The following is a 72,089-nucleotide window of genomic DNA, read 5'->3' on the forward strand; positions in this document are numbered from 1 at the left end:
GTGAACAGAAAATCTTTCCTTGATAATCTACCAAACAAATTGCCGTCCCGGCCAAAATATTCACTTTACACGCATGTCCTTTGGTCATTTTGTAGCCACACATGTCCTCTTTCACACAATGTGACCACCAAAACACAGAGACATACAGAATGTGAACTACGGCCTTTTAAGTGACACAAATACAGTCAATCTGCTCATTGACCTCAATTGTAAAATCCTTACGAGGAAATTATCGCGATGACAATTCTTAACTCGCTCTTATAACCACATTTTCGATCGTACCAACACCACAATCGCACATGGTGTACCTCAATATCTCAGGCCACTCACAGCGAAAAAATTATTTGCATTTGACTTTTACTTTTTGCGATAGAGCAATTTGTTCGGGCATAGTTTCCCCCCATTCAGAACCATAAGAGATCAAGTTGCGCGCCACTTGTTTGTCTTTTACACTTCCACAGCTGAGACATATAAGAGCTTAATTACAGGGCTGAAATTAAAGTTACAAGATCTCAATGAGTTGCTCTGCGATACCTTGTGGGCTTGTAGGTCTGCTATTTGTGCAATTGGATGGCCTTTACACAGCTCTCGCAAGAGCACGCACGCACGCATGCACGCACGCACACACACCCTGTCTTCCTATTGGCTGGCCTTTACACAGCTCTTGCAAGTGCACGCACGCACGCACACACGCACGCACGCACACACACACACACGTTTATAAAAAAATATTTTCAAAAAAATTAAAAAAAAATTAAAAAATTAAAAAAACTTAAAAAAAAATTAAAAAATTAAAAAAAATTAAAAAAATTAAAAAAATTAAAAAAAAATGAAAAAAATGAAAAAAATGAAAAAAATGAAAAAAATGAAAAAAATGAAAAAAATGAAAACTTAAAAATTAGCATGTTAGCATTAGCATGTTAGCATGTTAGCATGATAGCATTAGCATGATAGCATTAGCATGTTAGCATGTTAGCATTAGCATGTTGACATTAGCATGTTAGCATGTTAGCATGATAGCATTAGCATGTTAGCATGTTAGCATTAGCATGTTAGCATTAGCATGTTAGCATGTTAGCATTAGCATGTTAGCATTAGCATGTTAACATTAGCATGTTAGCATGTGAGCATGATAGCATTAGCATGTTAGCATGTTAGCATTAGCATGTTAGCATGTTAGCATTAGCATGTTAGCATTAGCATGTTAGCATGTTAGCATTAGCATGTTAGCATTAGCATGTTAGCATGTTAGCATTAGCATGTTAGCATGTTAGCATTAGCATGTTAGCATGATAGCATTAGCATGTTATCATTAGCATGTTAGCATGTTAGCATTAGCATGTTAGCATTAGCATGTTAGCATTAGCATGTTAGCATGATAGCATTAGCATGTTAGCATTAGCATGTTAGCATGTTAGCATGATAGCATTAGCATGTTAGCATGTTAGCATGTTAGCATGTTAGCATTAGCATGTTAGCATTAGCATGTTAGCATTAGCATGTTAGCATTAGCATGATTAAAAAATTAAAAAATTAAGAAAAATGAAAATCATTAAAAAATTAAAACTTTAACTTTTTTTTTAACTTAAAAGGAAAAAAATAATAATAAAGAACTTAATATTTTTTATCTTAATATTTTTTTTAAGAAATATCTTAGACCATTATCAATAATCATTGTGTTTATGCTTTTAAAGATAGGCCTATATGCTATTTGAACCTTCTTTTTACATGTAAAAGTATGCTATTTCTGTTAAGCTCATGAATGCTTTTATATGTATACTCCATTGGATTGACTATTTTTTTTCTTTTTTACCTTTTCTTGATTCATCAAGAATACATTGTAAAGCATTATTCATACATTACAAATCATTAGTAGACAGTAATACTTTACTTACTTTATTCTGCCCCTTTTTGGGCATCATACTACTTCCACATACTTTATTTCCGCTTTATGCAGTTATTTATGCTTAAACTATAGTTTTTACAAATGTTCATACTTTTTTAACTTTTACTTCAGCTTTAATACATTTTCTACTTTTCTTTACAATATGTTACAGTCCAGAAATTTTGATTATGGACTTAGACCACCAATGGTAACACCATTACTCCGGTCCCCGAGTTTCAAACTTGACACGGCAATAACTTTACACAAAGCATTTTACGCGAGCCCACGCAGTTTCTACAGGAACTGCTTTCTAGTTATTATTATTATTATTTTTTCACTGGAGTAGTCTTTATTTTGACGCTTTATACCTCCCACACTGTACGCTGTACGCACTTGAGCCATATGTCAAATTGACCGGAAAAATCGGGAATCGTGTGCTTGTATTTTGTTAAGAGAAATGTTGTATAGTTTAATTGATATGAATTTATTAGTGAATTAAATTTCCCCATTGACATGAATGGGAAAAGGCAAAAATTCACATAAAAGTATTTGTTCCTCGGAGACTGTAATCACTATAGTTACAAAACCTTTAGGGATAATTCAACATTATCCCTAAAATTATTTAACCCTAAAATTTTATCGGTCGGCCTCATGGTGGCGCTATAACAGCCCACTTTACCTTTTGGCTTATAACTCTTGAACCGTAGGTCGTAAAATCAAAATAATTTTTTCCCTGGATTCCTTGGGTCATGACGCATCTCCCCATATAGGCCACGCCCATTTCCGCCATGATAGATTTTCCGCCATTTTGAATTTTGTCCAAAACACACTTTTTGCTTTTCCTCCTACAGATTTTGTCCAAATCTCACAGAAATCGGCACACGTGATCTCTGGACCCATCCAATTAAAACTGAGCCGCAGAATTTTGAAAGTGCGTATCGTTCGGCCGCAATCGTCTTCCGAAGTTAGTAGGAGGGGCCTATATCACAAAAAATGCCATAAATCACGAACGGAATGTCCAATCCATCCCAAATTTCAATCACATGTCCGGGGTGGTTGAAATTGTAATTGGCTGGCAATACTAGTGGGAGGGGCATATGTAAGCCCACTGCGGCAACCACACTCTGCAATTTTTTTAAATTGCGAATTTTCTAGTTATTTTTTCACTGGAGTAGTCTTTATTTTGACGCTTTATACCTCCCACACTGTACGCTGTACGCACTTGAGCCATATGTCAAATTGACCGGAAAAATCGGGAATCGTGTGCTTGTATTTTGTTAAGAGAAATGTTGTATAGTTTAATTGATATGAATTTATTAGTGAATTAAATTTCCCCATTGACATGAATGGGAAAAGGCAAAAATTCACATAAAAGTATTTGTTCGTCGGAGACTGTAATCACTATAGTTACAAAACTTTTAGGGATAATTCAACATTATCCCTAAAATTATTTAACCCTAAAATTTTATCGGTCGGCCTCATGGTGGCGCTATAACAGCCCACTTTACCTTTTGGCTTACAACTCTTGAACCGTAGGTTGTAAAATCAAAATTATTTTTTCCCTGGATTCCTTGGGTCATGACGCATCTCCCCATATAGCCACGCCCATTTCCGCCATGATAGATTTTCCGCCATTTTGAATTTTGTCCAAAACACACTTTTTGCTTTTCCTCCTACAGATTTCGTCCAAATCTCACAGAAATCGGCACACGTGATCTCTGGACCCATCCAATTAAAACTGAGCCGCAGAATTTTGAAAGTGCGTATCGTTCGGCCGTAATCGTCTTCCGAAGTTAGTAGGAGGGGCCTATATCACAAAAAATGCCATAAATCACGAACGGAATGTCCAATCCATCCCAAATTTCAATCACAGGTCCGGGGTGGTTCAATCAACCAAGTTCTAAAAGCAATTCCATTTTCATCCATAGGGGGCGCCGCAAATGCGAGAAATGTAACCGTTTGTCGCAAAAACATGAATTTCGGGGGTTAAATCCCCTCCGAATTACTTACGCATGATCTAAGGCGTGACTTGAAATTGTAATTGGCTGGCAATACTAGTGGGAGGGGCATATGTAAGCCACTGCGGCAACCACACTCTGCAATTTTTTTAAATTGCGAATTTTCTAGTTCTTATTTTTTCACTGGAGTAGTCTTTATTTTGACGCTTTATACCTCCCACACTGTACGCTGTACGCACTTGAGCCATATGTCAAATTGACCGGAAAAATCGGGAATCGTGTGCTTGTATTTTGTTAAGAGAAATGTTGTATAGTTTAATTGATATGAATTTATTAGTGAATTAAATTTCCCCATTGACATGAATGGGAAAAGGCAAAAATTCACATTCAAGTATTTGTTCCTCGGAGACTGTAATCACTATAGTTACAAAACTTTTAGGGATAATTCAACATTATCCCTAAAATTATTTAACCCTAAAATTTTATCGGTCGGCCTCATGGTGGCGCTATAACAGCCCACTTTACCTTTTGGCTTATAACTCTTGAACCGTAGGTCGTAAAATCAAAATGATTCTTTCCCTGGATTCCTTGGGTCATGACGCATCTCCCCATATAGGCCACGCCCATTTCCGCCATGATAGATTTTCCGCCATTTTGAATTTTGTCCAAAACACACTTTTTGCTTTTCCACCTACAGATTTCGTCCAAATCTCACAGAAATCGGCACACGTGATCTCTGGACCCATCCAATTAAAACTGAGCCGCAGAATTTTGAAAGTGCGTATCGTTCGGCCGTAATCGTCTTCCGAAGTTAGTAGGAGGGGCCTATATCACAAAAAATGCCATAAATCACGAACGGAATGTCCAATCCATCCCAAATTTCAATCACATGTCCGGGGTGGTTCAATCAACCAAGTTCTAAAAGCAATTCCATTTTCATCCATAGGGGGCGCCGCAAATGCGAGAAATGTAACCGTTTGTCGCAAAAACATGAATTTCGGGGGTTAAATCCCCTCCGAATTACTTACGCATGATCTAAGGCGTGACTTGAAATTGTAATTGGCTGGCAATACTACTGGGAGGGGCATATGTAAGCCACTGCGGCAACCACACTCTGCAATTTTTTAAAATTGCGAATTTTCTAGTTAGTGTAGTTGCCCTGAGGGCAACTATACTATTGTTCTAGTGCCCTGTTTATTTTGACGCATTATACCTCCCACAGTTTTTGTCGCACGCACTCGAGCCATATGTCAAAACGACGGGCTACATCGGGAATCGTGTGCTTGTATTTTGCTAAGACATTTGTTGGATAATTTAATTGATATGAATTAATTAGTGCATTAGTGCATTTCCCCATAGACATGAATGGGAAAATGCAAAAACTCACTTTCAAGTATTTTTTCCTCTGAGACCGTAAGGGCTATACTTACAAGACTTGGAGGAGAGATTCATCATAATTATTAAAATTAATTACCTTAGAAGTATATCGTTCGGCCTCATGGTGGCGCTATAACAGCCAACTTTACCTTTTGGGGTATAACTCTTGAACCGTAGGTCGTAAAATCAAAAAGTTTTTTTCCCTGGATTCCTTGGGTCATGACGCATCTCCCCATATAGGCCACGCCCATTTGCGTCTAGATAGATTTCCCGCCATTTTGAATTTTGTTCAAAACACACTTTTGGATCCTCCACCTACAGATGTTGTCCAAATCTCACAAAAATCGGCACACATGATCTCCGGACCTATCTGATTAAAACAGCACAGTCAGAATTTAGATCTTCTGTATCGTTCGGCCGTAATCGTCTTCCGAATTTAGTGGGAGGGGCCTATTTTACAAAACACGCCACAATTCACGCACGGAATGTCCAATCCTCCCCAAATTTGAATCACATGTTTAGGATGGCCTAATCAACACAGAGCCAAAAGCATCCATCCATAGGGGGCGCTACAATTGCAAAAACAATTACACGTTTGTTGCAAAAACACGATTTTGGGGGGGAAATCCCCTTTGAATGACTTACGCATGATCACAAAGGGTGACTTGACATTGTAATTGCCTGGCAAAATTACTGGGAGGGGCCTATACCCCTTTGTTACAAAAACATGATTTTGGGGGGGAAATCCTCTTTGAATGACTTATGCATGATCACAAAGGATGACTTGACATTGTAATTGGCTGGTATAATTACTGGGAGGGGCCTATATCAGCCAACCTATCCGATTAAAACAGCACAGTCAGAATTTAGATCTTCTGTATCGTTCGGTCGTAATCGTCTTCCCAAGTTAGTGGGAGGGGCCTATTTTACAAAAAACGCCACAATTCACGCACGGAATGTCCAATCCATCCCAAATCTGAATCACATGTCGAAGGTGGTTTCATCAACGCAGAGCCAAAAGCAATTCCATTTTCGACGGGTGCGATGTGGGCAACTACACTTTGCAATTTCCCAGAATTGCCTCTTTCTAGTTAGTGTGGTTGCCTGAAGGCAACCATACTATTGTTTTTGTGACCTTTTATTATTATTGTTGTTTTTATTATAGATAAACTTTATTTTGTCGCGTTATACCTCCCACAGTTTTTGTCGCACGCACTCGAGCCATATGTCAAAACGACGGGCTACATCGGGAATCGTGTGCTCGTATTTTGCTAAGACATTTGTTGGATAGTTTAATTGATATGAATTAATTAGTGCATTAAATTTCCCCATAGACATGAATGGGAAAATGCAAAAACTCACTTTCAAGTATTTTTTCCTCTGAGACCATAAGGGCTATACTTACAAGACTTGGAGGAGAGATTCATAATAATTACTAAAATTAATTACCTTAGAAGTATATCGGTCGGCCTCATGGTGGCGCTATAACAGCCAACTTTACCTTTTGGGGTATAACTCTTGAACCGTAGGTCGTAAAATAAAAATAAAAAATTCCCTGGATTCCTTGGGTCATGACACATCTCCCCATATAGGCCACGCCCATTTGCGTCTAGATAGATTTCCCGCCATTTTGAATTTTGTTCAAAACACACTTTCTGCTCCTCCTCCTACAGATTTTGACCAAATCTCACAAAAATCAGTACACATGATCTCGGGACCTATCCCATTAAAACAGCACAGTCAGAATTTAGATCTTCTGTATCGTTCGTCCGTAATCGTCTTCCAAAGTTAGTGGGAGGGGCCTATTTTACAAAAAATGCCACAATTCACGCACGGAATGTCCGATCCATCCCAAATCTGAATCACATGTCGAGGGTGGCTTAATCAACGCAGAGCCAAAAGCGATTCCATTTTCGACGGGTGCGATGTGGGCAACCACACTTTGCAATTTCCCGGAATTGCCTCTTTCTAGTTATTATTTCACGGGAGTAGTCTTTTTTTTGTCGCTTTATACCTCCCACACTGTACGCTGTACGCACTTGAGCCATATGTCAAATTGACCGGAAAAATCGGGAATCGTGTGCTTGTATTTTGTTAAGAGAAATGTTGTATAGTTTAATTGATATGAATTTATTAGTGAATTAAATTTCCCCATTGACATGAATGGGAAAAGGCAAAAAATCACATTCAAGTATTTTTTCCTCGGAGACTGTAATCACTATAGTTACAAAACTTTTAGGGATATTTCATAATTATCACTAAAATTAATTAAAATTATAATTTTATAGGTCGGCCTCATGGTGGCGCTATAACAGCCCACTTTACCTTTTGGCTTATAACTCTTGAACCGTAGGTCGTAAAATCAAAATTATTTTTTCCCTGGATTCCTTGGGTCATGACGCATCTCCCCATATAGGCCACGCCCATTTCCGCCATGATAGATTTTCCGCCATTTTGAATTTTGTCCAAAACAAACTTTTTGCTTTTCCTCCTACATATTTTGTCCAAATCTCACAGAAATCGGCACACATGATCTCTGGACATATCCGATTAAAACACCAAATGCAGAATTTTGGTAGTGCGTATCGTTCGGCCGTAATCGTCTTCCGAAGTTAGTAGGAGGGGCCTATATCACAAAAATGCCATAAATCACGAACGGAATGTCCAATCCATCCCAAATTTTTAATCACATGTCCGGGGTGGTTCAATCAACCAAGTTCTAAAAGCAATTCCATTTTCATCCATAGGGGGCGCCACAAATGCGAGAAATGTAACCGTTTGTCGCAAAAACATGAATTTCGGGGGTTAAATCCCCTCTGAATTACTTACGCATGATCTAAGGCGTGACTTGAAATTGTAATTGGATGGCAATATTAGTGGGAGGGGCATATGTAAGCCACTGCGGCAACCACACTCTGCAATTTTTTTAAATTGCGAATTTTCTAGTTATATGTCTACTCCAGGGGTAGGCAACTGGTGGCCCGGGGGCCACATGCGGCCCCCACCTTCACTTAATGTGGCCCTCAGGTTAATGTCAGAATACTGATATGATATTGGTTTCAGCTGTTATACTATTCCACAACATGCAAACATGACTCGCTGTTATTTCTTCAGTCTAAATTAGTAGCTCATTGCTTCAACACAGGCATTTGAAATTACATAAAAAAAATTATTTTCAGCATTCCATCTCAAAAATAGCAAAAATTCAAGATCTCAATTCGAATTCAGCAAATAAAATTCCTACGACAGTTATATATGGCCCTAGGGAGTGAGTGTGGAAATATAGTGGCCCTTTCCATCGTCAAAGTTTCCCACCCCTGGTCTACTCTAAACATCACCAAACATCCTGGATATTTTAATTAAGCTGAGTTAAAAAATAGATGGCTGAGCACGGAATGTGATCTATGATGATGTATGATGATAACAGCGAGTGTGATTTTTTGATAATGATAATGATAATGAATTTATTTATATAGCACATTTCAAGACATAGTCACAAAGTGCTTTACATAACAGGGTAAAAAACAACAACCATGTAGTCACAGCTACAACAAGATATCATTGAATGACAGCAAGCACAACATGAAAGCATATAGAATAAGGTAAAGGCATACCTAATTAAGAGAAAGCCTTAACGTAAAGGTGGGTTTTTAGAAGGGATTTAAAACATGACACAGATGACAGATTTAGCAAGTCTTAAATTAATAGGTAGGGCGTTCCATAGTTTGGGAGCCCGGATTGCAAATGCCCTGCCACCTTTTGTGATAAGCTGGGCTGTGGGGGTCTCAAGGAGGGCTTTGTCTGAGGACCTGAGTGAACGTGTAGGCTTATAGGGAGCCAGCATGTCGGAGACATACTGGGGAGCCTGACCATTTACAGCTTTAAAAGTACAAAGTAAAATCTTAAAATCTACAAGGAGTCAAGGACTCCTGTTGTGCAATATCTGTCTCTCTATGAACTAATGGTGCTTTTTAATTTATTTGTTTTTAAAAGTGGATTTGAGATTTTAATAGTATTTTTGTTCTCTTTTAACTAGCATACTAAAAGCCATCTGCTGAATGACAATAGTTATCTATCTATATTCCAATTGGCTATGATTGGCTTCAAAGGTTTGTGGGGGTGGCCGTTTTGCACAAAATGCCACACATCGTGCCCGATTAGCTGGGAACGTTTTTTTTCAAAGCCCACTTGTGACTTCATGTTTTGGTCTATAACTCTTGAAATAGGTCATCATACAATCAACATATTTTAGGCTCTGTTTGTGTCAGCTTATATTTTCTATTTTTTATTCTTATTGATAAAATAGGAATACAAGTGACAAAAAAAAGAAGATTAAACTAGATAAAGTGCCAATCGGCACAGGTCTCCACCAGGATTCTTCCTCAGCCTAGTGGGAATATGTGTGCACAGTTTCATCGCAATCGGACGCTGCGTTGAGGAGTTGTGGCCATTTGCTACTCCTGAAAACTGTAGGAGCCAATCGTGGCCAATCAGGATGGAATATGAGAAATCAAACAAAGCTGTCTTGATCACATGACTATGGAGATCATGTGTAGCGATTTGCGTGAAATGTGGATAAAATCTGAAGGAGTAATAATAGAAAATGTGTTTTACATATGTGGGCCTCCTGGTGGCGCTATAAAGAGCAGATGTGAAAAATTCCAGACAAAGGTTTTTCCTTGGCCTCTAGGGAGTTGGCATACAAAGTTATCCACAGATCCGTGCAGTTAGAGGTAAAAACACTTTTTGGCCAGTTATAGCGCCACCTTGAGGCTGAGTTGAAATTGTTCATGTGGCATTTCGTCCTGGGCCTAGTGGGAATGTTGGTGCACAATTTCACGGAAATCACGCGATGTGTTCATGATTTGCAGCATTTTGTTTGAAACTGAGCACTCCTGTGAACTTTGGAAGCCAATCTTAGCCAATCAGGATGGAGTCTGAGAAATCTGAAAGACCGGTTTCGTTGAATGGCTCTAGAGAGACTGTACCAATTTGCGTGATGTTTGGACAAAATGTGTAGGTGTACTGTGCAAAAACTTCTTTTGCACAAAGCGGCCTCCTGGTGGCGCTATAACAGGCCGTTCTGGAAAGTTTGGGGCAGAGGTTCATCGTTGGCATCCAGGGAGTGTGTGTGCAAAATTTGGCATCGACCGGGTTAACGGTGGCCGAGATTAGCTCCTCACGGACGGACGGACGGACACACGGACACACGGACGGACGGACACAGGGACGGACGGAGTGCAAAACATACTCTCCCCCTAGGCCTTCGGCCTGGTGGAGACAAAAAGAAGAAAAGTCCAAAACTCACCCAAATCGGTACACATTATCTCTGGGTCTGGGGTTATCTCTGGTCCATAGCGAACTCCTTCTAACTCTATCAATCAATATTATACAGCTCTGAGCTCTGGTCCATAGCGTTAGAACGACTTCTCTCTAACACTATATGGACCAGAGATAGTGATCAAGCTGTTATAAGTTATGGGCAGAGACATGGGCCTCTTTGTAATTGTCTATGCTGCATTTCTAAGTTTATATGATGATGATCAAAACATTTTCTATTTCTAAAACAAAATGCATGCATTTGTTAATGGTGTTTTGCATGGTTAATGGATTTTTCTTTTACAAGGGCCAGTTCCATACGTTTTAACGGTTTCTGTTGAATGATATCTGTTGGTAGGGCATTCCACATTTTGGTGCCATATATCAGTAAAACAAATGTAACCCCTTGTTTGAGCCAAATCTGGGTTGAACGTGATTTGTGAAGCTCCCTAGAGTTTGATTTGATCAGGAGATTCGGACAAAACATGATTTATTATTAATAAAGGCTAGTTTGGCCGGAAATTAACTCCATATTATGCAGCATGCAGGTGGGTGCAGCGTTCATATTCTATTTTATCTATTCTTGTGTTGGAATTTGAATTGTGTCACTGAATTACATCCCTAATATAGCTGGGTGTTGTAGTTTGTGAACTGTCATTTTTGACTTACGATCTGCCACGCATAGAGCCTCTATGCGTGGCATAGGTCCTCTATGATAGATGACCAAAAAAACCACATTACCCAGTATTCTTAGCGAGAGATAACTGTGAAGGAGGAGGCGCGAGGCTCGGAGGCTGTGGTTTAATAATAAAAGCGAGGTGTTCAGCACAGCAGACAGCAGTGACTGTTCAGCTAGCGATGAGTGTGTGGATTTTATATCGCCAGACGACAATTAGAGTCGAGAAACCAATCTGTACAGGCTGAGGCTATACGGAATTTAACTAAATCAGCTCGGGGAAATTCTGGACCTTTTTATTAGACTCGAACGGCCGTGAGTGTCCGTCGTTTGTTTCTTCGTCGTTCTTCTCTCTGACTCACACACAGCACAACACAAGCCCCCCGGTCGACAGGGAGGAGGAACCGAACCATGCATCGTCTTCAGCACCTGGCACGCCGCTCTCTGGCCGCAGGTGTCCGCGCCGCCGCCGGTGGCCGCCAGCCTCCTCCTCCCCAGCCTCCTCCTCCAGCCCGGAGGTCCAGGTCGCTGGACGCAGCAGCGGGCTTGATGCCGGTCCAATCCGTGCGAGCCAAAACGCAAGGGCCGGCGGCGGCGGAGCATCGCTACGGCGGCGGCGGCTCGAAGCGGTTCAGCACGGCCGAGGCGGCCGCGACGCCAGAGATCAGCGGCAAGATGCGGGAGAAGACGCTCACCATGGACACGCTGAACCCGCAGGTGAAGGCTGTGGAGTACGCTGTGCGGGGCCCCATAGTCATCAAAGCCGGGGACATCGAGAGGGACATACAGCAGGTGAATACACCCCGATGTAAACCCCTCTATTCTTAGTGAAGCTGGAACAACAGACCTTGGTTGCAACTGTATACGTACTTTGTCTTCACTACAAGTTGTTTCCTTCTACACCGAATTTGTGATTGTGTACACATTTGTGATTTGTACAGTAACACAATCACATTTACGGTGAGCTTGCAGATCGGCTATTTCTGGCGAATGTCCCAGCCAGGGGGCATTGGTTGGGTTCCAATTCGGTCGATGAGTAGCTATATAGAGACACCACACGGGTTGACTGAGCTGGATGCTCTGTGGTATTATGACTGAGGTATCGGGAGTTGCATCATCCTCTGTCTGTTGCATCCTGGTTGGCAGCAGCACTCAGCCATGCATTAACATGACACACCCCTGGGCCTGCACCGTCTGGACTGGTTTAGTTGTGTTTTTAATAATCCTTACATGACACATCACGTTAATTTGGAACCAGTCGCTGCTTAGCACCACTTTCACTGGGTCTTTGTATTGCTACTAGCACGACAGAAAGAAAAGGACACACTCAAAATTGTCCATTCATTGCCAATGGCATTTAATATTTGTGTAGGACAAAGTTTGTGTTTTCACACCACACTAAAAGCTGGAAATTGGCACCCCTCAAAAATAAAATAAAAACCTGCCATTTTGGCAATATTAACATTAAACTCAAAAGTACATATTGGAGATAAAAGTGAGGGCGTAAAAGTGAGGATGCAAATTGTGATTGGCCAAGAATTACATGATGTATGTCTGATAAGAGCGCCCTTCATTTCACACAGGTGTGATTTTAGAATGGTTAACTTAGAATTCTCTAAGTTATTCATTTGAGCCTTGGGTTACTTCTACAGTTTCTATCAGATCTATGACCAGTCGTTGCTGGAAACGTGCAATACTTATAGCCTTGCCCTTGTTTTAAATGTTCCCGTTCTTTTAGATGTTTTTAATGGTGTGTTGTTGTCTCCACCAGCCGAAGGCATGGGGAGAGTATGTTTTGCACTCCGTCCGTCCGTCCGTGTGTCCGTGTGTCCGTCCGTCCGTGACCAGCTAATCTCAGCCACCGTTAACCCGGTCGATGCCATATTTTGCACACACACTCCCTGGATGCCAACCATGAACCTCTGCCCCAAACTTTCCACAACCGCCTGTTATAGCGCCACCAGGAGGCCGCTTTGTGCAAAACAAGTTTTTGCACAGTACACCTACAGATTTTGTCCAAACATCACGCAAATTGGTACACAGTCTCTCTAGAGCCATTCAACCAAACCGGTCTTTCAGATTTCTCAGACTCCATCCTGATTGGTTAAGATTGGCTTCCAAGATTCACAGGAGTGCTCAGTTTCAAACAAAATGCTGCAAATCATGAACACATCGCGTGATTTCCGTGAAATTGTGCACCCACATTCCCACTAGGCCGAGGACGAAATGCCACATGAACAATTTCAACTCAGCCTCAAGGTGGCGCTATAACTGGCCCAAAAGTGTTTTTACCTCAAACTGCACGGATCTGTGGATAACTTTCTATGCCAACTCCCTAGAGGCCAAGGAAAAACCTTTGCCTGGAATTCTTCACATCTGCTCATCCTGGTGGAGACCTGTGCCCAGTAGGGCACTTTTTCTAGTTTCTTCTGTTTTTATTCATTTGCTGTAGCACTTTGAGATTCTGACGAATGTAAAGTGCGTTATAAATAAAATCCATTATTATTATTATTATACGCACTGCGACTCAAGGGCAACACGTCGAGGGGGGCAACAAAATGTGCCAAAAAGTGCCAAGCCGACCCTCACTAACACATTTCTCTGCGGCTCCGCCGCTTAATAACGAGTGGCCGTGTGTGAGTCCTCACAAACAGCTAAAATAGCCGAACTGGATGAGGAATAGCAGCGCTCTTGTTGGGAGTGGGGGCAGCACAAATATCCTATGAGTATCAGTCCCTGCCTAGACTAACTCTAGGTGCTTCTGACTGACTCTAGTGTCCACATGCCTGGACACTGGGGCTGCTCAATAGCCTATATACATATGGACAAAATGTAATATCTCAGTTGTTATGCTTATACGCAGTATCTCAATAGCGATACAATGTGACTAACTATGGGCTCACTCTTATTTTATATTTCAAGTATAGCAACTGTCATTCCTCAACAGTCATTCCTCACAAAACAGAATTTTGGTGGTCAGTTTGAGTTAGTTACGCTCCTATTTTAAACGTTTGATGTTTAGCCTTGACTGGCCCTGATGTCCTGACCTATTGCACCTACGCCGTCTAGACTGAACTTGTCTGGGACTGGCGGAATCCCTGGTATGAGCCGACGGTTTCCCTGACAGGACCAATGTGCACATGAACAGTAACAAAAACATCCCATTTGTGAGTCACTCGATTGTGATGTTTCTTGAGTTTTGCTTTAGTGGAATAATTATTTTGTTTCAGGTCAGCCTCCCTGACACAGAATGATAGAGATTTGTGCAGTGGATTATGATCTTTAGTTCTCAAAGATTTAGGCTACTTTAGCTTTTATTGTGAATGTAGTCAATAATCATAAGTGGAGGTAATCAACACCCCGATCAGTCCACCGTCCTTTCAATTAGTAGCGCCCAGGATGAAGATTGATCAAAAAGACGGAGGTTATTGATATCATCGCTATGATTTAATGAATTAAATAACCCCAGGCGATCGGGGTGTTAGAGAGACATTTATAGCAGTTTCATGATCACAGTTTTACAGCAGCCAAAGTCAGTCCAATCTTCACACTAGGATGGGGTCAGCCCCAAATTCATATTATTTTGTGTCCTGCGCGGTGCCAGGAGTGTCGCCCTGAGATTACAAGGTCTGGGTTCCATCCCCGGCCCAGTCCTCAAAGACCCATACCAACGACCCAATGCCTCCCTGCTTGGCACTCACTTATCATGGGTTGATCGGGTCCCTGCGACATGTTACTAGTGTCAGGTATTGGTGGTGTACTTGTACATCAAGTTGCCTCATGCTACAGCAACAGGAGATAGGCTCCTGCCCTATAGAGTGGGCGGTCCCGCCCCCTTTCATGACAACGCCAGGTATTTTTCTCATAGACATTTCAAAAATAATTTATTTAAAGACCCTTTTTTTCAACTTTGTTTTTATTTAGGTTTTACAGACTCATTCAAATAAACAAAAGCAAAAACTACATAATAACAACAACAACAACAACAACATAGTACAAAGAAAAACTTCACAACAACCACTTAAAGACACAGAAATCAGCACAAAGTAAAACATGAAACAAAACAAAACAAACGAACCAAATAAAATTACAAAATAAAGAAAACTCAAATAGAACCAGTTACTTGGGGCACCTTTTTAACTTTTCCATTCCATTACTCTATGTTTCACCTCTTGTCCACTTATATAATGACCATTTTTCCCATCTTTTTTCATAGAGGTCTGTTCTTATTAAGACCTTTGTAAGCGTCGTACAAAGCCAACTCGAGTTGTGACAAATCATGAAGACAAACGCAATATTTTGCACTAAACAAATAATTAGAAAAAATAAACGGCAGGTTACAAAAGTGTTTTGTAATTATTTGTTTAAAAATAAAAATATTGTGCGTGTTGTCAGGGACGGCGACGCTCTATGGGCCACATGGCTCAGCAAGACTTACTCGGTAGTTCAGGTGATAAAAACCACCGTAAAATATGGTATAATTATGCTGTTATTCATGATCCCTGGTGCTAAAACATGCTCATGCTCCCTCCGATATGGTTGTTTCTAATCGGAGTAGGACTGTCAGCTAAAATCTGAATGTAAATATAAATGAAGTCTATATAAATAAATAATTTTGTATTGTCTCTTGTCTTCAGGGTGTGAAACATCCCTTCTCTGAGGTCATCAAGGCCAACATCGGAGATGCTCATGCCATGGGCCAGAAGCCAATCACCTTTCTCCGTCAGGTGAGGATAGATGGAATTCATTATTTAAACATCACGCATGTCTGAAAGGAAAGGAAAGGTTACCCAGGGTAACTGGACTAAGCTCAGTAACTTGTTTACAGCCCTAGGCCCTGCTCATAGAACATTTCATGGTAGGGGTTCAATGCCTTGTCCAAGGGCACTTCAGCAGTGGTAATTTTAACGTGCCGGTCCGGGGATACGAACTAGCGACCTTCCGATATCAAGACCGATCCGCAAATCGTTCGGCCACCGCTGCCGTCTCTAGTGAGAAGCTTTGAGGATCAGCATATTCTGTACTTGTCCAAGCCATAGAGTTATATATATATATATGATAGAGACGTCACCGGATTTCTCCTCTCATCCACTTGCATTGAGTTGCTCACTCAGCACACCCAGCAACTTGGAGAATTCACATATGGCAGCTTTTACTCTTAAAGCCGGGGGCTTCCGTTCCGTACGTTGCTTGCTTACCTAACTATGATTATGATCGAGTCTCTCTAGAAGCGTTAATATTCCAGGCGGGAGGCACGTTGAAGTCAGAAATGAAGACAGAAGTATAGCCATCTGGTCAAAACCACGCTAAACAGGGAAGTGAATGGCGGCGCGCATGCGCGAAAAGCAAGGAGTACATTGCAGAAGGATAGGCCAACCCAAAAGAAAAATCTGAATATATATATTTTTCGTTTGATATCAATGAAAAAGCGCTAGGACGTGTGTACACGTCGTCGCAATCCGTCGGTTGGATTGGCTATGACGTTTCCACACGTCGTACGGTCTGAATGTAATGACATATTTGTGGACAGGGCTAAAAACATATATAGAGAGAGATCTCTTAGGCCTTGTGACAAATAAATGTTATAATACATCTCTCTGCAACACCTTGAATCACTGGTTATTTAAAAATGAGAGGCATGAATGTCAGGTCAAACAACAACTGTTTCTACAACTTAGAACAGCATGCGCACAGGAAGGGATTTATGTCAAAATGTATTCCAAAACTGTTGAATTAACGAAGGTGTTGGTTCCCAAACCTCACACTGGCCAGGTTGGTCAGGTAACATTCCAGAGGTATAGTAGTTGAATAGGCTGCCATAATATAGTATAAATATGAGTTAATTTATCCAGTATCTTGCAGCCTTGTTTGGAGTTGTGCTACCTGGTATGAGGAAGTAGTTTGTGCGCTGTGGTTCCTTTTAGGTCTCCATTGGCTTGGCTGCCAATTAAGCTTTACATTACAGGAAGGCATAGTTCATGAACTTGTTCACCCACACGTTTCCAGTTAGACCTGTTTGTCATGTACTATTGGCACTTTTACATCATTATATTGATGGCATAGCCTAAAGCATGATAAAAGCTCAGCAGAAAGAAATAAAAGTACAGTACACAAGTACTCAGGCTATGTGCTTGTACAAAGTCGATCTTTATTCATAACGGCACACATAAAAAAATGCTATGGACAACAGCACCTCGTACAAAATGTATAAGGCAGAAATTCATAGCATAAAATAATATAAATCAATGTGAAAAGGGTGCCATTTGTTCTTACGCCTTTGATGGCAATTGGATGATTTGAGGCATTTTGTTCCAAAAATGTGTTTTGCAAAAAATCCACCTGTTGGTGGCGCTATAACAGGCCAATGTGAAAAGGGTAGGATATATTCCTCAGCCTAGTAGGAAAGTGTGTGACATATTTCACGTAAATTGCGTTCATGATTTGAGCCAGCTTTTTGTTCAAAACGGGCCAATCCTGCAAACTTTGAAAGCCGATAGCAAATTAGGAAGGGATATGAAATATTGGACAGATCAGTCTTGAGCACATGACTATAGAGATGCTGTGTAATGATTTGCGTTTTTTTTTTTTGACAATCTGGAGGAGTTATAACGGGCTGTTCTGGACAATTTGGGGCAGAGGTTCATGTTGGCATCTAGGGAGTGTGTGTGCAAAGTTTGGCATCGACACACACACACACACACACACACACACACACACACACACACACACACACACACACACACACACACACGATCTGCAGCTTTGCATTCCTGGTGTAGCCAATACGGACAGTACTGAAGATGACATGATGATGTATTTATTCTGTATCTCTGCATGTACTTTGCAGTTGATGATGGAATATATGATGACGATGCTAATCTGCTAGCATCGTACCGTAATGGTTACACCAGGAATGCAAAGTGTGTGTGTGTCAGCTGTCTCTCCTAACTCATGATCAATCAATCAAAACGCTCTCCTCCAACTGCTCTACAACTTTAGAACTATCTCTCTGTGTGTATGTGTGTGCACGTGTCAGCTGTCTCTTCTAACTCATGACTGCTCTACAACTTTAGAACTCTCTGTAACCTCTCTGGATCATTCTACCTTCTCTAGTCTCTTGTTTGGCTTGTTGTTCACACTCAAAGCAGATTGTAGGACTTCTTAACACTGCTTATGCCTTTTTTCTAATTATTTGAGCCTTAAAGGTCTTTAAAAAAATACTTTCTGAAACGTCTATGGAGAAAATGAATGGGACATTCTCTAAGGGTGCCCTTGTTGTTCTGAAAGGGGGCGGGACTGCGATGCTCTTTATGGAACGGAGCGTCGACCAGATTGGCCAAATTACTACCTGGATATTGCGACCGATGTGTGAAATTTGTGACGGCGATATATGGAGGTTTTCCCTTTGTAGCGATAGGTTGTGTTTATGAATGGTCACTAAAAAGATATTTCATTGATGTTTGTTCATCCTGGAAGTTGTGGCTTGTGTCTTTTCCAAACTACTGCAGTTTTAACTGGCTTCACTGCTGACAGAATGAACTTGAAGCTGGGCTGAATGAATGACGAAGCAATGCAGATGGCAGATGCCATACTCAGTCTGAGTCAGTGGCACTGACTGAACAGCCGAAATTAGAACGCTCACCCAAACCTCTGAATGACGTGACGTCATATTATAGTCTGGAGTCTGGACCAAGCCGAAACAAATTTATTCTGGCTCTATAAGGGTCTTTAGAATATAGAGATGTATAGGAAGTTAGGAGCAAGACATTTAAGTTTTTGGCTGCTTTTGTTTGGCTTATACAAGAAGGCTACATTATAATTGTCTCTGCTGTGGGGCTGTGCGTTTTATTGAATATTACCTCCTGTCTGTTTGTCCATCTAGGTGGTGGCTCTCTGCTCCTACCCAGAGCTGCTGGACAGCCCAGCTTTCCCTGAAGACGCCAAGGATCGTGCTCGACGAATCCTGCAGGGTTGCGGAGGACAGAGCCTCGGTGTGTGTGTGTGTGTGTGTGTGTGATTGAGTGAGAGACACAAGAACTTGATGTGTATAGAGCGGCACAGTCCCGCCCCCTCGAGAGACCCGGAAAATAAATCCCGTTCATTTTCCTCATAGACTTTTCAGAAAGTATTTATTTAAAGAACAAAGCCAACTCTTGTCGTGACAAATCATGACAACAAACACAATTTTTCGGGCCAAACAAAGAATTAGAAAGTAGAAAAAAAACAGCAGGTTACAACACTTTTTTTTGTTGTTTTTCTTCTTTGTAATTATTTGTTTGGTCCAAAATATTGTGTGTGTTGTCATGATTTGTCACGACAAGAGTTGGCTTCGTACGACGCTTAAAAGGTCTTTAAATAAATAAGTTTTGAAATGTCTATGGGGAAAATGCATTGGGATTCATTTCCTGGGCCTGGCGTCGTCATGGAAGGGGGCGGGACTGCGACGCTCTATTGACACGGCTCCTTTGTGTTTTGTGTGTAGTTTCTTTAGTTGATGCACTTGTGCTTGCTTGAAATAACGCAACATTCCTGTACGTCTACACACACTGTCTGTGTGTTTGTTAGCATCTGGCTGGAATGCAGCTAACTGGGTCATGTTTGGGTGGGCAGATGGAACACATTGCTGACGGTGTGGGATACAGTGCAGCCTCTCTGAGGCCCAGTGTGACCTTTTTGGACAAAATAACAGGACAGGTCAGGGCACGGGTTGAAGAACACAGCATTACTGGTCACATGTTTGTGTCCAGTTGTGTTAAAAGAAAAGAAAGATGACCTGTGCATTTCCATGTTGACACCATTTTATTTCTGTGGTGGTTGTAGTTTGTGTGTACCTGTCCTTCTATATCTATATCCCATTGGTTGGGTTGGATCACTAGTAAGTGATTTGACGTTTTCAAAGTGAAAATGCAATGTATCCTGTGTCTCAGCAGTTGACATTAATTTATGGGGTATTGATGAATTGCAGCTGTAAGGCAATATGGAAATGGTAAAGTACAATTTAAACGCCTCAATCTGGATCTTAATCAGAGTAAGTTACTATTTGTAATTTGGTAATAATAATGAAACATTGGCACATTGTTTGTTTTGTGTGTCCCTTACGTAGGTTCATACAGTGCCAGTCAGGGCGTGGAGTGTATTCGCCGCGACATCGCTGCCTACATTGAGCAGAGGGACCAGGGTGTTCCAGCCGACTGGGACAACATCTACCTCACAACAGGAGCCAGTGATGGCATTGTGGTGAATGCTCTGCATTTCTATTATGAACCCATTCATTCACAGTACACACAGATTGACAGGGTGGTCGGAGACTCTGAGCGGGTTTCCTCCCCCATGACCTTTAGTCTCGTGCCACGAACTAGGGCATTAAGCAACTATTCGACTAGAAAATCCACTAGTCGACCTTGTTGGGTTTTGTAGGCCTCAAGATCAGGTAAATTATAGTCATAGTCACCAATTTTTTTTTTTTTTACATAGCTAATGGGTAGTTAAACAACTAATCGACTAGTAAACTAGGCAACTAGTCGACTAGTAAAAATGACTAGACGTGAATGCCCTAGTGCGAACCAGCTGCTAGGCTTTTCGCGCAAAGGTCTATGTTCTATACATACTGTTCTATTGCTGCACAAATATGTGCTGCTGCTTTTCATAACCTCATGTACATACATACCTGTACAGTATATACTATATTTGAGGCAACCACTGCAGTATGTATTTATATATTATTTTTAACAAAATCACAACGTTTAACCATCTTGTTTCACATCCTTTTCTCTCCTTATTCTTCCTCCTCCCTATATCCTCATTTCTCTATATCTGGCTGTATCCGCTGTCTGGCTGTATCTCTCCAATTGTTTTACTTCTTTGCATTCTTCCTGCTTCCCACCCTCTATTCTCTCCCTCTTTTCCATCCATCCGTCCTTTTTTTTTTAATGGCGCACAGAGCATTCTGAGGCTGTTGGTGTCGGGTCAGGGTCGCTGCAGGACCGGCGTGCTGATCCCCATCCCTCAGTACCCGCTGTACTCTGCAGCGATAGCGGAAATGGACGCCGTGCAGGTCAACTACTACCTGGACGAGGCTAACTGCTGGGCGATGGACGTAGCGGAGCTTCACCGAGCATACGAGGCCTCCAAGCAGCACTGCCAGCCCCGTGTCCTCTGTATTATCAACCCCGGAAACCCTACTGGTGGGCCCACTGTCTGTCTGTCTGTCTGTCTGTAATGTCTTAACCCATTTTGGGGCGGGAACCCCTTTTGGTGTTTTAAACATTATGTTATAATTTAGCTATTGAAAAATAGCAGATCTACAAGCTCATAGCGCGCCACCGAGTGGCGCGCTACGAGCTTGTAGGTCTGCTATTTTTGAGAAATCGTGAAAATGTGCCTCAAATTTGGAATATATATTTTCAGAACAAACGTTTTTAACTCAAATCTTTGCTTCTGGAGGGTCCCTGGAATAACATATTTTCAGATGGGGGTCGGAGGCCAATTACAGATCATTTTTGGGGTCCTTGACATGAAATATTGAGTCAAGTGATATATATGCCTAGAAACATAGGTATTTCAGAAAACCGTCAGGATTCAGAAGACTTTTTTTTTTGTCGCGTGACAGAGTCACGTGCCGAAAATAGATTATCTACGAGCGTGTGCTTGCTATTCTTCTGGCACATGACTTTTTAATCCGGTGTTAACTGTTAATATTCGATCAATTGTATCCTTTCAATGCCTGACTTATTCCTCCCTGCATGGCATTGTGTCACCATTAACGATGCGTCAACTTCACCTTGCTTGTGCTACTGTGTGTGTGTGTATGTATATATTTGAATACATGACATCTGATCCTGTCGTTCCTGATTGGAATCCAGTATGTGTTTACCCTGAGATCTTGGTTCTCTTCCATCAGCAGTGATTATGTAACCAGTCAGTTGATGGTGATATAATGTCGTCAGATAAAACATGATAAAACAGCTGTCTCCGTCCCTAGGGAGGAGTCACACCAGTTCAAAGAAGTGTTCGTAGATTGTTGTGTTTTTTATTTTTTTTAACGGGGTGTAAATGTGGCACACCTGGACTGAGACTGTTATTTGGCACTCCCCCCCCCCCCCCCCCCCCATATTGAGGGGAGTGTAAAAATGTCACGACAAAGTATGTTCTAGCACGAGAAGAACGAAAGCTCAAGGTTTAAGCACTGCCAGCAGGTTATGTGCACAAAAGCTGGACAGCACTATTATTATTATTGTTATTATTAGTGTGGTTGCCTGAAGGCAACCATACTATTGTTTTTGTGACCTTTTATTGTGGGCTCGCCACAGCGAGCACACACTAGTTATTGCCAGTCTATATTTATTTATTCGTTATTCTTTATTCCACCCTTTTTTTTGCGACCTCACTACTTCCACATACTTTACACTAGAAATTTAGTTCAAACTTCAAACTGTTCAGCTCTTTGCAGTGATGTGTGCTTGTATTTTTATTTTTACAAAGTTTTATACTTTTTATACTTTTTAACTTTTTAACTTTTTTTTACATTCTTTATAGTGAGAGTCGATGGAAGAAAGGTCCCATTTTTCACAGTTAACTTTTTTGAGCTCTTATTACTCCGTCATACTTTCACTTTGAAACTTCATTCAAACTTTATAATGTTCATCTATCTTTGAACTTTAATTGGTGAAAAAGTTGTTTTGAAAAAGTTTATACTTTTTAAAATATTTAACTTTATTTATATTTTTTTCCTCCCATTGACAATGTATGGGATTTATCTCTAAATCAACCTCACTTTTGCAGCCTCATTACTCTGGCATACTTTGTCGTAGAAACGTGATTTAAACTTTAGAAAGCTCACACGACTCTGGACTTTTTCGTGGTTCAAACCGTATTCGAATACGTTAAACGGTTTTTTCGAAATCGCAGTTCAATCGCAGGCCGTTTCGCCTAATTAGTGCCAACTTAGAGTGCGGGCTTCTTTCACTAGAGTGCGTAGAACAGAAAATCTTTCCTTGAAAATTTACCAAACAAATTGCCGTCCCGGCCAAAATATTCATTTTCTACGCATGTCCTTTGGTCATTTTGTAGCCACACATGTCCTCTTTCACACAATGTGACCACCAAAACACAGAGACATACAGAATGTGAACTACGGCCTTTTAAGTGACACAAATACAGTCAATCTGCTCATTGACATCCATTGTAGAAATCTTACGAGGAAATTATCGCGATGACAATTCTTAACTCGCTCTTATAACCACATTTTCGATCGTACCAACACCACAATCGCACATGGTGTACCTCAATATCTCAGGCCACTCACAGCGAAAGAATTATTAGCATTCGACTTTTACTTTTTGCGATAGAGCAATTTGTTCGGGCATAGTTTCCCCCCATTCAAGACCATTCAAGACCATTCAAGATCAAGACCTTCAAGTTGCGCGCCACTTGTTTGTCTTTTACACTTCCACAGCTGAGACATATAAGAGCTTAATTACAGGGCTGAAATTAAAGTTACAAGATCTCAATGAGTTGCTCTGCGATACCTTGTGGGCTTGTAGGTCTGCTATTTGTGCAATTGGATGGCCTTTACACAGCTCTCGCAAGAGCACGCACGCACGCATGCACGCACGCACACACACACCCTGTCTTCCTATTGGCTGGCCTTTACACAGCTCTCGCAAGTGCACGCACGCACGCACGCACGCACGCACGCACACACACACACGTTTATAAAAAAATATTTTCAAAAAAAAAAAAAATTAAAAAAACTTAAAAAAAACTTAAAGAAATTAAAAAGATTAAAAAAAAAAAAAAAAAAAAAAAAAAAAAAATGAAAACTTAAAATTTTTTTTTTCTTTTTTACTTAAAAAGAAAAAACTTCAATTTTTTAGATTTTTTTTTTTTTTTTTACATTTAAAGAAAAACTTTAAAAACACTTCTACAACTTCCACATACTTTATTCTGCTTAAACTATAGTTTTTACACATTTTCATACTTTTTTTAACTTTTACTTCAGCTTTAATGCATTTTCTACTTTTCTTTACAATATGCTACAGTCCCGAAATTTTGATTATAGATTTAGAACACCAATGGTAACACCATTACTCCGGTCCCCGAGTTTCAAACTTGACACGGCAATAACTTTATACAAAGCATTTTACGCGAGCCCACGCAGTTTCTACAGGAACTGCTTTCTAGTTGTGGGCTCGCCTCAGCGAGCACACAATTGTTACTGCCAGTTTATATTTATTTATTTATACTTCTTTATTCCAATTTCCGCCACTTTTTTTGTCACGTAACTACTTCCACATACTTTATGCTAGAAATGTAGTTCAAACTTCAAACTGTTCAGCTCTTTGCAGTTATTTATGCTTGTTTTTTTTTTTTTACAAAGTTTGATACTTTTTATACTTTTTATACTTTTTAACTTTTTTTTTTACATTCTTTATAGTGAGAGTCGATGGAAGAAAGGTCCCATTTTTCACAGTTAACTTTTTTGAGCTCTTATTACTCCGTCATACTTTCACTTTGAAACTTCATTCAAACTTTATAATGTTCATCTATCTTTGAACTTTCATTGGTGAAAAAGTTGTTTTGAAAAAGTTTATACTTTTTAAAATATTTAACTTTATTTATAGTTTTTTCCTCCCATTGACAATGTATGGGATTGATCTCTAAATCAACCTCACTTTTGCAGCCTCATTACTCTGGCATACTTTGTCGTAGAAACGTGATTTAAACTTTAGAAAGCTCACACGACTCTGGACTTTTTCGTGGTTCAAACCGTATTCGAATACGTTAAACGGTTTTTCCGAAATCGCAGTTCAATCGCAGGCCGTTTCGCCTAATTAGTGCCAAGTTAGAGTGCAGGGCTTCTTTCACTAGAGTGCGTGAACAGAAAATCTTTCCTTGAAAATTTACCAAACAAATTGCCGTCCCGGCCAAAATATTCACTTTACACGCATGTTCTTTGGTCATTTTGTAGCCACACACGTCCTCTTTCACACAATGTGACCACCAAAACATAGAGACATACAGAATGTGAACTACGGCCTTTTAAGTGACACAAATACAGTCAATCTGCTCATTGACCTCAATTGTGAAATCCTTACGAGGAAATTATCGCGATGACAATTCTTAACTCGCTCTTATAACCACATTTTCGATCGTACCAACACCACAATCGCACATGGTGTACCTCAATATCTCAGGCCACTACTTTTTGCGATAGAGCAATTTGTTCGGGCATAGTTTCCCCCCATTCAGGATCATTGTAAAATAGCCGATCTTCAAGTTCATATCGCGCCGCGCCACTCCCAGTCATAGTGCTGGCAGTTCTTTACACTTCCACAGCTGAGACATATAAGGGCTTAATTACAGGGCTGAAATTAAAGTTACAAGATCTCAATGAGTTGCTCTGCGATACCTTGTGGGCTTGTAGGTCTGCACTGCACATAGGTCTGCACGCACGCACGCACACACACACACTGTTTTCCTATTGGCTGGCCTTTACACAGCGCACGCACGCACGCACGTGCGCACGTTTTTTTTTTTTTAATTTTTTTTTTTTTTTAAATGAAAAAAATGAAAAAAATGAAAAAAATGAAAAAAATGAAAAAAAATGAAAAAAATGAAAAAAAATTAAAAAATGTTTTTTTTAAAAAAATGAAAAAAATGAAAAAAAATGAAAACTTAAAAATAAAAAACTTTTTTTTTTTTACTTAAAAAGAAGAAACTTCAATTTTTTTTTTATTTTTTTTTATTTTTTTTTACATTTAAGAAAAACTTTTAAAAACACTTCTACAACTTCCACATACTTTATTCCGCTTTATGCAGTTATTTATGCTTAAACCATAGTTTTTACAAATTTTCATACTTTTTTTTAAACTTTTACTTCAGCTTTAATGCATTTTCTACTTTTGTTTACAATATGCTAGTCCCGAAATTTTGATTGTGGATTTAGACCACCAATGGTAACACCATTACTCCGGTCCCCGAGTTTCAAACTTGACACGGCAATAACTTTATACAATGCATTTTACGCGAGCCCACGCAGTTTCTACGGGAACTGCTTTCTAGTTCTTTTTCTTATTATTATTATAGATAAACTTTATTTTGTCGCGTTATACCTCCCACAGTTTTTGTCACACGCACTCGGGCCATATGTCAAAACGACGGGCTACATCGGGAATCGTGTGCTCGTATTTTGCTAAGACATTTGTTGGATAGTTTAATTGATATGAATTAATTAGTGCATTAAATTTCCCCATAGACATGAATGGGGAAATGCAAAAACTCACTTTCAAATATTTTTTCCTCTGACACCGTAAGGGCTATACTTACAAGAATTGGAGGAGAGATTCATAATAATTACTAAAATTAATTACCTTAGAACTATATCGGTCGGCCTCATGGTGGCGCTATAACAGCCAACTTTACATTTTTGGGTATAACTCTTGAACCGTAGGTCGTAAAATCAAAATGTTTTTTTCCATGGATTCCTTGGGTCATGACGCATCTCCCCATATAGGCCACGCCCATTTGCGTCTAGATAGATTTCCCACCATTTTGAATTTTGTTCAAAACACACTTTTGGATCCTCCCCCTACAGATTTTGTCCAAATCTCACAAAAATCAGTACACATGATCTCGGGACCTATCCGATTAAAACAGCACAGTCAAAATTTAGATCTTCTGTATCCTTCAGCCGTAATCGTCTTCCAAAGTTAGTGGGAGGGGCCTATTTTACAAAAAAACGCCACAATTCACGCACGGAATGTCCGATCCATCCCAAATTTGAATCACATGTCGAGGGTGGTTTCATCAACGCAGAGCCAAAAGCAATTCCATTTTCGACGGGTGCGATGTGGGCAACCACACTTTGCAATTTCCCAGAATTGCCTCTTTCTAGTTATATTAGCATCACCCACCAGAACTTAAGCCTCGCCCACAGCCGTTGTATGATAACCACACCTGGGGGTCTATCAGAGTAATGTTAACTTAACTCCATAGACAAAACAGAAAAAGTACAATTTGTAGATGTATAAAAGTGTTAACACATCCTTTGGAACACTTATTTGCAAAGAAGTATGAGGTTCACAAGGAAATAGTGTTGCATCCTTATTAATAACCTACTCTTCATGTGACCACCGCGCTCTGACTTTAGGTGCGTTACCCGTTCAAATCATATCGAATAAATAACTGTAAATGCAGTCTTGGTGTGTGCCATTACTGTTATTTATCCTTAAAGGACAACTTTAGTTTTTTTCAACCATGTTTTAGGTTGTTATTAGAGAAAGTAAAAGATGAGTGTTCATTTTTTTTCGTTTGCCGCTTTCTTTCGTTTTAGGGATTTTAGCTGTTTTTGACAGGGGCGGCGGCATTCGAACATGGGGCTAAATATGCATTTTTTCACAATCTTATAGCGATTTCTTTTTTTATTATTTACTATAGTCCTAATAGACCCCAGGAAATTACATCTTGCCACAAAAGATCACAGGATCTACTGAATGTGAAGGTAGCCTACTGGGGTGAAGCCACACTGTGTGTCATAGGCTCAATATGTCAGTTTGATACATTCAGTAGATCCCGTGATCTTTTGTGGCCTTCTTGGGGTGTAGTAGGACTATAGTAAATAATTAAAAAAAAACATCGCTATAAAACTTTGTAAAGAAATACATATTTAGCCCCATGCTCGAATGCCCCCGCCCCCTGTCAAAAACAGCTAAAATCCCTAAAACGAAAGAAAGCAGCAAATGGAAAAAATAATTACATTCACCTTTTACTTTCTCTAATAACAACTTAAAACATGAACCTTGGTTGAAAAAGACTAAAGTTGTCCTTTAATGACCTGTCATCTGTCTCTTTGTCTCATTCCCAAACTGTCTTCTTTCACCTTCACCTTTCCATCGTCTAGGTCAGGTGCAGAGCAGGAAATGCATGGAGGAGGTGCTCCACTTTGCCTACGAGGAGAACCTCTTTGTCCTGTCGGATGAGGTAATGGAGAAAGACGAGTCCACTTTCAAAAAGTCTGTGTCAAACGAGAGCTACTGTATCAAGTTAAGACTCTGTCAGGGATAAATGTATGCATTCATCAGTACATGCAACTGATCTCATTCAGGGAGATTCTGCCTTTAAACATACCGGTAATAATTATATATTTATTTTTAAGACTTATCTTATCTTGGTCATTGTCATGTTAAATGGAATTCTAATCTGTGATCACAGGAAAAATTTTCAGCACTTTATTTTGTTTCATAGTTTTGGGTTGTTTTCTTACCTTATTATGGGCTGTGTTGTTTATTAGCTATTTAAGAAATAAAAATAGTCGCTCATTGACTTCCATTGTAACGGGGAAACAGCTCTCAAAGTCACTCTTTTAGCACATAAACCAACGCAACAAAAGCTGATTCTGACAGTTTATGACATCAGGAAAACTCATGCAGTTTTATTTTCGTCTTTTAAGATAGATTTATAAAGTTACTATTTTAGTCGGAGATAGACTGCAGCAGTACTACGGCGTTCCCAACTCTCACGGGCTGTCTTGCGAGGTTTCGTTTGTAAACAGAAGTCTCCACTCTCCACGCTGTTTGAGATGCACCCTCGCATATGAGAAATCCCAGACACAGACACTTTACACACTTCTTATAAAGTGTCTTATAAAGTGTCTCCCTCAAACACGTCCATTGTGTATGTTTTTAGTAACAAGCGGACGAGATAAAATCCATTTGTTTACATCCCCGTCGTTTCCAATAAGGAAGTGGTGTGCAGTTTTGGTCCAATCAGATCAGACGCGAACAGCAGTGATTCAGTCGGCGTAGGCATACCTACCAGATCTTCTTTCTACACAAATTAGTCAAAACAAGACAAAGTTGAATTTTTTTATTAAAAATAAAACCGCATGAGTTTTCCTGATACTGTTAGAATCAGCTTTTGTTGCATTCGTTTATGTGCTAAAACAGTGACTTTGAGAGCTGTTTCCCCGCTACAATGGAAGTCAATGGACCCTATTTTTTATTTCTTAAATTGCTAATAAACAACACAATGGAGCGAAATAACTCATGCAATGTAATAGTTTGCCCATAAGGAAAGAAAACAACCCAAACCTCAAAAAAAAAAGTGGTCTTACCCTTTAAAGGGATTGTGACATTAAGAAAAAGGTTTTGGAATTGTTCTTGTTTTTTTTAGGTTTTCTAATCTCAATTGCACCCAAAAAACATGAACTTTTAACATTCAGTAGATTTTCTGTGATCTGGGGTTTTCTGGCTCAAACAGGTGCTCTGATTTGCCGGCAGTAAGTGACATCACTTACTGCAAATCCCATATATGTCAATGGGATTTGCCAGCAGATGTCACTGTTTCACTGTGTTGCCTGTTTTCATTGTAGCTCAAAAGGCCCAAAAAACCCCAAAGAAAACTTCAGACCACATAAAATCCACTGAATGTTCAAAGTTCAGGTTTTTTGGGTGTAATTGAGGTCATAAACCTAAAAGAAAAATAAATGAAAATGAATGTCATAAAACCTTTAATGAATTGATTGTAGTCTAGGAGGTGATCTACCGTAGGAAGAAAAGCTTGTACTGGCGTAGCAATTAGCTGAAATGAAATGGCAAAAGCATGAATGTAAATATAGCACAATTTGCTTTATCTTATAGTCCAGGGTTCCCCAATAGGCGGCCCGCGGGCCATTTGCGGCCCACAGAGCGCCCCCTTGTGGCCCATGAAAGATTTTTTTATTTTTTTTTTAAGCGTCCCAGATATAAATGGCATTAAATGTGGGTCAGTAGCCTATGCATGTCAAACTGGGCATCCTTTTCAAATGGGGTCTTGCCCTGAAAAAGAATTTTCAGGGCAAGACCTCGACCTCGCGCGTGCAGACTCGGCCCCCAGCCTGGTACGCTAGTCAAAATATGGCCCTTGAGGAAAATTAATTGGGGAACCCTGTTATAGTCGATAGTCTTAGTTACTTTGTTCTAAACTGTTCGCGTGTGCGTGTGTTCAGGTGTACCAGGACAACGTGTATTCTCCAGACTGCCAGTTCCACTCGTTTAAGAAGGTTCTGTATGAGATGGGCCCTGAGTACTTCAACTCTGTCGAGCTGGCCTCGTTCCACTCTACCTCCAAAGGCTACACAGGAGAGTGAGTACACACACAGACACACACACACACACACACACACACACACACACACACACACATTTGTGACATAATGGATAAATTAAGCTTTAATGCCATGATGCCAGCTGGGTTGAACTTTTCCTGTGGCATGAACCAAAATCCACACCTGTGTGAACACAAACCAAATTAAGATTAAAGTTCCCCAGATTTTCAGCTCGGTTTTCCGAAAAACGCGTCCAGTGTGCAACCACCTTTAGTCCTGAAAAGAGATTTTCTTCCTTTGGTTCTCTCTCTATGCTATTAGCTGACTATCGGCATTAATTGAGAATGGTACAGTTTTGCAGGCTCAATCTCACCGTCTCGTGCACCTCTGTGGACCGACTGGGTTAACGGGTTGCTTGGAAGACACTTGGAAGACATGGTTACACTCTAGATAGAAAGAAAGCTATAACATAAGGATAATCTAATATGATTTATATAGCGCTTTTCTAGTCACTTTACAGAAACAAAACTAGTTGGCAGAAAGGTTTGTCTAGTCAGTGACTATCAGTGTGTATCTCAACCCTCTATTTGTAGGTGTGGTTTCCGTGGAGGCTACATGGAGGTGTTGAACCTGGACAGCGAGGTGAAGGCTCAGTTGGTAAAGATGCTGTCGGTGCGTCTGTGCCCCCCCGTCACTGGACAGGCTGCAATGGATGTCATCGTAAATCCCCCGAAACCCCATGAGCCCTCCTATGCACAGTTCATTAAGGTGTGTGTATGAGAGAGAGGGAGATACTCTATATTCTTGTAAAGGCCAATGGTGAAGCTAACTTGCTGCAGTTTTTTCATTTATTCAAAATCGGTTTCATTGACCATCTACGTTTGCATGTGCAAGAAATGTATCTTACTAGTACTCGCAATACGACAAAACAAAGGAGAAAGTATATGCCCCGGGGGGGCACTTTTTCTAGTTTCCAGTACTTGGAGCTATATACGCTGTTGAATGTGAGGTCCTTCTGTGTAGCAATATCTTGACTATTATACTATTATTTAAGACTTAAATGAACACTGGGGATTTGACTGTGTTCTCCAGGAGAAGAGTGTGGTGCTGGACAGCCTGGCTGAGAGGGCCAAGATGACAGAGCAGACCCTCAACACGGTGCCTGGGATCAAATGCCAGCCGGTGCAGGGAGCCATGTACGCATTCCCACAGATCTTCATTCCTCCACGAGCTGTCCAGGAGGCCAAGGTACTGTACGTGAGAGAGAGAGAGATAGATAGATAGATAGATAGATAGATAGATAGATAGATAGATAGATAGATATCTGGCATTTTTTGGCTAAATGCCCAAACCAGACATGCCAGGTTGAAAGTGGTTAACAGGGTATGAATGACCATATGGAAATATTTATGAAAAAGATATGACATTTATTTTTCATTTCATCCAGCTGTTTTATACAGATGAATGGACAATTATGAAATCAGGCAATTGTGTAATAATTGTGGATCCCACCGCAGTTCTAGGAAAGCCCTGCTGTGATTGGCCAGTAGTCGTTGTGATTGACAGTTCTTTTTTTTTGCGACTACGCCTAACTACGCCTAACCCTACCTCAGTAAAACTACGCCTGCCCGGGAGCCAATCAGACACATGGTAAGGCGGGTCTATGTAGAACATTGCTGGGATTAATAATCAGTGACAGGTCTACTAGAGGTGATGTGGAGAGTGTAGGTGGAGTGCACCATCTAGTGGCTGAATGTTGTATAAACGTTTTATGAGTTGACTAGGTAACTATAAATGGACACAATGTCAATCAGTTGTTATTAATTTTTATTTATTTGCTGAAGCACTTGGGGAGCCTTGTTTTTAAAAGTGATAATCATTCTTTTTTTTCTTCTGTACATCTCTAGTCCCTAGGTATGGCTCCAGATATGTTGTACTGCCTGAGGCTGCTGGAGGAGACTGGCATATGCGTAGTTCCTGGAAGTGGCTTTGGCCAACGAGAGGGGACCTACCACTTTAGGTTAGACCATTCACTCACTCTTTCATAGAGAGGGGACCTACCACTTTAGGTTTGACCACTCACTCTTTCATAGAGAGGGGACCTACCACTTTAGGTTAGACCATTCACTCACTCTTTCATAGAGAGGGGACCTACCACTTTAGGTTTGACCACTCACTCTTTCATAGAGAGGGGACCTACCACTTTAGGTTAAACCATTCACTCACTCTTTCATAGAGAGCGGAACTACCACTTTAGGTTAGACCACTCACTCTTTCATAGAGAGGGGACCTACCACTTTAGGTTAGACCACTCACTCTTTCATAGAGAGGGGACCTACCACTTTAGGTTTGACCACTCACTCTTTCATAGAGAGGGGACCTACCACTTTAGGTTAAACCATTCACTCACTCTTTCATAGAGAGCGGAACTACCACTTTAGGTTTGACCACTCACTCTTTCATAGAGAGCGGACCTACCACTTTAGGTTAGACCACTCACTCTTTCATAGAGAGCGGACTTACCACTTTAGGTTTGACCACTCACTCTTTCATAGAGAGCGGACTTACCACTTTAGGTTTGACCACTCACTCTTTCATAGGAGGCCTATTCTAAAAACATCCTATTAAAAAAAATCCTATCCTATAAATCCTAACAGTTTTCTGAAAAAGCTATGTTTCTATATCAGTGGTTGAGAGAACATCCAAACGGGAAGCACGCACATCTCAAAAAATGTTTACGGGTGCAGGTCAAAAATATACATACAGAAAGAAGGTAGGATGTCCGCACACCGTTCTTTAAGCTCCCAGTAGTTTATTAATACATGGTCAGGAATCAACGTTTTGACCCCTCCGGCTCTTCATCAGGAATCCTTCGGTCGAAACGTTGATTCCTGACCGTGTGTGTGTGTGTGTGTGTGTGTGTGTGTGTGTGTGTGTGTGTGTGTGTGTGTGTGCATCGGCAAAATTCTGTTCAGTCACAGTGTCTGCAATAATTGGCAGTCGCCATACAGTATATGGAGATGCTTTCTGTACCTGTGATCTGTATCCTGAAGCACTTGTTGTAGAGTTTTCCAAGTTTGTGTGTGTGTGTGTGTGTGTGTGTGTGTGTGTAAATGAATAAAACCCTTGATACAAGGAAAACGTGTAGGCCTACATATACATTTATATACAAAAATAATAATAATAATTATTTAAAAAAAGAACATGCAGCTCAACTGTTGAATGAAGGAGGGAATGTTACTCTATTCATTACATTACAGGTCTTAAATTGACTAAAAATAATAAAGTAAACTGTCCCTGTTGACTGCAAACTGTCCCAAAACACATTTCATTTTTATTATAATTTGTAGTTGATAGTTAAAATATAAACTACAGATATGTAGGTGTACAAACATTTTACGGTCGCTTTAGGTGGTACCAAAATCTGGCTCGGCCCCTGGACCATAACATGTATGTATGCGCTGTGTCTACTGGCATTTCATATAGTGCATGGTTTAAACTTATCCAATAGTAATGAGTTGAGATTCAGCCATAGAGACAGCCAAGTGTTAACTGGAGTATCTCTTCCTACTTCCAGGATGACCATTCTGCCGAGCACAGAGAAGCTCCAAGTGCTGCTGGAGAACGTGCGAAGGTTCCACCTCAGTTTCCTTGAAGAGTTCTCGGAGCAGGAGGAACCTCAGAGATGAGCTGTACAGCAAAGCCACTTCAGAAATGAGTCTGTGAACAAATGCTTTACTTTAAGACTTGTATGAACCGGCAGCAATGAATGCTGATAAGGCTTTCTTTTGTGTTCCCAAAGTGAAAACAGGTTTTGACTTGATTTACAGCAACACGGTGCCTTCCTAATCCTATCATATTCGATTTAAACACTCAAATGATATAGGCGTACGTGAGCCGAAATATTAAAGTCCCAAGGGATATGACTTAAAGCTACTGTACATTCAGAAGATCACAACTACACATGAACTTCTTACTGTAAATATTATCATGTGTGGTCAATTTGGTCCTTCCAGTGTGCACCTACATACATAGATACATATGTACATGGCATTGGTTTTCTTCACATACAGATATGTACTGTATCTACTGGTTACAAGCACTAGTTACAATTATCTGTCCTCCATTTGGAATTAACTGGTCAATGTAATTAAATATCTGCCGTCTGTAGCCTTCTGTCCATTGTAACAGGTGTGGTCTTCAGATAACATATTTTCAAGGGAAAGGAACATGTCTGCCTGAAACATGCCTACTCTTTATTTAGGTGAAAATGTGTTTTGTCATATGACACAGTAGTTCAAGGAAGTGTCAATTAGCCTCGATGGGCTCGATGTATTTCCAGTACATGTGTAAGTGTAATTGTACTGCAGTTCCTGTTTAAATGATCGAAGGATGACAGCAGGTTGTGATTATTTGTGAAAGTTAAGCCCGTTTAGGCAATTCACATTTCAAATAGAATAGATTGAGAATAATTAATAAGTTGTTTATTTCTATATAGTTGATGCCATTGAAGACAAAGACACAGTACCTCTTTGCTTTCTGGGTGTATGGATGGACAGGACACTTATTGTTGAAATATAGTTTACATACAGTCTCAAGTCTGACACCTTTGAAAGGTTTGTGATGGCTACTTTCCTGGTCAAAGTGGTTTTGGCCAAAGGTTTGGCTGCTCCAGTCTTCTGAGACTTGAGAGTGCCTCCCCTCTGGCCTCTTTTGATGGGTTAGTGATGGCTACTTTGGCTTTCTGGCTCAAAGTGGTTTACTGAGGGCATCCTCCCTGTATCAGGAGGGCTGGTATTATATGAATTATACTGGACTATGGAGCCAGTTAATCAGATGTGTGTACAGTGATATCAAGCTGTATAGAAATTTGACTTCTTCTCGTTCTCGTGAAATGGTAGCATGGTGCAGTTTTGAGAGACGTTGATTCAAAGTGTAGGTAATAAGTCATAATTTTACAATCCTTGAATTCTTGTCTGGCTTTGGCAGTTATGTTACAATAAAGCAAAGACTTAGGTTACTTAGGTAAGGTTGTTATTATTGTTATGAAAGCTTTTTATTTGTTTTTAGTTTGAGCAACATCTGATGATTTGTTGAATGTTGTATTGTCCCCCGCCAACACACCTATTGTGTTGTCCGAGCCTGTGTCGTTTGATTTATACTTGGTTGCAAGCCAGTGTCATCACAGATAATAGCCCATCTACAAGCTCACGAGTCACGCTATAATTATAATTATTATGATGAGCTTGTAGATCCAGCTATAGTACGTAGCTTAGAACTAAAGTATAAATTAGTCCTGCTTTGCATCCTCACTTCAGATCCCTCACAACCACCACCCTGGGCAAGACCGACGCTGTAGAGGCTATCCTTTGTTTTAGGAAGTTGCAGGATTTTAGCGGAAGTATCGCCCAAAGGAAAGGACGTTGATGCTTTACAAATCAGTTTGCATTCTCCGCGAATGAAACAAGTGTTGTGATTGGTCGGGAAAATATCGTACCCGGGGGGAAATGCATCCGACGGATGTTCCGGACGATACATCCGCCGGTGGCTTCTCTGCCTTACGTTGTGACCAGGCTTTTCTTTTCGCAGATAAGTAAGCCTGGGACCGAGGCTACACAACCACAGGGTGTGATGTTCATGAAACTGATTTTATTTGCCCTCATCATTGAGACGCAAACATTTATTGTTGTTTGGGTGGTGGGAGGGGGTAACACTGATTATTAAATTAATTATTTGATACACACATGATATTCTTCAAAGTGACTCTTGTTTTTATAATGGAATGCCTTTTTTTCTCTTCAGTTTTTGTTTCTGGTAACACTCAAATGCATGCTTTTAGTTAGTTAGAAAATCTTAACGTATGTAATGTTTTGAGGTAGGGCTTATTTTAATATCTTATCTTACCTAGAACATTTTAACATGTTCAGAGCACTCTGGCAAAGCCCCGGGCTCTCCCACTTAAGACACTCCCACTTGGACACTTTCAGCCGGGCTCATTCATTCCAATGTAAATATCATGGATTTTACACATTAAATACTGGTTCATTTTTGGAACCAGACCTTCAAAATCTCGTCCAAATCCGTCAACAAGGCCTGCCGTATGCACTGGGGAAATATGTGCGTTTCTCTTTTAAAACAATGTTTTATCATATAGGAAAACTATTGGTGGAGAGGTTTGTCTAACCCATGTTGGGCCATAGCTGGGCCATATGAATACATTACTTACACTTAATGTTAATGACACAATAGCCTTTTATCCACAGACACATCCTTTAACACATTTTATTTTGTGTATTGTAAGTGGAGAGGAGTGCTGCCTGGATACATGCTAAAATGTTTTGTGCATAAAATGGCTGGGAGGTTCTCTATGATTTTCATTTTATTTATTTCATGTCTTCATATATAAGACTGTTACTGAAAAACTACTTTTGGATAGATTTTTTTTCTTTCTTTCTCCTTTTTTACAGTAAAGTTCTAATGACTGAACACATGTCGTTGTGAAGTTATTTCAGATGACACCCCCCCCCCCCACCACCACTAGTGTAAAGTGTACTTTAGTCTAGTGGTACCATTCCTGCCCTCCTCTAAGTCTAAGTACCTGCATTCTTGTGACACTTAGAGGCATTTCACTATAACAGATTTCTGGGGTCATTTCAGGTCTACTCAGGCTTTTGTGTTCACAGACAGCTGTATTCAACATTTAGATGAATTTGATCAGACGCCCCTTTCCTATAAAGACCCATTGTAACATCAAACTCTAATCATGTTAGACTCATTGAAAACGCAGGTTCTGGTGACTGATATTGTCCTCCTAACATTTTTAAGATTTGTTTTTGGCTATTCTGCCTTTATTGATAGTATCAAGTGAAGGTGGACAGGAAAGAGGGAGAGAGACATGCCGCAAAGATCGTCATGAACGATCAAGTCTATATGTGGCTTGTACCTGGACCACTTGGCCAGTGGGCGCTGTTTTTGTTTTCTTTAAATAAAATTATATAATGTAAATGAAAGAAATGATTGTGGAAAATAACGGCGCCTCGCAACATAGGACAATATCAGTCACCAGAACCAATGACATGTGATTCGAAGTTACTATGAGCTTATGTCTGATAAAATGAATATAAGTAGTGAAGTGGCCCAATTAAGTTATTTCCGACCAAAATGGCATGGATGCATATAGTGTTTTTATTTTCATTAATTGTTCAGGTGAAGCAGATGTCAAAAGTGAAATATCACTTTAAATATGGAAAAAACAAGCTCAAGAAAGAGTTAATGTATAATCCTCATGTTTGCTTGGCTGGAGCTTACAGCTACAGTTCACATTCAAACATTTCAAAAAAGGGTTTGACACCAATGCCTAAGAAATAAGTGTGACTTCTTGATGCAAAACAAAACAGGTATGTTGACATTCAAGCTTAATAGATTAATGCAATGTAATGTTATCAAAGTTAAACTTCTAACCATCTAAACTAAAGTAACACTGGAATAAACAAAATACTTCAACCATAGTCTTCCATTGTGGGTTGTTGTGGTATCTGGAATCACAATTCACATTAATATAGCATAAATAACCATATTTTAAACTAGAGTGTAATCCTGTATCTCTCATGGGTGAGAGACAGACATGTTTAGACACGATGCATGGGCAGCTGCAGGAGGGACCCTAAAGATCTGGCTTGCATTAAGCATGCCAAACTGTTCTTTCTGTGCTTCCTGGTGACCACTACCTTATTTGGACATGTTGACCACTTTAGACTTCAGGGGGGTAGGAAACCTGAGACCACCTTTGCATCTGTTCAGTTGCTTGAAGAGCAAACCACACCGCTGTCCTCTGCACAGAACTGTTGATTCACATTGTAACCTGTTTTTATTTCATTTTTTCAGCTTCAAGATGAAAGTATTTCTTGGTAGCCTGGGCTCATATCTTTTACTATCAGTTCTGTTTCTGCCATGGAGACTATGTCAAGGAGGCAAGATTCTGATTGTTCCTATGGAAGGAAGCCACTGGGTGAACATGAACATCTTCATCAAAGCTCTTCACTCCCAGGGACACTATATTACGGTGGTACGGACCACAAGGAGCTGGTACGTCAAAGAGAATTCTCCATATTACAACGTGATCACCATTCCTGTCACTGAAGCATTTGATCCTGACTTTGTTAATCCAATCCTTAGGAATCTAATGACTATCGAGAGGGGAGAGGGCTCATTGTTAAACTTTGTAAATTTGCAGGTGGAGATGTTTAATGCAATGTTTAACAACCATAGAATGGTGTGCAAAATGGCCACTACCATGTTAAAAAACACTGATTTAATGGTTATCCTTAAGGAGACTAAGTACGACATGGTTCTCACTGACCCGGCATGGGGTGCAGGTATAATATTGGCTCACTACCTTAAGCTACCATTAGTTTATAATGTCCGGTGGATAACTAGTGGTGAAGGACATCTTGCCATTGCACCCTCACCTTTATCATATGTTCCAATGACGGGCTCAGGACTATCAGACAAAATGACTTTCATTGACAGAGTAAAAAATCTAGTTTTCTACTCTCTTTGGCAAGTTCAGAATATTTTCTTAATTCTGCCTCAATATCAATCAGTCTGCAATGAAATCTTTGGCCCAGGCGTAGACTTTACTGAGTTATTACAGGGGGCTGATCTGTGGCTGATGAGAGTTGATTTTGTGTTTGAGTTCCCTCGCCCCACCATGCCTAATGTTGTCTATATGGGTGGGTTCCAGTGTAAACCTGCTAAACCTCTTCCTCAAGACCTGGAGGACTTTGTCCAGAGTTCTGGGGAACATGGAGTCATTATCATGTCTTTGGGGACTATGGTTGGAGAAATTCCCCATGACTTAGCAGATGAGATAGCTGCAGCTTTTGCCCAACTACCTCAGAAAGTCATCTGGAAGCATAAAGGTGACCGGCCAGCTACTCTGGGCAACAACACTTTACTGGTTGACTGGATGCCACAAAATGATCTTTTAGGGCACCCAAAGATAAAGCTATTTGTGGCTCATGGAGGTACAAATGGAGTTCAAGAAGCCATATATCACGGAGTCCCTATTCTGGGTCTACCTTTATTTTTTGACCAACATGACAACCTCCGGCGTCTCAAAGAGAGAGGAGCAGCTAAGATCCTAACTATGGCTAGAGTGGACAAAGATAACAACTTTTTTGAAGCATTACAGGAGGTTCTCCATGAGCCTTCCTACAGGACAAACATGCAGAGACTCTCCAGGCTGCACAGAGACACACCAATGAAGCCGCTGGACAGCGCCCTCTTCTGGATAGAGTTTGTTATAAGACACAAAGGAGCTGCTCACCTCTGCACAGACTCATACAAAATGCCCTGGTACTCTTACCACTCTGTTGATGTGGTTGTGACTTTGCTGGCAGCTGTTGCAGTGGTTACTTCTCTCTTCATTGCATGTGTCCAATATTTCTGTGTTAAGAAATGCTTAAAAAGAAAAAAGAAAAAAGAATGATGGTGAAATATCATGTTTTCTCAATCATAATAATACAGTAAATAATACTGCAAGGCAATGTAGAATTATGGTACAATAAACACAGAAAACAAGTTATGTTAGAAAATTTTATTGGATTATTTTCTGTCTTGTTTATTTTGTGTTGGACATTGTTCTAAAAATATCCCTCCAGTGCCATAACATATTATTTGCTCTTTTCAAATAGCCTAATCAAAAATGTATTTGTGTATTATATGGCCTATAACCATCAGTTATAGTCCCTGCCAAATACAGGTTGATTGTACAGCAAGGCAATCAGGGAAACTATGCTTGTCTTAATTATTAGATAACAGTTGATAACTGTCACGTTCTGTTTCCCTCTTTGTCTGTCTCTCCACATGTATGTTTCTCGTGTTGTATTAACTGTTTTACACCGGACTTGACATGCCTGCCTTCCACACACGGTGACAATAATAAATCATGACAATTATTTGCATACATGATATGACAATGTTTAAGTGCATTGTAAGGTCAGTAGTTATTGCCAATGCTTACACATTGACAGTATCCTTCCAGTATTCACAGTTTTAAAGTCAAAACCTTGAGATTTTTCAAAATCCATCTCATAGGCCTGCACAATATCTTAACTCTGGACTCTGATTCTTATAATCATGTGGTCTTGTCTTTGAACTCTGGGTTCTGATGACCGCACGTTCTGATTATATACTCTACAACTCTACTTTATATGATCAAAACCTGACTTAAGGTGTCAGACAATATGTACTATGGGGAAAAATGGTTTGTATTTTCAATATCCGTCTGGCCTGATTCTTTGAGCAATGGCATCCAGCCAGGCTATAAATGGCTATAAATCCATGAATGTAGTGAATCAGGCTGGATCCCATTCCCAGGCTAGATTAACTCACCTTTGGCCAACTTTGTTATCTGATAAAATTCCATAGGCCTACAGTATGAAAGTCCAAGTCCTACCCAAGTTGTTAACTTGAATTACAAAAACAGTAGTAATAATAATAATAATAATGTAGGCTATACCACCTTTCTGAAATGCAGCTCAAAGTTCTTTAGGCTACAGAGCAATAAAGAAAAAAATAAAGCTAAAACATAAAATGTTGTGTACACTGTTAAATGTTGTTTACAATTTTGAAACCCCTGCTACAGATGTGTTGCTTTCTTTCTTTCTTTCTTTTTTTTTTCGTCGAAGAATTGTTATTGGGGGAGGTACGTGTCACCAGAGCCAACTGACTGAGAAAGAGAGGGGTGGGGCCAGAGCCAATGACTCGAGTGGACAGACGGACATAATAATTAATAAAGTGTTTAAATACATTCTGTAAATTGTTCTGTAAATTGTCAAATCCCGTTGCATCTCAGTTACGAGTCACACAGTTTGTCAGGGTGGTTTTGTATCAGTTTAGCCCTGTAAAGGAAAAAACTAAACCCGGGGGAGGTTTTAGGTTTAGACTGGTTTCTAGTCTGTCAGTCACACAACAGTTGTGTTGACGACAGTTTAATGTAGCTAATGCTAAGCTAAACACAAAACAAGTTAACACTTGTGAGTGCGGGAGGAGAAGAGCGTTTGTGGACTGTGGAGGTCACTGGACTGACTGGAGGACATCATTTTTGCACCAAGTTCTGAGTGAGTATGAGCACTGTACACTACACTATGTGAGATTTGATTGAAAAAATGTTGTAATGATATAGCAAGAAATCATTAGTGTGTGGGTTCTGGGTTTTCCCTTGAACATACCGGTATGTAATAATATTCAGGACGTTGCTGCACCAGCTGTGGCAATAAGTGTTCAGAGCTTGCCACTGCACACAGAGTATAAGTGGTGTATTTTATTTGGGTCTGCCCAGAGCCTTAGAAATAGCTCTGGGTCTGCCACTCTGCTGGACAGGACACTACACTACAGCACACAGAAGGGGACCAGGGGCACGTGCAGAGGGGGGGCTAGGGGGGCTTGAGCACCTGCCCTTTTTTAGAAAGTGTGGGCGGGTGGTGTGGGGGGCCAATACGAGCTTATGTGCGGGCAAATAGGGGCTTATGTGGGGGGGCAATAAGGGCATGTGTGTGTGTGTGTGTGTGTGTGGGGGGGGGGGGCAAACAAGGGCTTATTTGAGGGTCAAATAAGGGCTTGGGGCTGGGGGGGGGCAATAAGGGCTTGTGTGGGGGGCAAATAAGGGCTGGGGGGGCCAATAAGGGCTTGTGTGGGGGGCAAAAAGGGCTTGTGTGGGGGGCCAATAAGGGCTTATGTGGAGGGCCAATAAGGGCTTGTGTGGGGGGCCAATAAGGGCTTATGTGGAGGGCCAATAACTTATAAGGGCTTGTGTGGGGGCCAATAAGAGCTTCTGTGGGGAGGACATGAGTAAGGACATGAATAACACAGATTTCAAATATAGTTGCAAGCAAATATAGTTGTCCCCGTGTCGGATACGTCCCTGGTTTCACACAAAACAAAGCTTGGTGGTCGTAAATTAATTCCAAGTCTCAGTCTACTATTTTGACACAATATTTCTTAAAAATATGCATTGTATTATTTCAATGCATATTTGCATTGTATTAATGTATTATGTCCTCTTCATTTGCTTTTAGAGTGAAGAAATGCATTTCCCCCTGACCTGGATCGCTGTCCTCTTCCTCTGTTCAGCCTTTGCTCACGGTGGTAAAGTTCTTATTTTTCCTTTTGAGGGCAGTCACTGGGTGAACATGAAAGTCATAGTTGAGGAGCTGCATGCAAGGGGCCACCAGGTCTCAGTTGTGCGACCAAAGGACAGCTGGGACATTAAGGAAACATCACCGTTCTACACTTCAATCACGATTGACATTGAAGGTGTATATGATGAGGACTTTGCCAAGACATTCATATCTAGACTTGTGAAAACTCTGAGGCAAGGAAAAAAATCTGCCTGGACTCTTTTCCAGATGCAAAAGGAATACATACTAAAGGCTAGCGAAATGCACCAGACCAATTGTAAAATACTTGAATACATGTTTGAAAACAAAGATCTGATGCAATCTCTTCAGGATGCCAAATATGACCTGGTTCTGACTGACCCTGTGATGCCAAGCGGCACTATATTTGCTCACTACCTTAGTTTACCACTAGTCTTCAATGTGAGATGGACCAGCCACGGTGAAGGTCATTTAAAGATTGCACCTTCTCCTCTTTCTTATGTTCCACTGCCAGGGGCACAGCTATCAGACAAAATGAACTTTGTGGAAAGAATAATCAATATATTGAATTTTGCCTTTAGTGAATTTGCGATTAGAAATTATATTACTCCACATTATGATGGTCTGTTGGAAAACTACTTGGGTCCTGGTGTAGACTACATTTCCCTGTTTCAAGCAGCAGACCTGTGGCTGATGAGAGTTGACTTTGTGTTTGAGTTCCCTCGCCCCACCATGCCTAATGTTGTCTATATGGGTGGGTTCCAGTGTAAACCTGCTAAACCACTTCCTCAAGACCTGGAGGACTTTGTCCAGAGTTCTGGGGAACATGGAGTCATTATCATGTCTTTGGGCAGTATGGTTGGAGAAATTCCCCATGACTTAGCAGATGAGATAGCTGCAGCTTTTGCCCAGCTACCTCAGAAAGTCATCTGGAGGTATAAAGGTGACAGGCCAGCTACTCTGGGCAACAACACTTTACTGGTTGACTGGATGCCACAGAATGACCTGTTAGGACATGCAAAGACCAAAGCGTTTATATCACATGGGGGAACAAATGGTATTTATGAAGCCATCTACCATGGAGTTCCTATTATAGGACTCCCATTGATTTTTGATCAAGATGATAACCTATTTAAAATGGAAGTACGGGGTGCAGCAAAGATAATTAACATTTTTACTATGACCAAAGACGTATTACTCAAAGGCATCGAGGAGGTTCTCCATGAGCCTTCCTACAGGACGAACATGCAGAGACTCTCCAGGCTGCACAGAGACACACCAATGAAGCCACTGGACAGCGCCCTCTTCTGGATAGAGTTTGTTATGAGACACAAAGGAGCTGCTCACCTCCGCACAGACTCCTACAAAATGCCCTGGTACTCTTACCACTCTGTAGATGTCATGTTGTTCTTAATAGTATGTGTCATTGTTACACTGCTGACCGTTGCTACCTTTGTGAAATGTTTATGTTCCAGAGTATGTGTTAGAAGAAAAATGAAATCTGACTAAATGTGGGGGAAAAAAGATAATTGGCCCAAGGATCCTCTTGAATCTGAATCCGTCCCTGGGACATATGATATGATATAGTACTTTATTGTCAGTTCACACTGAAATTTGTCTTGCGACACAGCAGCCAAGTATGCAGAACAGTTATTTGACATAACAAAGATCAAGACAATTTACATACATAAAGACATGAAGACAAGAGCAATATCCACCGCTTAGATTACCCTGTGGCTACTACAACTCCTGATTAAGCCTCAAGGGACATGGATTGCCTTGTTCTTTTTGCCACTCCAAGAAACGGCAATGTCTGTCCCTATGTTTAGGGTGTCTGTATGTTAGTCCCTATTAGCGTACCAACAGGTGCCAAAGTGGCACTGTTGAGCTAGAAACGGAGAAATTGAGAGAGTTGCACTGTTGCCTGCTAATTACAATGTGGAGCGTGCGCCGTGCATGCGAGACTCCAGAGACAGGGGGAGAGAGAGAGAGAGAGAGAATACCACACTCTTACTTGTGAGAGAAAGAGTGTTGTCTGCTAATTCCCACACACGGGACACAGTAACTCTGTAATTTCTCAACCGTTTCGGAAGCAGGCGGCTCGCCAGAACCTGGCCCGGCACCCTGGGCGTGTCCCTGTGGGTCTGGAAGACCCTTTGTCAAGTCCCGCCCGTGGTTCTGCTCCTCTTCGCACCCATTGGTTGCTGTTTCGTGGTCCTTTCTTTCCATCCTGTGTGTGTTTTTCAGTGTCTTCGTATTGATAGTCATTCAATTCTTATTTTAAAGTTGGTGTCAGTAAAAAGGAACATCACAGGTGCAGCATGGTGACTGGGCATTTCATGTTTGTTTTTCATTTTTTCCAAAAATTATGTTTTAGCAAATTCAACATAAACTAGAACTGCACTCTGTCGAGTGCCTACTTGCTTGTTGCAGACAAGTAGGCCAGTGTGCAAGCAGAGCGTGCAAGTACTGTAGACCGCTACAAACTTTCAAATATCAGCCTCTCTTTGAAAGAACGTTTGCAATATTGAATTATTCTGCATATTATGCATTACTGAACAGACCAAATGTAATAAACCAAATGAAGTGGGTTAAAAGCTGTAGTCTAAATGGAACGGGGGGTTCACGTGTTTTTTCGGAATCCTTGAAGGGTCTATTTTAACATTCTGCCAGGTAACAAGAAAAAACAATGTCCCAAGGGGTTCATTTTAACCCTTTCTTACACATATCCTACCTAAATATGCAAATGAAGAGACAAGAGAAAACGGCATTAACTATTGACATAAACGACTGACGGGGACAAATGAACACATGTTTCCATACAATTTGGACCCAAGGAATTAAAAAAAAAATGTTATTATGAAGATTCAAGCACAAATTGACTTTCGGGGGAAAAACTGCACAAAAATAGCTGAAAATGTTCGGATCACATCTATATTTCTCTGTTTACTAAATTTTTAGGTGGATTTTTATGTTCCAACAGTTATTTTCTGAATCCTTGACGAGTGTATTTTAAGATTCTGCCAGGTAACCGGCAAGAATTTAGTTTTTTTATCCCTTTCTTACACAATCCTACCCAAATCCGAAAAGTAAAAAAAACAGCATAACTTTTGGAGGAAAAGACCTACTGAGACAAATTGACCAACTTTTCTATACAATAATACAAATATTGCTGAAAACGTTATAAACATTCTTTGACATCACCTGTTTTTTCTTGATCCTTGAAGGGTGTATTTTAAGATTCTGTCAGGTAACAGGCTAAAAAAAGGTCCCATTTCTTACATTGTTACCCAGTCTCTGGAACAGTGGAGGTCACCTGTAACACCTGGTTTGTTGGGCTTCTTCGTGGCGGCTGTGGCTCAGGAGGTAGAGCAGGTCGTCCAATGATCCCTGGGTCGGCGGTTCGAATCCCGGCTCCTCCTGTCCATATGTCGAAGTGTCCTTGGGCAAGACACTGAACCCTACACTGCCTCCAATGAGTCGGTCGGTGTGAGCTCGCCACCATTGGTGTGTGAATGTGGGAAGTGAGGACGCTGGCGTCGACTGTTCGCCGCTTCACCTCCCAATGTATGAATGAATGAACCTTTGTAAAGCGCTTTGAGCACTTGGAAAAGCGCTATAAAAATGCAATTCATTATTCTTCCTCACGGAAGACACAGGCTGGGGCGCTAACCCATACTGCTCCCGGGTGCCGTCTAATTTCCGGCTGCCACCCGTCTCTCCGGTGGTCACCAGACTATTCCTGGTTGTCACTTAGTCTATTCCTATGAGTCACTATAAATAGAAGAACTATAACAAAATACACACATAAATGGATGCACCTGGGACGTATCCTCAGTGATGAAATGTATGTAACATTATTGGCATATTAACAATATTGAAGTGCAGCATCGTGCAGCATGGGTTTTCTTTATTTTGCTCTTGTTTCCTTTTTTCTATGTAACAACTAATATAAATATTAATAAGGTGGGCTTTGGCTTCAACCTATTCCTTTTTACTGTATTATGCCAACCTTTATTCTTACAACTGCTGTGCTAAACCATAACCGAGACAAACAAACTAACTTCATAAAAGCATTCTGAACAAAAGGACTAACTAGACACAGGTAAACACAACTGACAATCAACACTGGGATAGGCTGGGAGACTGAATGAGGGAACACAGGTGGAAACACTGGACAATCACAGGACTGGTGAGGCAAGATGGGTAACAGCTTGGCAACAGAGGAAACCAGGACACACTAACAAACCACAAAATAAAGGAACACGAGTAAAGTAAAAAGTCTATGACTAGTAAACAAGGAACACAAGAAAACACAGCAGGGAGACGGAACATGTCACGGATGGTGAGTATCCACTATCCAGTGGTATGAGTCCAGTCTGTCTTAGGACGGTATTGACGGCAGGGATGAGACGTGTGCTGTAGCTGAGCACTCGGCCATCATACACCAGCTGGTCTTCTGAAAAGTTTGAAGGTTTGAATGGAGGTCTAGAGAAAAGATAGAACATACTGCAGTTAAAAATCATAATAAACTCTTTAAATTCTATACTGCTACAGACTACAGTACCACTTGTATGTGGAAACTGCCCATAGATCCGAAGTCCCGTTAGTCCGAACATGCACTGCTCCCGTGCTTGCGGTTAGGTTTAGGTTTGCTCCCGTGCTTGCGGTTAGGTTTAGGTTAGGGTTAGAGATAGGGAACAGGGGGAGAGAGAGAGTGAGAGAGAGAGAACAATGAACAATTTCGGAACAATGAACCTTCTGACTAATGACACGGCACCCTTGTATGTTCTTCCCATGAGACACCATCAACCACTTCTGCATGCACTTTCTGTACAAGTACATTTATATACAGAACACACGTACAAACCCATCAATCCTTTTCCTTACCTAGTATGATATAACATTGCCGTTGTGGTGTCGACCCAAACACACCCCTTCTTAGAGTCCAGCAGGCCGTGGACGGTGGGTCTGAACACAGCCCGGGGGTTTACGATGATCTTAAAGCCGTTGAAATCTGTGGTGTGGGAAATGGGTGGTTCGTGGAAGAGGTGTGCCAGGATGTTGACCCCAGATACTCCTTGCCACTCTGGGCAGCATCCGGCATGATGCTCATGAGCACCGGAGCTCAGAGGAGGAGGAGGTGAGGTGAAGACAGTGGAATGAAACACGTTGTTCTCAAAACTGTAACCAAAGTCTTCCCCGTGTTTCTGCTCCAGCAGTGGAAGTAGCTCTGACCAGCTGGTGAGAAATTCTTATGTTAAGGAGAATTCCATGCTAGAAGGCTTTCTTAGGTCCAGGTGTTATGTTGTACAAAAGCGCATTATTGGCTATTTCCACTAATAAGCCCCCCCCTTTCCGCTATTCATTTCAGTGGAAGTTGCTCAGTGGTGTTTTGAAGCACCCGGAAGACTGCCGGAAGTATAATTATGACTCAATGGGGTGTTGTGCTAATTCGCTTATTTCTATCACTCAATTGTTTTGTATATATCCTCTGTTCATAATGTAAATAGTATCCCAAGCGGCACACTTTACTACTTATGATGTAGTAAATGGAAATTTACTAGAATAGAAATTTACTAGAGTAGATTTACTTAGTAGATGGAAATAACTAAATAAGCGAATAAGCACAAAAAACCCAACCCCCATTGAGGGCTTATATTAGGGGAAATAGCCAATAATGCACTTTTGCACAAAATAACACCTGGACCTCCTCCGGTACGTAACAACTACAAATAAAGGTAAGAAAGCCTTCCAGCATGGAATTCTCCTCACGGCATTCCATATTTAAGTGAATGAAGGAAGTTACTTTAACTTAACGATTGTTGGTCTGTGTACAGTACAAGTATCTGTTTGCAAACATGTTGTCTGAAGTGAGTCAACGCATGGCACCTCTTCAGTTGAATTTATTCGTTTTTTTGAGGGGCGCTAGCTCCTCCAATGCATGGCTTTCCGAAATTATATCATGTGGCAGTTTAGAGTCTAATTACAAATTATAAAGAGGAGACGTCTCAGGAGGGAGAAGAGACATGCCCGGACTAGAGCAGCAATTGAATTACTGTAACTATATTAATCAGCGAAAGGACATTACAAGAAAGCAGGTATCATTATTATCTATTTATTTTCTCCCCCTCTGTCTTCTATTATAGCCTACAGCTGAATAACCTCAAGCTGATATGGACTAACATGGAAATACGACCTGGTCTAATGCAGTGGCGTATCTAAAATAAGGCGATGCCTGTCCACATCCATTTCTGCCTGGCCAAAATCCACACACTGAGAAAAAAGCGACCTGAGAACTATTAGTGGACCGCTGCGTGTAGCCTTGTAGCCTACTCGTCTGGCAGGTATATCTCATCTTGCCTGCCCCAAATGTAATTCCTGGAAACGCCACTGGTCTAATGGACTCTTTATTTATCTAATTTTCTTCAAATTTTGCCCATCAGCATTTATTTTTTTAATGTTTTTTTTTGCGGCTTTCGCCTTTATTTTTCATAGAGGGACAGACAGTAGGCTGACAGGAAATGGGGGAGAGAGATGGAGGAGTGACATGCAGTAAAGGCCGTCGGGATCGGGAGTCCAACCCGCGGCACACTGCCAGACTCAGGCTACCGGCCAAGGTTCCTGGATCACTGATCCACGGCCCATCAGTATTTATGTTGCTTTTTCCCCCTGTAATTATTAGCTATTATGCCGAATTTTGGCAGGATTCGTACAGGTGCTCCTTTGAGTACTAGCCAAAAATAATAATGTGCCCCCCTGCTTACTTCTATGACAGTGCTGACATAATGAAGTGACATTATTCCGGGAGAGTGGCTCAGCCTCAGCCCTGCGGTCGCTCTTGCCTATATTAAGGCGTCTTACTGGTTTATTTATTTATGTATATGCGTTTCTATTTATTATTGATTATGTTCTAAACCCTATAGGAGAAGCTCTTGTCATCCTTCTAAATACCTAACTGAAACCGCGCTTCGCTGATGACATCGCGCTTATCAGTCAAACGTTGGAGTACGCTCAGGCTCTCCTTCAGTCTCTTGAGCAGGCCTCCAACTGTGTTGGTCTTTATCTCAACGAGACAAAAACTGAATACGTAAATATATATGCACATCCAACAATAACCACATTATCAAAACACTTAACCGAATCTATGCCAAAAGAACGAGGGACCTCGTTCTTCTCTCCACGACCCAGGAGGACCCACCTGTGCCAAAACGAGGGAACTCGTCTTTCTTTAATTTAATTTCATTGAGTAATTAAAAAAATATTATTTCTTGATATTTCTATGAAACAATTCAAGGCCAACATGTATGGCCAGGATTATATAGGATGATTATAGGTCTGGAATTTAATTGACTTTAATAAATTCCCTTTTTTAGCGGTTTTCAGATATGATTTGACAGAGAATCATAGGTTCCAGGCTTGAAATAATTACCTGTCCACTTGCTTCGGCAGTATGAGCTCATCTACGTCGTGCATGGCGATATACCGTGTCTGGTACATGTATCTGTAGACAAAGTCATTCAGAGCAGCGATCTGGCCATAGTAATGTAGCTGACCAGGACCGAGTGTAGGGAGCCAGCTGTCAGACATTTTCACAAATCTGGGTAAAGACCAAGGAATCACCTCCACCAGACCTTCGAGGGAGACATACAGAGAAAGAAAAGGATTGTGTCTTAACCCATTTAGACCCGAGGACGATTCTACAAATGACTTCTAAATCCTGACAGTTTTCTAAATATAATGTGTAATTGTCCGCCGACCCCATCTGAAAATATGTTGTTCCAGGGACCCCCCAGAAGCAAAGATTTGAGTTAAAAATGTTTGATGTCAAAGAATAGATTATTCAAAGATTTCTGCCACGTTTTCACGATTTTTCAAAAATAGCAGACCTACAAGCTCGTAGTGCTGCCCTCAGTGCCCTATGAGCTTGTAGATCTGCTATTTTTCAAAAGCTAAAGTATAACGTAATGCTTAAAACACCAAAAGGGGAACCCCTTTTAAGGATCCTGTCTCCACTGAATCAGTTTAAAGAAGTACAGTATATGTTTACCTGTGTGTGTGTAATAGTCCAGAATCCTCTGTATATCTGCGTTACAGCTGGTCTTATAGAAGACCACTCTGGTCACCCCCAGTAGCCTCAGCATCTCCATGGTCTGGACCAGCTGAAAGGTTCACCACACACTGTAAATAACTCACAGGGGTCAACTGAGCTTTGACAACAGTGTTGTTTTCGTCGAATACTATGACGAAAAATGTTCGTCGACTGCCTTTTTTCACGGACAAAAGCTACATAAAAACTAAATAAAAGCTAAGCCATGATGACAAAAACTATGACTAAGTATACTGACAATTTCGTCAACCAAGTTCACAAGTTCACTTGTAGATCTGCTATTTTCAGCAAATGTAAAATGAGCCATTACGAGGGCAAATACAAAATACATTTTAGTCGACTAAATCAACTGTAGATTTAATCTCATGACATTTAGTAGACTAACACTAAGACATTCCAGGTGACTAAAATATGACAAAAAACTAAATTAAGTTTCAGTCCAAAGACTATGACTAAACTACAATAGATAATTTGCTGCCAAAAACAACACTGTTTGACAATGCAGTTAGCCCACTGAATATGCTGGGTGTTGAGGAGCAGTACCTGCAGGACGTTGGTGAAACCGAACATGGCAGAGAAGCCGACAGTGAAATTGTGAGGAAAGGAGTCACTTCTCGTCTCCTGGTTCAACACCTCCAGCTGCTCTGAAACCGTGCCTGGGAGGACAAACAAAAACAAATTCACTTTTGTTAATAGGCCACTTTTTCTGAGCTCAATCTTTAAGCCCAAACCACAGCGGTATAGGGACTATCCTTTCTTGGGACAAAACCGTTTTAAAGGGATTGTGACATTTAAAACACATTTCTGTAGATTTTTTGGCTTTTTTGGCTTTTCTTGACATCAATTTCACCAAGAAAAAACGAAGTTTGAACATTCAGTGTATTCTCTGCTGTCTGGACTTTTGTGAATAATTATGCAAAAATGTCTCATCTGGTTGGACGGCAGGCATATACGTAGATCCCTGCTAAACCTCCGCCCCCTCCCCTCTGCTCCCTGCCTACCCTCTCTTCTCCGCCCCTCTCCTCTCCGCTTCCTCATTGTGACCTGCGACTTTGTTTCTTTGTAATACTTACTAATAATGGCTTCTAGAGAAAAATCAATCTGCTCTGTTGTTGGCTGTGTCAATCAACACAAGTCCTTACACTGGATACCAACTGGCCTAGATGACTCTTTTATTTTTGACGGTGACGTTCCTACTAAGTTGTCAAAGAAGCGCATCTTGGGTTGACAGGAAAGGGGGAATTACCGACATCTACAGGCTAAAAGAATGTGTTTTTCCATGGCTTTTCAGGATGCAGATTACACATACACAAAAACTCCTGGCAAGAAATACTGGAGTGGAGTTGAGTGTTCAAACTTTTTAGACACGTTTGAAGGACCATGGCCAAGACTTTTAATGTTGTTAAAATTATGTTATAAATAATGTCATAATACCTTTAAGGTCAATGCAACTCAATGAGTTTGCATCGGTGTGGTTGACCTTAAAACGGCTTTGTCTCAAGGAGTCCCTACCGGTGTGGTCTGGGCTTTATAAAGACCGATTCATAATATTTCATAAGCAAAGAGACAACCCGGTGCTCCTGGATCAGTCAGGATAAGACATCAAATAGAAAAGAAGGAGATCCGGACACTCAAAGTTTAAAAAGAGAAGATACTTTATTAATCCAAAGGAGTATCAATTAAGTATCTTCTCCTCTTTTTAAACTTTGAGAGCCTGGATCTCCTTCTTTTTTTATCATAAAATGTCATGCTTAATACAGTTGAGTTTTCAATTGAATCAAGTGTTAAAATGCGTAATTCATTATGACTTTTGTACCGTCTTTAGTTACAGCAACTTGGAAGGGTACCTCACAGCCTGCGGGGACGGGACACAGGATAGCCAATGTTCCGTACTCAAAGTCAAAATGGTCAGAGTGGAAGGTGCTGTCACCCTCAGAAATGTGAAACCCTTGAATGAATGAATGAATTAATACATTTATATTATGATTAAAAGTAACAGCATATAACACAAATATGTTTTTCTGACAGCTGAACACATGCCCTTTTTCAGAAAGAAAATAAATCCGTTCTGAATATATGAACACCAAATTATGTACAGTGTGGGTAATGCGATGTAATAGATCACATTACTGATTGGGAGGGAATTGTCCTGTCTCTATTGTGACGCTATCACAAACAGCGGATTTATTCCCCAAATATCTTTGCAATAAACATTTTCCCGCATTTGCGGCGCCCCCTGTGGATTAAAATGGAATTGCTTTGGGGTTTTTGTAAAACAGGCCTTGATTAAACCACCCTCACATGTGAATGAAATTTGGGGTGGATTGGACATTCCGATTTGCCCTGCCGCCCCTCCCATTTACTTTGGAAGCCGATTACAGCCGAACGATAGATGTTTTTTTTTAATCGGATAGGTCCAGAGATCATGTGTAGCGTTTGCTGTGAGATTTGCACAAAAGCTGTAGGTGGAAGAGCAAAAGGTGTGTTTTGAAGAAAAGTCAAAATGGCGGAAAATCTATCCTGCCACAAATGGTCTTGGCCTATATGGACCCAAGGAATCCAGGGAAAGTGACATTTGGATTTTACGACCTACGCAGGGGTTGACACTAAGGTCTCAGAGGCACTTGCCCGTTGGGCATGTTCTACTTGCCCTCAGCTCATGACCACTTGCCCCGAAAATATATTGTAAATGTTGCATTACTGTTTATTTTAACGTTAAACGTTTCACTTCCGCTTGACTTCCTGCCTTCAATGGAGACACGTCGTCGCTCGAATGAACTGCAGCGGCCAGTGAGGCATCTATATTTTTTTATATCTATGTTTTAAAAACACCCAGGGACTGCGCAAAGCGAATGGGAAGAGGCAGGGCATTCCACAGCGTGGGACCGGCCACGCAAACTTGGCCACCTCTAGTGACACAGTCAAGGGTAGATCTTAAGATTTTACTGACAGTAAAGTGTCCCACCTTTACCGTGTTGCCTCTTATAATTCCCGACCCATGGTTCTTCTTTTTCTTGGCATGAGAGGAGGCAAAGATAGGCCACTGCTTCTGTCCGCGGTGCCACAGCGATGATACGGACCTGAGAGGATGAGGCAGAGATGAAGTGGTGCCATTCTTGTGCAATGAAAAGGTCATGCGTGTCCAAGCTTTCATCCCGGCCAAACATTAAACTAGCTGCATGACTGCAGTTCATTTGCCAAATCAGCTGAGCGAAAACCTGCACACTTTTGGTGGTTAGAAATAGAACATGAAATAGTTTCATGACATAGGCCTACCTGTCGTGTTGGGTGACGGTGCTCCATGTATGCTGACACCAGCAGTGTATGCGTCCCATTGACCGCTACTGGCCTGCAGGGCACCTTTTCTGTGTGTGGATTTAAAGACATTATTACATTCTGTGTGTGTGTGTGTGTGTGTGTGTGTGTGTGTGTGTGTGTGTGTGTGTGTGTGTGTGTGTGTGTGTGTGTGTGTGTGTGTGTGTGTGTGTGTGTGTGTGTGTGTGTGTGTGTGTGTGTGTGTGTGTGCGTGCACGCGTGCGCGTGCTTGTGTGCCTTTATTTTAACATTTATTTCATTCTGAAATAAATGTTCACATAGGCTACTAGATTCTAGTATGTTTGAGTCTAGTACTTCACATACTAGAGTCTAGTATGTATGAGTCTAGTACTTCACATACTAGAGTCTAGTATGTATGAGTCTAGTACTTCACATACTAGATTCTAGTATCTAGTCTAGTACTTCACATACTAGAGTCTAGTATGTTTGAGTCTAGTACTTCACATACTAGAGTCTAGTATGTATGAGTCTAGTACTTCACATACTAGATTCTAGTATCTAGTCTAGTACTTCACATACTAGAGTCTAGTATGTGAAGAGTATGTGAAGAGTCTGCCTATGTGCTATTAACTCATTTTGGATATTTAAAAAAATCACACCTGTGTGAACTGAGTGGTGCAACTCCCCCCCCCCCCCCCCCCACCTCTCTCTCTCTCTCTCTCTCTCTCATTAGCAGGCAACAGTGCAGTACTATCCCTCTATCTGTTTCTGGCACAACAGCGCCCCTACTGGTACTCATAGTCATATACTGGTGCACATTAACGAACACATGAACCCATAGGCATAGGTGAACAACACATACAGTAGGTGGGTGAACACGGACATTGCTGTTCCTTGACTTGTTTTTCAAGAAAAATGTCCTTGAAGCTTGCTCTTCGGCTGTGGTTCTCCTGGAAATCACATACCATAGTTCTCTATTTGTCTCTTAGGCGGTAAGGCAGCTTCTTGATGATGATCAATAAATTAGAAGGCATATCAAGCTCATGCATGTAGTTGACATCTTCCATGGCATTACAACATCCTCGTAGGAAGAGACTGTATGCTTGCAGAGCTTTAGTGTCATCAGTTTCTATTGACGGCCATGAAAGAGCCGATCTCCACATAGGCTGTAGAGATTTTATGCTCGTTGCCAAAATGCTCCTTCAGTAAAGACTTAGCCTTCCTGTATCCTCTGTCTGACATGTGTAGGCAACTCCTCACAAGTTCCCTTGGTTGTCCTTGGGTATACTGTTCCAGATAATATAGACAATCTGTGGGATTTGGGTTCTTGGTTTCAATGTTATGTTCAAAGGATTTTTATAAAAGTATGATATTGAAGTGGGCCACCAGTGAATTTCCTTCTTGGGCATAGAAGACAGACATTGTTGTTGAATGAGTAGGGCTGTGATTTCGTTTTGTTTCTCCATGACAGAATAGATATTGTTGCCTTGTTCAACTGGACCTCTGATGCCCATCTGGCTTGCCACAGGTGCTGTAGTGCGAGGCCGGACGGCCGGATCCACAGCTCTGCCTGTGGCAGTGCCTGCTGGTGCTGATGCCCCAACATCTCTCTCTGGTATTGGGTTTGCTGTCAGTGAATAGACCGGAGCCACAGCGCCACCTGTGGTTGTCATAATTGGAGCTGGTGCCTGTCTGGGTTGTGAGGGGACCTGTCCTGGAGTGGGTTGTGCATGTGATGTGGAAACAGCTTCCTGCTGTCCCTTTTCTCCGTCTCTTTGTGCAGCAAACATGACCCAAAAAAGGGAAATGAGGGATCCAGATGAACTCAAAAGGGTTTATTCCATCCAGGTTGAAAACAAAATAAAAATACTTTTGGCATATAAACTGTAATTTAGAATAATTTAGAAGGAGGTGTAGAGCAACAAAAAACAGACGTAAAAAGCTGTGAACCTCCAATCAACTACACCTGGCCCTCTGATGGCCAGGTCTTTATGTCCTCTCTTCCATGCCTGTAGAGGGTGACGAAGCACACTAATTACAGGGACGTTAGACATGGCATGATGGCACATACATGATGTGATGGCCTATTGTAGATCGGCTCCTACACCATGTCGTATACACACCGCATCTCCACTAGCTAAAGAGTGCTGGGTTCCGCCCCGAAAATAGCTGATCTACAAGCTCTCAACGTGTCGCAGCGCGACGCGCTGTGAGCTTTGTTGAGCAAGCGTTGTGAGCAAGCTCGCAACTTGCTGTGAGCTTGTAGATCTGCTATTTTCTCTCTGCACGTCCCTGATCCTATGTGTCTGGCAGAAGCCAGGCCAAACATTTGGTACATGCATCACATGCATTACATTACAAACTATCATCACACATACAACGAGTGGGACAACATCACCTGGTCGTTGAGGGGCAGGTCCTGAACGTAACGTTGCTGCTGGGACTGGGTTCTGGGCCAGGAAGAGTGTTTTCCTACATGTGTGGTGAACACAGAACCACCCGGTCTTCAACGTCTTTCAAACCAAGGAAATTAAGCAGGGACCCCCACTATAAAGTATACATGATATATGCATGATATATGTATTGTGTTGCAGATTAAACTTTGCTATATAGACTTGTTTGATAGCACTATATCATTAGTGTTGATGCGTATTGATGATTTAACCATGCACTTAAACAATACTGTCAATACTTAGTAAACTTGCTCTATACATGGTCTCACGTTGTGAGCTTGTAGATATGCTATTTTTGCCTAAATTATCCTCAGATTAGGGATGCTATGGTTCAAGGTTAACACGGTGACTGCGGATAATTGAAATAGTGAAATAAGCTTCACTGCTGAGTATTTCACTAACCTTTGAAAACAGCATGCCTTTGATCTTCTGCGCAGCAAATATTTAGACGACTGTCATGTATATAATGCCTTATAAACTCATTATAATGCAGTATAAATACGTATCTGTTATTTTACCTCCATGTTTTTAATCAGTAAAATAAAGAAGAAGAAAACAAAGAACTACCCAGCTAACATGTCCACCTGGGCCCAATTGGGTTTTGACATGGGCTATGGGCTTGGGTTCCAAGTGGGCCGTGCACCCAGTATTCACAAAGGGCCCACCCGTGTTAGCCCATAAGGCTTATGTGGGTTTCTAACCAAATGGGCCATTTTATTTCAGAACCATGTGTGCCACCTGTGTTTGCCTATATGGGTTTGAACTGGGATCTGATTGGGCCTTAAGTGGGTACCAGCTGGCCACAATTGTGTCCGCCCTCATTGTCTTCCGTCCTGTTTCTGTTGTCACCTGCTGTCGATTGTTCATTCCTACGGATAGGATGCAGTGCGCCACATTGGCAGTGTTTCCAGTTTTCTGTAGTAGTTTCTTCAAGTGTTCAAACTTTATGACTGGATAGCACTCGATCTGTAGAGTCCTACATTACTATCTCCTACGATCAAGGGTTAGGGTTAGGGAACTGTAGCATGCCGTTTTTCATCATTTTTGAGGACGAAAATCACTCAGACACCATGGACTATAGCCCATGGTCTAGAAGTGATTTTGTCTTTTTTTTCAAATCCTTGTTTTTCATCGTTTTTGACCATGGATTATAGCCGGGTTAGGGTTAGGTTCCACGGGCTAATAAAGTATAAATTCGGGGGTCCTTGACAAGAAAAGGTTTGGGAACCACTGTTGTAGAGGATCTATACTAGATGATAAGTTAGTGACTTTGACAGTGTACAAATGGAACCGGTTTTCAGCAGGTCAAATGAGGTACAGAAAACCGTATGACTCCCAGGCTGATCTCACTGGGGGAAAACTGTATGAGTTTATTTGTTTAAGAACTAACAATCAATTGAAAAATATATTCTGGATGTGACACTTGCAAGCCGAATTAGCGCAGTTGGTAGAGCATTAGACTGAAGGTCTAAAGGTCCCTGGTTCAAGCCAGGCTTTCGGCAGTTGAAATGAGGTACAGAAAATCCTATGACTCTTAGGCTGATCTCACTGGGTGAAAAACTTTATGAGTTTTTTTGTTTAAGAAGTAACAAGTAACAGTCAATGTAAAAATAAATACTGGATGTGTTACTTGCAAGCCGTAATAGCTCAGTTGGGAGAGAGTTAGACTGTAGATCTGAAGGTTCCTTGTTCAAACCTGAGATTCGGCAGTTGAAATGAGGTACAGACAACCGTATGACTCTCAAGCTGATCTCACTGTGGGATGAACTGTATGAGTTTATGTTTAAGAACTAACAATACATTGAAAAATACATTCTGGATGTTTCACTTACAAGCAAACAAACAAAAAAGCAGTGTGAATTGTCTGAAGCCAGTGGCTCAGTGTGTTAGAACACTGTCCACATGTTTGGGAGATGGTGAGTTCAAACCCCAAATAATTATTTATTTTCAAGACCAATTTCAGAAGAAGAAAACAAACAAAAAAGCAGTGTGAATTGTCTGGAGCCAGTGGCTCAGTGTGTTAGAACGCTGCCACATGATCGGGAGATGGTGAGTCGGCAGTAGAAATGAGGTACAGACAACCGTATGACTCTCAAGCTGATCTCACTGCGGGATGAACTGTATATGTTTAAGAACTAACAATGCATTTCAAAATACATTCTGGATGTGTCACTTACAAGCTGAAATAGCTCAGTTGGAAGCTCATTAGACTGAAGATCTAAACGTCCCTAGTTCAATCCTGGGTTTCGGCAGTTGAAATGAGTTACAGAAAACTGTATATAGTTTCGGAAGACTTACTATAATATGTTGTTTTTCATGATTTTGAAGGATAAAAAAAAGACATAATATAGTTCATGGGTTTGGAAGACATAAATGTGTACTTCATGATTTGGAGGATTAAAACATATCAGCCAAAATCCAACTCCAAACTCTAACTCACAGGCAAAGGAAGACTGTTGTTGCAGATAGCAATAGGTAACTGAGTTAGGGTGCTGTCGTCATTGTCTGGAGATTGAAGGTTCAAACCCCACTCAACTATTTAATGTGAAGTTTTCCTTTCCACACTGACATCAAGTGGCCTGGAAATTCCAGCTGAACTGTGTGCCGCTAAGTGGCCCAGCGGATAAATCACAAGTTATCTGTAGAGTACCTTGTAGAATTGTGCTAGTTCAAACCCAACACACTCAGTAGGAAGTTGCTGTTTTTTGACGTGCCAATCATTCTGATTGACAGATTCCTTGGCCAATCAGATCGGTCTGCCTTCAGCCAATCCTAGGGCTCCTTACATTGTCTCCTCCAATCAAATGGTCGCAGACCCGGACCACTTCCTTGTTTATAACAAGGACTGTATAAAGAGGACAGGAAGCGAAGACTGTACGGGTGCTACCATGTTGCTCCATGGAAGGAAAGAAACATGCGCAGTTGAGACCAGGAAGTTGGACATGCATATGGCACAAATGGCCCAGCAGATGGCGTGAGGTGACTAAAGACCTTGCTGAATGTAGGGACGCTTGTATCTCACTCTTCTGCCAGCCTATATGCTGAAGCCAGCTTGGCTCAGTGCTCACCATGAACGGACTGACTGAGACAGCCGTGTCATGATCAGTGCAACTATAATATCTATATAATTTTATGTAATACAGTGGTTTTCAACCTGGTCTGGGGACCACCAGCACCCTTGAGGGGGTTTCAGCTAGGTAGTCTCCAGCTTGGTAACCAAATGGACTCTTATAGATCTTTAACTCTTGAGAGCGTAACCCGTCCATTTGGTTTCATTTTAAACTCTCAAGAGTTCAATTATTGTTAAGATCTGCATAATAAGTCTACACAAGAGAATGTAGAATAATTGTTATTTTGATCAACTTTTGCCTGTTGTCTCTCCTTAAGTAGGCTACCATCATCAATACACATGCTGTATTGATGATCGTACATGGAGAGATTGTGGTCAAGATCTTATTAAATGAAAAAGTTTTGGGTCTGAGAGGCTACATCTCATAAAAAAATGGTGGTCCATATGGATAAAATGCCCAATAAATAATGGGACTTGATACAAAAAGGTTTGAAAACCACTGTATTACATAAAATTATATAGATATTATAGTTGCACTGATCATGACACGGCTGTCTCAGTCAGTCCGTTCATGGTGAGCACTGAGCCAAGCTGGCTTCAGCATATAGGCTGGCAGAAGAGTGAGATACAAGCGTCCCTACATTCAGCAAGGTCTTTAGTCACCTCACGCCATCTGCTGGGCCATTTGTGCCATATGCATGTCCAACTTCCTGGTCTCAACTGCGCATGTTTCTTTCCTTCCATGGAGCAACATGGTGGCACCCGTACAGTCTTCGCTTCCTGTCCTCTTTATACAGTCCTTGGTTTATAACTGGATGAAATACTCTGACCTGTTTTAGATTTATAGTGATTCTTCAACTTCATTTTCTTCATTTTCACAGTTTTTGACGTTTTATTAATATAATTGATCATTCTAGATCACTGCTAGATCTGTAACAATCTTCTCTTATGGGGTTAGGGTTAGGGTTAGGGTTAGGGTTAGGTTCAGGTTCAGGTTCAGGTTCAGGTTCAGGTTCAGGTGCAGGTTCCGGTTCCACAGGTTAATAAAGTGTAAATGTGGGGGTCCTTGACAAGAAAAGGTTTGGGAACCACTGTTGTAGAGGGACTATAGAATAGATAGATGTTGATAGTATTAAGTTAGTTACTTTGACAGTGTACAAATGGAACCGGTTTTCAGCAGGTCAAATGAGGTACAGAAAACCATATGACTCCCAGGCTGATCTCACTGGGGGAAAACTGTATGAGTTTATTTGTTTAAGAACTAACAATCAATTGAAAAATATATTCTGGATGTGACACTTACAAGCCGAATTAGCGCATTTGGTAGAGCATTAGACTGAAGATCTAAAGGTCCCTGGTTCAATTCAGGCTTTCGGCAGTTGAAATGAGGTACAGAAAATCCTACGACTCTTAGGCTGATCTCACTGGGTGAAAAACTTTATGAGTTTTTTTGTTTAAGAAGTAACAAGTAACAGTCAATGTAAAAATAAATACTGGATGTGTTACTTGCAGGGCTGTAATAGCTAAGTTGGGAGAGCGTTAGACTGTAGATCTGAAGGTTCCTGGTTCAAACCTGTGATTCGGCAGTTGAAATGAGGTACAGACAACCGTATGACTCTCAAGCTGATCTCACTGTGGGATGAACTGTATGGGTTTTTGTTTAAGAACTAACAATACATTGAAAAATACATTCTGGATGTGTCACTTACAAGCAAACAAACAAAAAAGCAGTGTGAATTGTCTGGAGCCAGTGGCTCAGTGTGTTAGAACACTGTCCACATGTTTGGGAGATGGTGAGTTCAAACCCCAAATAAATCTTTATTTTCAAGACCAATTTCAGAAGAAGAAAACAAACAAAAAAGCAGTGTGCATTGTCTGGAGCCAGTGGCTCAGTGTGTTAGAACGCTGCCACATGATCGGGAGATGGTGAGTAGGCAGTAGAAATGAGGTACAGACAACCGTATGACTCTCAAGCTGATCTCACTGCGGGATGAACTCTATGTGTTTATGTTTAAGAACTAACAATGCATTGAAAAATACATTCTGGATGTGTCACTTACAAGCCGAAATAGCTCAGTTGGAAGAGCATTAGACTGAAGATCTAAACGTCCCTAGTTCAATCCTGTGTTTCGGCAGTTGAAATGAGTTACCAAAAACTGTATATAGTTTCGGAAGACTTACTATAATATGTTGTTTTTCATGATTTTGAAGGATAAAAAAAGACATACTATAGTTCATGGGTTTGTAAGACATACATGTGTACTTCATGATTTGGAGGATTAAAAAATATCAGCCAAACACTCAACTATTTACTGTGAAGTTTTCCTTTCCACACTGACATCAAGTGGCCTGGAAATTCCAGCTGAACTGTGTGCCGCTAAGTGGCCCAGCGGATAAATCACAAGTTATCTGTAGAGTACCTTGTAGAATTGTGCTAGTTCAAACCCAACACACTCAGTAGGAAGGTGCTGGTTTTTTACGTGCCAATCATTCTGATTGACAGATTCCTTGGCCAATCGGATCGGTCTGCCTTCAGCCAATCCTAGGGCTCCTTACATTGTCTCGTCCAATCAAATGGTCGCAGACCCGGACCACTTCCTTGTTTATAACTGGATGAAATACTCTGACCTGTTTTAGATTTATAGTGATTCTTCAACTTCATTTTCTTCATTTTCACAGTTTTTGACGTTTTATTAATATAATTGATCATTCTAGATCACTGCTAGATCTGTAACAATCTTCTCTTATGGGGTTAGGGTTAGGGTTAGTGTTAGGGTTAGGGTTAGGGTTAGGGTTAGGGTTAGGGTTAGGGTTAGGGTTAGGGTTAGGTTCAGGTTCAGGTTCAGGTTCAGGTTAGGGTTAGGGTTAGGGTTAGGGTTAGGGTTAGGGTTAGGGTTAGGGGTTAGGGTTAGGGTTAGGGTTAGGGTTAGGGTTAGGGTTAGGGTTAGGGTTAGGGTTAGGGTTAGGGTTAGGGTTAGGTTCAGGTTCAGGTTCAGGTTCAGGTTCAGGTTCCGGTTCCACAGGTTAATAAAGTGTAAATGTGGGGGTCCTTGACAAGAAAAGGTTTGGGAACCACTGTTGTAGAGGGACTATAGAATAGATAGACGTTGATAGTATTAAGTTAGTTACTTTGACAGTGTACAAATGGAACCGGGTCAAATGAGGTACAGAAAACCATATGACTCCCAGGCTGATCTCACTGGGGGAAAACTGTATGAGTTTATTTGTTTAAGAACTAACAATCAATTGAAAAATATATTCTGGATGTGACACTTACAAGCCAAATTAGCGCATTTGGTAGAGCATTAGACTGAAGATCTAAAGGTCCCTGGTTCAATCCAGGCTTTCGGCAGTTGAAATGAGGTACAGAAAATCCTACGACTCTTAGGCTGATCTCACTGGGTGAAAAACTTTATGAGTTTTTTTGTTTAAGAAGTAACAAGTAACAGTCAATGTAAAAATAAATACTGGATGTGTTACTTGCTAGCTGTAATAGCTCAGTTGGGAGAGCGTTAGACTGTAGATCTGAAGGTTCCTGGTTCAAACCTGTGATTCGGCACTTGAAATGAGGTACAGACAACCGTATGACTCTCAAGCTGATCTCACTGTGGGATGAACTGTATGAGTTTTTGTTTAAGAACTAACAATACATTGAAAAATACATTCTGGATTTGTCACTTACAAGCAAACAAACAAAAAAGCACTTTGCTTTCCACACTTACATCAAATAGCACAAAAAAGCTGTGTAGTAGTATCCAGCAGTTAGCTCAGTGTCATGAGAGGCTGTCCTTGGGAGCCACAGGTCCAGGGTTCAAATCCCACATTAGTCATAACTGTGACACTTTGCTTTGCACACTGATTTCCAGAAGGACAACTTTAAAGCAGCCCAGAAATTCACCATGTTTGTGTGCCTCAGTGGCCCAACGGATAAGTCAGATGATATCCGTAGTATACCTAGTAGAAAGTGTGCCGGTTCAAACCCGACATACGACATGCGGTGTTCAAATCACCAACACCTAGAGTAGGCGTGTCCCATTGGTCTTTCTTTACTGTGACACTTTGCTTTCCACACTTACATCAAATAGCACAAAAAAGCTGTGTAGTATTATCCAGCAGTTAGCCTAGTGTGATGAGAGGCTGTCCTTGGGAGCCACAGGTCCAGTGTTCAAATCCCACATTAGTCATAACTGTGACACTTTGCTTTGCACACTGATTTCCAGAAGGACAACTTTAAAGCAGCCCAGAAATTCACCATGTTTGTGTGCCTCGGTGGCCCAACGGATAAGTCAGATGATATCCGTAGTATACCTAGTAGAAGTGTGCAGGTTCAAACCCGACATGCAGTGTTCAAATCACCAACACCTATAGTAGATATGTCCCAGTGGTCATTCTTTACTGTGACACTTTGCTTTCCACACTTACATCAAATAGCACAAAAAAGCTGTGTAGTAGTATCCAGCAGTTAGCTCAGTGTGATGAGAGGCTGTCCTTGGGAGCCACAGGTCCAGTGTTCAAATCCCACATTAGTCATAACTGTGACACTTTGCTTTGCACACTGATTTCCAGAAGGACAACTTTAAAGCAGCCCAGAAATTCACCATGTTTGTGTGCCTCGGTGGCCCAACGGATAAGTCAGATGATATCCGTAGTATACCTAGTAGAAGTGTGCCGGTTCAAACCCGACATGCGGTGTTCAAATCACCAACACCTAGAGTAGGCGTGTCCCAGCGGTCTTTCTTTACTGTGACACTTTGCTTTCCACACTTACATCAAATAGCACAAAAAAGCTGTGTAGTAGTATCCAGCAGTTAGCTCAGTGTGATGAGAGGCTGTCCTTGGGAGCCACAGGTCCAGGTTTCAAATCCCACATTAGTCATAACTGTGACACTTTGCTTTGCACACTGATTTCCAGAAGGACAACTTTAAAGCAGCCCAGAAATTCACCATGATTGTGTGCCTCAGTGGCCCAGCGGATAAGTCAAATGATATCCGTAGTATACCTAGTAGAAGTGTGCCGGTTCAAACCCGACATACTCCTAGTAGGCGGTGATGGTTCAAATCACTGACACTTAGAGTAGGAGTGGCCCAGTGGATAAATCAGATGATATCCATAGTCCGCACCTAGTACAAGGTGCGGGGTTCAGGTAGGAGGAGAGTAGCGTGGGCAGGTAGGAGGAGATTAGTGGGGTCAGGTAGGAGGAGAGTAAGGTGGTCAGGTAGGTGGGGGGTCAGGTAGGAGGAGAGCAGGGTGGTCAGGTAGGAGGAGAGCACGGTGGTCAGGTAGGAGGACAGTAGCCTGAGGTGGAGTTCAGTCAGTAGGAAAGGGGAGGGGCCAGGCAGGGGGAGAGTAGGAAGGGGAGGGGCCAGGCAGGGGGAGAGTAGGGAGGGGCCAGGCAGGAGTAGAGTAGGAAGGGGAGGGGCCAGGCAGGGGGAGAGTAGGAAGGGGAGGTGCCAGGCAGGAGGAGAGTGGGGAGGGGCCAGGCAGGGGGAGAGTAGGAAGGGGAGGGGCCAGGCAGGGGGAGAGTAGGAAGGGGAGGGGCCAGGCAGGGGGAGAGTAGAAGGGGAGGGGCCAGGCAGGGGGAGAGTAGGGAGGGGCAAGGCAGGGGGGGGGGCCAGGCAGGGGGAGAGTAGGAAGGGGAGGGGCCAGGCAGGGGGAGAGTAGGAAGGGGAGGGGCCAGGCAGGGGGAGAGCAGAGTAGGAAGGGGAGGGGCCAGGCAGGAGCAGAGTAGGAAGGGGAGGGGCCAGGCAGGCGGAGAGTAGGAAAGGGAGGGGCCAGGCAGGCGGAGAGTAGGAAGGGGAGGGGCCAGGCAGGGGGAGAGTAGGAAGTGGAGGGGCCAGGCAGGGGGAGAGTAGGAAGTGGAGGGGCCAGGCAGGGGGAGAGTAGGAAGGGGAGGGGCCAGGAAGGGGAGGGGCCAGGCAGGGGGAGAGTAGGAAGGGGAGGGGCAAGGCAGGGGGGGGGCCAGGCAGGGGGAGAGTAGGAAGGGGAGGGGCCAGGCAGGGGGAGAGTAGGAAGGGGAGGGGCCAGGCAGGGGGAGAGTAGGAAGGGGAGGGGCCAGGAAGGGGAGGGGCCAGGCAGGGGGAGAGTAGGAAGGGGAGGGGCAAGGCAGGGGGGGGGCCAGGCAGGGGGAGAGTAGGAAGGGGAGGGGCCAGGCAGGGGGAGAGTAGGGAGGGGATGCAGAGAAGGCATAGGGGGTCTTCCTGATTTTTTTTATAATTTTCTAAATTAAAAATTAAAAATTAAAAATTAAAAAAAAAAAAAAAATCATAAAAAAAAATCAGGAAAACCCCCTCTGCCTTCTCTGCATCCCCTTCCTACTCTCCCCCTGCCTGGCCCCTCCCCTTCCTACTCTCCCCCTGCCTGGCCCCTCCCCTCCCTACTCTCCTCCTGCCTGGCCCCTCCCCACTCTCCACCTGCCTGGCCCCTCCCCTTCCTACTCTCCTCCTGCCAGGCCCCTCCCCTTCCTACTCTCCTCCTGCCAGGCCCCTCCCCTTCCTACTCTCCTCCTGCCAGGCCCCTCCCCTTCCTACTCTCCTCCTGCCTGGCCCCACCCTACTCTCCCCCTGCCTGGCCCCTCCCCTTCCTACTCTCCCCCTGCCTGGCCCCCTCCCCTTCCTACTCTGCTCCTGCCTGGCCCCTCGCCTTCCTGCTCTCCTCCTGCCTGGCCCCTCCCCTTCTTACTCTACTCCTGCCTGGCCCCTCCCCTTCCTACTCTACTCCTGCCTGGCCCCTCCCCTTCCTACTCTACTCCTGCCTGGCCCCTCCCTACTCTCCCCCTGCCTGGCCCCTCCCCTTCCTACTCTCCCCCTGCCTGGCCCCTCCCCTTTCCTACTGATTGAACTCCGCCTCAGGCTACTGTCCTCCTACCTGACCACCCTGCTCTCCTCCTACCTGAACCCGACTCTCCTCCTACCTGACCACCCTGCTCTCCTCCTACCTGACCACCCACCTACCTGACCACCTTACTCTCCTCCTACCTGACCCCACTAATCTCCTCCTACCTGCCCACGCTACTCTCCTCCTACCTGAACCCCACACCTTGTACTAGGTGCGGACTATGGATATCATCTGATTTATCCACTGGGCCACTCCTACTCTAAGTGTCAGTGATTTGAACCATCACCGCCTACTAGGAGTATGTCGGGTTTGAACCGGCACACTTCTACTAGGTATACTACGGATATCATTTGACTTATCCGTTGGGCCACTGAGGCACACAATCATGGTGAATTTCTGGGCTGCTTTAAAGTTGTCCTTCTGGAAATCAGTGTGCAAAGCAAAGTGTCACAGTTATGACTAATGTGGGATTTGAACACTGGACCTGTGGCTCCCAAGGACAGCCTCTCATCACACTGAGCTAACTGCTGGATACTACTACACAGCTTTTTTGTGCTATTTGATGTAAGTGTGGAAAGCAAAGTGTCACAGTAAAGAAATACCGCTGGGACACACCTACTCTAGGTGTTGGTGATTTGAACACTGCATGTCGTATGTCGGGTTTGAACCGGCACACTTCTACTAGGTATACTACGGATATCATCTGACTTATCCGTTGGGCCACTGAGGCACACAAACATGGTGAATTTCTGGGCTGCTTTAAAGTTGTCCTTCTGGAAATCAGTGTGCAAAGCAAAGTGTCACAGTTATGACTAATGTGGGATTTGAACCCTGGACCTGTGGCTCCCAAGGACAGCCTCTCATCACACTGAGCTAACTGCTGGATACTACTACACAGCTTATTTGTGCTATTTGATGTAAGTGTGGAAAGCAAAGTGTCACAGTAAAGAAAGACCACTGGGACACGCTTACTCTAGGTGTTGGTGATTTGAACACTGCATGTCGGGTTTGAACCGGCACACTTCTACTAGGTATACTACGGATATCATCTGACTTATCCGTTGGGCCACTGAGGCACACAAACATGGTGAATTTCTGGGCTGCTTTAAAGTTGTCCTTCTGGAAATCAGTGTGCAAAGCAAAGTGTCACAGTTATGACTAATGTGGGATTTGAACCCTGGACCTGTGGCTCCCAAGGACAGCCTCTCATCACACTGAGCTAACTGCTGGATACTACTACACAGCTTTTTTGTGCTATTTGATGTAAGTGTGGAAAGCAAAGTGCTTTTTTTGTTTGTTTGCTTGTAAGTGACAAATCCAGAATGTATTTTTCAATGTATTGTTAGTTCTTAAACAAAAACTCATACAGTTCATCCCACAGTGAGGTCAGCTTGAGAGTCATACGGTTGTCTGTACCTCATTTCAACTGCCGAATCACAGGTTTGAACCAGGAACCTTCAGATCTACAGTCTAACGCTCTCCCAACTGAGCTATTACAGCTTGCAAGTAACACATCCAGTATTTATTTTTACATTGACTGTTACTTGTTACTTCTTAAACAAAAAAACTCATAAAGTTTTTCACCCAGTGAGATCAGCCTAAGAGTCGTAGGATTTTCTGTACCTCATTTCAACTGCCGAAAGCCTGAATTGAACCAGGGACCTTTAGATCTTCAGTCTAATGCTCTACCAAATGCGCTAATTTGGTTGTAAGTGTCACATCCAGAATATATTTTTCAATTGATTGTTAGTTCTTAAACAAATAAACTCATACAGTTTTCCCCCAGTGAGATCAGCCTGGGAGTCATATGGTTTTCTGTACCTCATTTGACCTGCTGAAAACCGGTTCCATTTGTACACTGTCAAAGTAACTAACTTAATACTATCAACATCTATCTATTCTATAGTCCCTCTACAACAGTGGTTCCCAAACCTTTTCTTTGCCTCAAAAAATGGCAACTAAAAAATACGGGGAAGCAGCTTTTTGCTTCTACGGGCCGTCGGCATGGAACAAGCTCCCACTGTACCTTCGTCAGGCAGCCTCTGTAGACATTTTTAAAGCTCAGCTCAAGACCCACTTCTACAACATTGCCTTTAATTGATCTTATATTTTTTATTTTTCATGTCCTCACTGTACTGCATTACTGCTTGTTTTTTAATGTCATTGCCTTGCTTTTCTTTTATTCTCCATTGTTCTGTAAAGCACTTGCATTTCATGTCATGAAAGGTGCTATACAAATAAAGTTTTATTATTATTATTATTGTCAAGGACCCCCACATTTACACTTTATTAACCTGTGGAACCGGAACCTGAACCTAACCCTAACCCTAACCCTAACCCTAACCCTAACCCTAACCCTAACCCTAACCCTAACCCCATAAGAGAAGATTGTTACAGATCTAGCAGTGATCTAGAATGATCAATTATATTAATAAAACGTCAAAAACTGTGAAAATGAAGAAAATGAAGTTGAAGAATCACTATAAATCTAAAACAGGTCAGAGTATTTCATCCAGTTATAAACAAGGAAGTGGTCCGGGTCTGCGACCATTTGATTGGACGAGACAATGTAAGGAGCCCTAGGATTGGCTGAAGGCAGACCGATCTGATTGGCCAAGGAATCTGTCAATCAGAATGATTGGCACGTCAAAAACCAGCACCTTCCTACTGAGTGTGTTGGGTTTGAACTAGCACAATTCTACAAGGTACTCTACAGATAACTTGTGATTTATCCGCTGGGCCACTTAGCAGCACACAGTTCAGCTGGAATTTCCAGGCCACTTGATGTCAGTGTGGAAAGGAAAACTTCACAGTAAATAGTTGAGTGTTTGGCTGATATTTTTTAATCCTCCAAATCATGAAGTACACATGTATGTTTTACAAACCCATGAACTATAGTATGTCTTTTTTTATCCTTCAAAATCATGAAAAACAACATATTATAGTAAGTCTTCCGAAACTATATACAGTTTTTGGTAACTCATTTCAACTGCCGAAACACAGGATTGAACTAGGGACGTTTAGATCTTCAGTCTAATGCTCTTCCAACTGAGCTATTTCGGCTTGTAAGTGACACATCCAGAATGTATTTTTCAATGCATTGTTAGTTCTTAAACATAAACACATAGAGTTCATCCCACAGTGAGATCAGCTTGAGAGTCATACGGTTGTCTGTACCTCATTTCTACTGCCGACTCACCATCTCCCGATCATGTGGCAGCGTTCTAACACACTGAGCCACTGGCTCCAGACAATGCACACTGCTTTTTTGTTTGTTTTCTTCTTCTGAAATTGGTCTTGAAAATAAAGATTTATTTGGGGTTTGAACTCACCATCTCCCAAACATGTGGACAGTGTTCTAACACACTGAGCCACTGGCTCCAGACAATTCACACTGCTTTTTTGTTTGTTTGCTTGTAAGTGACACATCCAGAATGTATTTTTCAATGTATTGTTAGTTCTTAAACAAAAACCCATACAGTTCATCCCACAGTGAGATCAGCTTGAGAGTCATACGGTTGTCTGTACCTCATTTCAACTGCCGAATCACAGGTTTGAACCAGGAACCTTCAGATCTACAGTCTAACGCTCTCCCAACTGAGCTATTACAGCTTGCAAGTAACACATCCAGTATTTATTTTTACATTGACTGTTACTTGTTACTTCTTAAACAAAAAAACTCATAAAGTTTTTCACCCAGTGAGATCAGCCTAAGAGTCGTAGGATTTTCTGTACCTCATTTCAACTGCCGAAAGCCTGGATGGAACCAGGGACCTTTAGATCTTCAGTCTAATGCTCTACCAAATGCGCTAATTTGGCTTGTAAGTGTCACATCCAGAATATATTTTTCAATTGATTGTTAGTTCTTAAACAAATAAACTCATACAGTTTTCCCCCAGTGAGATCAGCCTGGGAGTCATATGGTTTTCTGTACCTCATTTGACCTGCTGAAAACCGGTTCCATTTGTACACTGTCAAAGTAACTAACTTAATACTATCAACATCTATCTATTCTATAGTCCCTCTACAACAGTGGTTCCCAAACCTTTTCTTGTCAAGGACCCCCACATTTACACTTTATTAACCTGTGGAACCGGAACCTGAACCTAACCCTAACCCTAACCCTAACCCTAACCCTAACCCTAACCCTAACCCTAACCCTAACCCTAACCCTAACCCTAACCCTAACCCTAACCCCATAAGAGAAGATTGTTACAGATCTAGCAGTGATCTAGAATGATCAATTATATTAATAAAACGTCAAAAACTGTGAAAATGAAGAAAATGAAGTTGAAGAATCACTATAAATCTAAAACAGGTCAGAGTATTTCATCCAGTTATAAACAAGGAAGTGGTCCGGGTCTGCGACCATTTGATTGGACGAGACAATGTAAGGAGCCCTAGGATTGGCTGAAGGCAGACCGATCTGATTGGCCAAGGAATCTGTCAATCAGAATGATTGGCACGTCAAAAACCAGCACCTTCCTACTGAGTGTGTTGGGTTTGAACTAGCACAATTCTACAAGGTACTCTACAGATAACTTGTGACTTATCCGCTGGGCCACTTAGCAGCACACAGTTCAGCTGGAATTTCCAGGCCACTTGATGTCAGTGTGGAAAGGAAAACTTCACAGTAAATAGTTGAGTGTTTGGCTGATATTTTTTAATCCTCCAAATCATGAAGTACACATGTATGTCTTCCAAACCCATGAACTATAGTATGTCTTTTTTTATCCTTCAAAATCATGAAAAACAACATATTATAGTAAGTCTTCCGAAACTATATACAGTTTTTGGTAACTCATTTCAACTGCCGAAATACAGGATTGAACTAGGGACGTTTTAGATCTTCAGTCTAATGCTCTTCCAACTGAGCTATTTCGGCTTGTAAGTGACACATCCAGAATGTATTTTTCAATGCATTGTTAGTTCTTAAACATAAACAGTTCATCCCGCAGTGAGATCAGCTTGAGAGTCATACGGTTGTCTGTACCTCATTTCTACTGCCGACTCACCATCTCCCGATCATGTGGCAGCGTTCTAACACACTGAGCCACTGGCTACAGACAATGCACACTGCTTTTTTGTTTGTTTTCTTCTTCTGAAATTGGTCTTGAAAATAAAGATTTATTTGGGGTTTGAACTCACCATCTCCCAAACATGTGGACAGTGTTCTAACACACTGAGCCACTGGCTCCAGACAATTCACACTGCTTTTTTGTTTGTTTGCTTGTAAGTGACACATCCAGAATGTATTTTTCAATGTATTGTTAGTTCTTAAACATAAACTCATACAGTTCATCCCACAGTGAGATCAGCTTGAGAGTCATACGGTTGTCTGTACCTCATTTCAACTGCCGAATCACAGGTTTGAACCAGGAACCTTCAGATCTACAGTCTAACGCTCTCCCAACTGATTTATTACAGCTTGCAAGTAACACATCCAGTATTCATTTTTACATTGACTGTTACTTGTTACTTCTTAAACAAAAAAACTCAAAGTTTTTCACCCAGTGAGATCAGCCTAAGAGTCGTAGGATTTTCTGTACCTCATTTGACCTGCTGAAAACCGGTTCCATTTGTACACTGTCAAAGTCACAAAATTATCATCTAGTATAGACCCTCTACAACAGTGCTTCCCAAACCTTTTCTTGTCAAGGACCCCCGAATTTACACTTCATTATCCCGTGGAACCTAACCCTAACCCTAACCCGGCTATAATCCATGGTCAAAAACGATGAAAAACGAGGATTTGAAAAAAAGACAAAATCACTTCTAGACCATGGGCTATAGTGATTTTCGTCCTCAAAAATGATGAAAAACGGCATGCTACAGTTCCCTAACCCTAACCCTTGATCGTAGGAGATAGTAATGTAGGACTCTAC

The 72,089-nt window shown here is 41.6% G+C and overlaps 4 protein-coding genes across 4 annotated transcripts; 3 read left to right on the forward strand and 1 right to left on the reverse strand.

Annotated features, from left to right (window-relative positions):
- The first annotated feature begins 11,380 nt into the window (after window positions 1-11,380).
- Window positions 11,381-34,621, forward strand: LOC310854936 (alanine aminotransferase 2-like). Its single transcript, XM_083759702.1, has 11 exons — window positions 11,381-12,007; window positions 15,853-15,942; window positions 19,098-19,206; window positions 20,319-20,452; window positions 21,156-21,399; window positions 28,116-28,195; window positions 30,201-30,337; window positions 30,893-31,067; window positions 31,392-31,547; window positions 32,207-32,319; window positions 33,877-34,621. Exons 1-11 carry the CDS (start codon window positions 11,627-11,629, stop codon window positions 33,986-33,988), a joined length of 1,731 nt encoding a protein of 576 aa, XP_083615828.1. The 5' UTR covers window positions 11,381-11,626; the 3' UTR covers window positions 33,989-34,621.
- A 3,627-nt stretch (window positions 34,622-38,248) lies between these two features.
- On the forward strand, window positions 38,249-39,789 carry LOC310854696 (UDP-glucuronosyltransferase 2B20-like; the record flags this gene model as incomplete). The annotated part of the gene is made up of 1 exon (XM_083759371.1): window positions 38,249-39,789. Exon 1 carries the CDS (start codon window positions 38,290-38,292, stop codon window positions 39,787-39,789), a length of 1,500 nt encoding a protein of 499 aa, XP_083615497.1. The 5' UTR covers window positions 38,249-38,289.
- Window positions 39,790-41,173: 1,384 nt separating this feature from the next.
- Window positions 41,174-44,019, forward strand: LOC310854937 (UDP-glucuronosyltransferase 2A3-like). The gene is made up of 2 exons (XM_083759703.1): window positions 41,174-41,422; window positions 42,380-44,019. Exon 2 carries the CDS (start codon window positions 42,389-42,391, stop codon window positions 43,967-43,969), a length of 1,581 nt encoding a protein of 526 aa, XP_083615829.1. The 5' UTR covers window positions 41,174-41,422; window positions 42,380-42,388; the 3' UTR covers window positions 43,970-44,019.
- A 2,563-nt stretch (window positions 44,020-46,582) lies between these two features.
- LOC310854697 (uncharacterized protein) lies at window positions 46,583-53,684 on the reverse strand (the record flags this gene model as incomplete). The annotated part of the gene is made up of 6 exons (XM_083759372.1): window positions 46,583-46,606; window positions 47,371-47,701; window positions 49,893-50,094; window positions 50,511-50,622; window positions 51,114-51,226; window positions 53,651-53,684. The coding sequence occupies 6 exons, from the start codon at window positions 53,682-53,684 to the stop codon at window positions 46,583-46,585; spliced, it is 816 nt and encodes a 271-aa protein (XP_083615498.1).
- Between the last annotated feature and the right edge of the window lie 18,405 nt (window positions 53,685-72,089).

Source organism: Protomyctophum parallelum (assembly GCF_964188405.1).
Source record: "Protomyctophum parallelum genome assembly, chromosome: 2".
Classification (NCBI taxonomy): Eukaryota; Metazoa; Chordata; class Actinopteri; order Myctophiformes; family Myctophidae; genus Protomyctophum; species Protomyctophum parallelum.

Excerpts from the sequence above, each read along its gene's own strand:
- LOC310854936 (XM_083759702.1), top strand. The coding sequence starts at position 11,627 with ATGCATCGTCTTCAGCACCTGGCACGCCGCTCTCTGGCCGCAGGTGTC. Across the intron at positions 19,207-20,318 it reads TTGCGGAGGACAGAGCCTCG|GTTCATACAGTGCCAGTCAG; the intron begins GTGTGTGTGTGT and ends TCCCTTACGTAG. Across the intron at positions 20,453-21,155 it reads GAGCCAGTGATGGCATTGTG|AGCATTCTGAGGCTGTTGGT; the intron begins GTGAATGCTCTG and ends AATGGCGCACAG.
- LOC310854937 (XM_083759703.1), top strand. The coding sequence starts at position 42,389 with ATGCATTTCCCCCTGACCTGGATCGCTGTCCTCTTCCTCTGTTCAGCC.